Genomic DNA, 72,089 nt, shown 5'->3' with positions numbered 1-72,089 from the left:
CCGACGGTTATGGCTGTCGGCAGACTATTCCCGACACACAAATAGCCCACGGTTTTGGAGCGTGGCTTAAAACCTGTTTTCTTGTAGTGAATGTCTTGCTCTAAAAATATATTGGCTTCTCCATCTTGTCTACCACCCGGACTAGAACTGAGCTAACTGCATATTCCGTGGCCCCCAAGTACAAATACAACTTCTCCCCCGTCTCGGGTCGTGACAACAAAGGCGTTTTGCCCAAATATTTTTTCAATTCCTGAAATGCCTCCTCATACTCCGCAGTCCAAACAAAATCCGGTGTACTCCTTAACAACCTGTACAGTGGTCTACATTTATTGGATGACTTGGAAATGAATCTATTCAAAGCCGCGACCCTTCCTGCTAGCCGCTGTACTTCCTTCACATTTTGCGGAGATGGCATCTCTACCAAAGACCTTATTTGCTCAGGGTTAGCCTCAATCTCCTTATGAGTAACGATATAGCCCAAAAATTTTCCCAAAAACTTCTCAGGGTTCAGCTTCAAGTTGTATTTCTGCAGTATCCCGAAGGTCTCTCTCAAACCCTCTATATGTTCCTCTTCCAACATATTTTTTTCCACCATGTCGTCTATGTAAATCTTAATTCCCTTCCGAACCTTGCTTTCGAACATTTTCTCACCCAACCGCTGGAAGGTAGCCCCCGCATTCTTCAAACCAAACGACATCCTCGTATAGCAGTAGGTACCGCCTTCCACCACAAACGATGTCTTTTCCTGATCTGACCCATACATTGCGACATGATTGTACCCCATTAACGCATCCATGAAGGAAAATATCTTGAATCCTGCAGTCCTATCCACCAACTCATCTACTCGTGGCATGGGATAACTGTCCTTCGGGCATTCGAGATTTACATCAGTAAAATCCACGCACATATGCACCTTTCCATTCTTTTTGGTACCGCGACTATGTTAGACAACCAGTCTGTGAACTCAACCTCTCGGATTATTCCTGCCCCTTTCAATCTAGCGACCTTTTCACGGATCCCCTTGGCGTATTTCGGCCTAATACTGTGCATCTTTTGCCTCACGGGTTTAGCACCTTCTTTCATATGTAAATGGTGACACGCGAACTCCGGGTCCAACCCAATAACATCCTCTATTGTCCAAGCGAAGACATCTCTATTTTCTAACAAGAACTGCATCAACTTCTCCTCTTCCCCCCTTCTAATATTCACCACCTCAATCTCATCGAGCGTCTTTGGATCCGCCGATGTCTCATCCTCCCCCTCCACCAAGGTGTACTGTAATTGCTATGTCTGCCTCTTCCTAAGATTAGAAGTATCTCCTTCTGGACCGCGGATCAACCGCCTCACTGTTCCCCGATGACTGTTCTTAGCAGTTACCTGATCACCGTAAACCTCGTACATGCCGGTAGGTATGGGGAATCGTATTACCTGATAATATGTCGATGGGACCGCCTTCATCTCGTGAATCCACCGCCTTCCCGAGATTGCATTATATTGCGAAGCAGAATCTACCACCATGAATCGGGCAAAAACTATCACTGGTCCTATTGTCACGGGCAATAAGAGTTCCCCCATGGGCTCTGTCATACTCCCATTAAATCCATACAAATTAGTTCGCGATAGACGCAGCTGCTTAGGATCGACTCCCATTTCCTCCGAAGCACCTCTGAATAATAAATCCACTGCACTTCCATAATCGATCAACACCCTTTTCACCATGTAGTTTCTCATTACTACTGTAATGACCAACACATCTTCGTGTGGTGAGTCGCCAGGTCAGGTCGTATTTACTAAAAATCTGATTACGTCTTTTTTTTGCCGTCACCTCCCTTTGTCGTGGTTTATCCATTCTCTCATTGATTTGCTGGATGCTCGCGGTCCGCCTTATCTTGTCTATATGAGCGTTAGGACTCATAACATCACCGCTGTAAATCACATTGATGGTTCCCAGTATTCTTCCCTGTGGCGGCATGCGCTCCTCATTCTAGGCGTCTCTCACAAACTCTCTCATCCTCCCTTTCTTCACCATTCTCTGAACCAACCATTTTAGAGCGTAACAGTCATTCATCTCATGATTCCTTATCTGATGATATGCGTAGAAGGGTTTCTCTGGTATCTCTATTGGCGTGCTTCGCGGTCCTTCATACCCCAGCAGATTCTTTATTAAAGGCAAGATCTCACTCAGTGGCTTATTCAGCGAAGTCTGTTCCATCTCGCGGTATAGCTTCCTCTCCCTGTACTCCTTTTGAACGCCTTCCCGGCTTCCTTCTGCCCGTGCTCTGTATCTGCGGTATCCCCCACTTTCTTTTTCTGATGTCTCTGCTTTCCGGTGTTCCCGTTCCTTCACCGAAGACAACACTACCTCTCCTGACCTTTTAGAATCCTTCTGCATAGAATCTTCATATCTTATATACTTTTCCACTCGCGGATACAGCTCATGTAACGTCGTGATCTCATTCTTGGCTACGGACTGGTGCACTCCTATCTCCGGATGCAAGCCTCTCTCAAAGGCTATCATCACTGTCCTCTCATCCAAATTTTCGACTTTCAGTGTCTCTGCCTTGAACCGGCACAGAAACTCCCTAACTAATTCCGCGTACTTTTGACACACATTGAATAGAGCCGCGATATCTACCACCCGCTTCTTCTGATGTATGAAGTGATCTATGAATGCCTGCTCCAATTCCTAAAAAAAATTTATGCTCCCCGCTAGCAATCTGTAGTACCAATCCAACGCCCCTCCTTTAAGGCTAGCCGGGAACTATCATACACCGCAGACCATCATACTGAGACTCCTGCCAAAGTAGCATCTGTTGCCGAAAATGATGGATGCGATCCGCTGGATCTCCTTTGCCGTCTTACCTTTCGAACCTCGGCTGGGCGAACCGCTTTGGGACCTCCGAAGCCCATATGTCATCTTCTAAAGGGTTGCGATTCAACCCAGCCACCACCTGACTGGCCACTCCTCTGTGCTCCTTTGCCTGCCGCCGGTTTGCCTCCCTATCATTGTCTGTCATTTCTTGGACTTTCTCTATTGTCAAGCCAGCTACAGGGTTTTCTACAAGATTTTGTCCGGACTCCTCCTCGTCTTCAGATCCCTTATTTTCAGACCCCTCACTTAGCTCTTCCCCGGCCTCTTCCTCTGCCTTCTCTCTCTCTTCTCAGCTCATCGTTCTCCTCTCTCAGCCTTTCAATCTCTTCTCGCATCAGTCGTGTTTCTTCCGCTGCTCACCCCTCTTCTCGTTTTTCCCCCTCCTCAATCACCGCTTCCGGCGTTGGTTCCTGAACCCTCACCTTCTTTGGCCTACCCGATGCTCTCTTCGGTGCCATTTCTAAGTTGCTTTTATCATTCCCCACAGACGGCGCCAAATGTATGACCCTAAAATATCTCCCACTTACAAGCCCCTCTTTTTCTCTCTAAATCTCACTGTTCCTCCTCTCTCCCCCTAGCGGCCTCCCTTTTTCTCTCTTCTCTTTTCTTTTTATATCCTCCTTCTTCTATCTGGACCGTCCATCTATCTTATCATCCAATGGCTCCCTCCGTCGATACCGCCATGCGCGCCCCGTCAAGTCTAAGGTTAAAGAACTATGCTACCGTGCTCCTCATTTTCCTTCGTTATGTTGCACTTTATCCTATGCACCGCTGACTTAGTCTAACTTCCCACATTATGCCACTACATTACCCTTTTTGCAAATTTATCGTAATTTCGACTGAGAAGAACGCCGATTCATCTGCTTGGATAACACAATTTGACCTCTTTTGTTTCTCAATTGACGAAAGAAGGTTCGACGCTGAAGAGATTCACCTCTTTTCCATCTTATATGCAATTTTTATTTTGACCATGAAAATTTAAAAGTTAAATTGCTAAAAATATTGTTTCGTTGGTGATATTGACTATGGAAAAATACATTTACATATATTCATCAATTTGATTTTGTTGTTTTTTGCAAATGCAGACATGGATGAGACTGCTCTTTTTGCTATTATGTACGAGATGCAAATTATGAGTGTCTGTGTCGGGATTAACGGTATGATTGCTGATCTGAAGCATACGATTTCTGAAAAGTGGTCAGACCTTACTCCATTGTCTATAGAACTGTCTTTTGTAAGGAATTCAAAGCATATTGTGATAGATACTGACTCGGAGCTTCAATCCCTTGTTTGCTTCAATTTGGTTAAAGGTTTTGATACATTCTTGATAACAGCATCGTCAAGAGGATTTTTTGCTTTGTGTGACGCTAGTTCTAGTTCCAAAGTCTCTCTTCAGGCTTCTTCTTGTACCTCTAGTTCTTCTATGTCTTCTACTACATGTGATGAAAAATATGTTAATGTCGCTTCTTTGCCTATTTTGACTGGTGTGGAACAGAGATTTCCTGGTGGTGCTGCTAATTTCTGTGTTGAGCTTTTACATCATTGTCATGTTAATCATTACAGAGTTCTTATTAAGAAGAATGAGTGTTATTTGAAGACTGAAACCGGGTGTCTATGGAGATTTCACGCATCCAAGAAGTATAAGATGTCGAAGTTCTTTAAAATAAAGACAATGGAAGCAAAACACACATGTGGAGCTGGATTCACTGACGTTAACAATCCCCCAGTGAATAGTAAACTTGTAAAGAGTATTGTTTTAGATATGGTGAGAGACAAGCCTTTGATTAAGCCAGGTGAAATCACTGACCATTTTCTAAGGGTATATGGTGTGAACTTGAATTATTACTTTGCGCATACCAGCATAGATCTTGCATTGAAGGAGATACATGGGAACCATGCTTTATCTTATCATCAGTTACATTGGTATGTTGGAAAGCTGAAAGAAACCAATCCAGGGAGTCATGTTGTTTTGGAAAAGGAATCAACAATAGGAAAGTTCAAGAGATTATTTGTTGCATTTGGTGCTTGTATTCACGGCTTTAACTTCTGTCGTCCTATGCTTTGTTTGGATGGAACTTTCTTGAAAACAAAATACAAAGGGTGTGCCTTGTCAGCTACTGCCAAAAGTGCAAATGGGGGAATGTCTTTTTGAGTTTGTGACTTTTCACATAGTAATTCATAGTAGTTTGTAAAACTGAACAAGCATAAACTATGAAAATTTACGTTCACATAGTAGTTTAGCCTATGGATTTTAATATTTGCATAATATTTAGCCTATGAAAATTTATTTTTACATATAAGAGTTAAGTTTTCGTAATGAGTATGGTACGCAAAACCAAATCAGTAATTGATGTTTATTTGTGTTCCAGATATTTTTCCAGTAGCTATGGCGGTTGTACTTTCTGAAATTGATGACAATTGGGATTGGTTCTTGGGGCAACTTAGGTTTGTGGTCTCCAAAGATCGTAGGCTAACTTTTATATCTGGCAGAAACCATGGTCTACTCGTGGGTGTCTCTCGCATTTTTCCTGATTCCCATCATGGTTATTGTTTGTTGCACTTTAAAAATAATCTTAATTCAACTATGCCCAGCAACCATTGCTTCCTCTTGCATACCCTGGATCTCTTTTCAGACCTTGCCTATACTGGGACGCACCATGAGTTTGAGAAAGTGATGGCTGATTTTCGAGATGTTTACGACAATCAAGTGAAAACATTTTTGTCCACCATAGGTTATGAGCATTGGTGTAATGCTTATTTTCAAGGAAATAGATATGGCGATATGTGTTCTAATATTGTGGAAAGCTTCAACTCTTGGATCCTACTAGAACACCACTTGCCTATCACTGCAATGGTGGACAAGATCTGTGGGAAAATTATGAAAATGATGTCTGATCGGCAGGAGTTAGCTAGGAGTTGGACTACTATCTTATGTCCATCTATGGAAACTTTATTAGCTGAGAGGATTGAGGTGGGGAGAAGTTGGGTGGTTCTCAAGTCAAAGGAGGGTATTTTTAAGGTGCATGTTACTCATACTCACTTGGTTGACTTGAATAGAAGTCACTGCTCTTGTAATTGGTGGAGAATTGAAGGATTCCCTTGTGCGCACGCACTACGCTCCATTTTGGCTGATGGATTGAATGTGTATACCTACTGTGATAAATTCTTCTATTCTCAGACATTCCGCGATAGTTATTCAAAAGCTATAGTACCTGTGGAGAACAGTAAAATGCCTGCTAAGATACCAAGTGTGCCTGATTTACTACCTCCGGATCTGAAAAAGAAGATGGGGAGACCATACAAGAAATGGAAGCACAGCACGAGTGCTACAAGAGGTAGGAAGAAGAACAAAGGCCCTTGCTATGGCCACTGCAACCCAAGAGTGGGCTCTACTCCTACAACATGCTCTGCACCGGTACAATTATCTATTCTTTGATAGTTTCTCTTATATAATAGTAAGATGTCAATGAATTTGCATTTTTCCATCTATTCATTGATGTTGCTCGTATATGGAAAACAAGATGTCGATAAACTTGTTTTCTTTTGTTACGTTTTTTAGTTGGAGATTTTTAAAACAGCTAGTCAAAAAAGGTTTTATATTACTGTGTAAAGATAGTTTTACATAGTAACTTTTGGAAATTAAATTAGCCTGACACCTGACAGAATATATGTAAATGTAGTTTTACATAGTCATTATATATGTAAATATATATTTACATAGTAACTTGACCTATGCAAACTTAAATATACATAGTAACTTTTGGGATTGAAAAGTTCCGGACACCTGACCAAATATATGTAAATGTATTTTTACATGGTCATATATATGTAAAACTATATTTTTATAGTCACTAAAGCTATAAAAACTTAAATTTACATAGTACCTTTTGGGAATGAAATTAGCCTGACACCTGACAGAATATATGTAAATGTATTTTTACATAGCCATTACATATGTAAATCTATATTTACAGAGTCACTAAAGCTTTGCTAAACAAGCCCAAATCATAAAATTTCACTTACCAACATTTCAGCATCTTCTAACGAAATGTATTTCTTCTTCTTGTAGTTCATTGGCCTTAAAGAGTCATAGTGCGTCCATTCCCAATTCAAAGTATCAACATGAAGCAAAGTCCAGTGATAACCATTTTTGCACTTTCTTAACTTGGGACTATTTATGATGAAAAACAGATGGGCGACCTTGTTGTCCAATTGTTTTAGGACATCTGTGACATAGACTTTCATGCCTTGTTTCTGGTTATCTCTTAAAGCCAGCTACAACAAATAAGAACAACAACATCTTCATAGATTTTGTGAATTTACATATTCAACTTCAGTAATTAATTTCATGGAAGATGCTTACCCATGCAAATGATGAGAAATGGAGACACTTTGATGGAGAACATCCAATTAGCTTTTCTACTTCCTTGGGGAGTTGGAAGTGCACATACTAATCAATGATCTACCATAAATAGTATGAAAAATTAATAATTGCAAGTTTTTTCATTTCAAAAGATTTGAGTAATCAAAAGATTTATCTTATCACTGACAAAGAAGTTCAACATCAGGCGGTTCAAGTGTTCCCCCTGTATTTTCAAATGCATTTGGATGTTCATCCACGCAATTGTACTGCAATATGCATACACGATCAAAACAATTTGTACAACTACATAGACGATAAGAAAAACTTACATATATTAATGAAAAGTAAATTTTCATTAAATGTGGTCTTCACATAGGCTTTCCTACATGTGGTGGTGGAGTCTCGAAATCATTTGCATCAATCACCAGTTCATCATCCAATTTAATTTCAGCAACTTTAGTATTCCTTGTTTGCTTCTTAATATTTCTGAACTCATATATCGTTGATGTTTTCTTCATCCGCTCCCTTTCCTTCACTTTCTTAAACATCGAGTTAAGTTTTCCCTCACCTTTTACCTCCTCCTCTTCATCTGACTTTGTCTCTCTGCTTTCCTCCTCTCCATCCAACTCGGATTCTTCCTCTTCATCTGCCTCTCTTTTCTCCTCATCTTCACATGTCTCTTTCTCAGCCAACTCAGTCTCTCCAATGTCCTCCTTTTTCAGCCAACTCTTTCTCGGACAACACAAACTCTCTTTTGCCCTCCTCTTCAACCAAATCCACATCTCCTCTGTTCTCTACCCCTTCAACCATATCTACATCTCCTCCTCCTTTAACCATATCTATATCTCCTCCCCCTTCAACCAAACCGACATCTCCTCCCCCTTCAACAGAATCTACATTTCTCCTGTTTTCCTCCCCATATAAGTCGCTATGTTCATGATTTTCAAACATATCTTCTAGACTCTCTTCACAAACTATTTTTGTCAGTCTACCAAGTTCACCCCTTAAATCTTTATTAAGTTTCCTCAATTTTTCATTCTCCCTCTTCAACTCAGCATTTTCCCTCCTCAAGCTTTCAGCTTCACTTTGGTGGTGTTCAGGGTATAATGCCTCTTTCTCTTCCTTGGTCAATTCCATTCTTACTTTGATGTGGCAATTGGGAACATTTTCTAGCTAAATTTTTGGTACTTCATCCGCTAGTCATTCTATCGACCACTTTGCAATCTGTGGGAAGCAAGTCTCGCGTACTGGCTCACAAAGTTTCACATGCTCACACAAAAAGTATTGCACATAGCATGTGAATTTGTATTAGCAATATTTTCATAGAATTCTTTTTCCAACATATGACATATGACATCTGCATTGGATATGTAAATATGAATAAACATATGTAAATTTCAATTTGCATATGTAAATTTCTATTTTCATATATATTTTCATACACCTGACAGGTGATATAGACTATGAAAATATGACTATGCATATGTGAAAACAAACTTACATATGAAAATACTAAAATGCAGACAATATAATGTTAGTATATTACCAACATATGACATTTGACATATTCATATGCAAATATATATTTTCTTACATGTGAGGTGATATAGGCTATGAAAATATGACTACGCATATGCCAGAAAACAAACTAAACTTACATATGAAAATATGAATTTGTAGACAATATAAGTATCTTACCAAAAGCTGAATGATGTATCCTGAAATTTTGAACAGACTACTGCTATCCCACTTTTGAATTTTTTCAGTCAGTTCTGAGTGAACTGAGGTAGCCCATGACACACTCCACATAGCTTCCAAAATCTCAACATGCTTTGGGAAGGACCAAACTATTCCACTCGCACCACTACTTACAAATAATGTCATCACCAGAAAAATGACGAGTAGTCTTACCATATCTTCAATATCCGTAGGGTCTGTTGAGTCTACAATCTGGTTCAAGATTTCTTTTACAACCGTTGTTGTTATCTTGTTAACTCTGGAGAAACGTATCAACAGGAATGGAGATCCAGAAATAGCTTCGTCTATTCTCGTTCCTAACTGGAAAACAACAACTTTCCCCATTATGGGAAGCCCAAAGGTTATAGCCACATCAGATGGACATAAAGACACAAACTGATTTCCTATCTTAAACTTATGTCTCTCCTTGCACCAACTACTTAACAACTTTATAATGATGTGGCTTAGTTTCTCTAACATTCTATTATCTATTTTTCCATCGACAAAAACCATAAAAAGATTGCCAAAAGGAGTTTTTTTCATCTTGGTGATGTGAATATCCCTAATTCTTCCCTTCAAATCTTGCACAAGTTTTAGCATTAGCAATGCAGAAGAACAAAATACCTTGTTAGAACCAGTAGATTTTACATTCTGTTGCAATACAAATTTCCAATATGTAAATACAAATTCACTTGTGAAAATATGAATTCACATTTAGAATATGCTTAAATACGAATTTACATATGAAGCTATATATGTAATTTACTAATTCATATATATCTATATATATATAATTGTACTTTTATATATGAAAATGCATATTTATATAATAAATTAAGCATTTTCACCTTAGATTTCGTATATTTACAAACAAAATTCAAAAAAAATATGATTTTCACCTTAGATTTCATCGTTTTATCGGTTGTTGCTTTCTTCCTTTTTGTTTGCGATTGAACCACTCGCTTCATTCTAACAAGAGCCTCTTCTTTTGAAACTTTTGATTTTTTTGTTTTGTTGGGTGTTTCCTCCTATTTTTCAGTTGTTTTGTCATCTTATCTTCTATGTTAATTTGGTTTTGCAGGATATCTAGGGTTTGCAAGAAGAGAGGATGTGGCGAGAAGAAAGAGATAAAAGAAATTTGAGATCTAGGTTTTTATGTGTGGGGGTATTTTAGTCAGTTTGGGTGTTTTAGAAAAAATGGGTTTTTATGGGTTAGTATGTACTGAGAGAGTTTTTATGCCGGATGTGTATGAACCATGGAGATTAAACCCAAAATCTGTTGATTATTATGCATATATTTGCTTAGGTTTCAAAAGAATTGTTCTTATTATATTGTTATTGAGATGATTAGATATCTAAGACTAATTATGAAATATTACTTTTATCTCTTAGTCGTTATAGTATAAATGAAGTTTGTGAGTATCTTCTCTGGAAAACTCTCACGAGGCTATAACTCATCCACTAGGGAATTTCTAGTGGTATAAGGCCTTATTGCATATGGTCAATGCAATTGCACTCTGCGAAACGTGATTAGTTAGGACCAAATTTTTGGTCACTTGTCTGTTTTTGTTTCTCATATTTTCTTGAGGACAAGCAAAATGTTATTTGGGGGTGGTATGATAAGCACCCAAAAGTGTAATTTAAATTTCTCAATAGTATTCTACTTACGCCAATTATGTTTATAATAAATAAGAATTAATATTGTTTATGTGTTTTCATGTATTTCAAGTCTTGAAGTTGATTAGGTGACTAAAGACACCACTTTTGCATGGAAAATGAGTCAAGATGATTGCTGAGGAAGTTATATATTTAAGCCTAAGAATCAAGAAGAAAAAATCTTTTCAAACCCAGTCAAAGCCAATTCGGGAAGAAAAAGGACAAAAAGCCATTAAAACTTCAAATGGGCATATCTTTGGACTCTGGCCTCGGAATTAGGGCTACTTTATGTCAAAACGACCGGCGTGGAAACAGATTTCCAATGGACCTGGCTTTGCCCCAATCAGAAGTATAAAAGTAGACAAAAAGGTCACTGAAGTAATTTCCACCAGCAGTAGCCCCTTTAGACTTAATTTAATAGACTTTGGGCTTACATTAAAGGCCCAAAGTCCCCCTTTTTTGTCCATGTACGAAAATATAACCCTAACCCTCTCATATATAAAGAGGGTTAAGGCTAAACATATAAACCCCCCTTAACCCCTTAGTAGTTTAGTTTTAATTAGGTTTTCTTTCTCCCTTTCTTTACTTTAGAATTAGTTTGTAGTGTAGCCTCCATTAAACACCTTCAATAAAAAGCTTTAGTTTAATATTCAATTCTCTTATTTATACTTGTCTTCTTATTATTGTTTAGTTGATTTCAATCCAATGACACAAGGCTAAACCTCTATTAGAGGGGGTTTATGAAGCCACGTGAGGATGATTAGTAATTAGTTTCATTATTGTTTTGCATAAGAGTTTCAAGTTCTTCGTTGTGAGTTTATAGAGATAGAACTCATAACAAAGAACTAGAGATTAGAAACCCCATCAAAGAGATTTGTGGGGATGTTATTGTCTCATGCTAATTAAACAATGATGATAGAGATGTAGGTTGATTACTTGGGATCAAGAAAAGCGATTTGATGACTAAACTAATAGCCAATCGAATCGTGTGGTGAAATTTCCCCTCTCTATTTCTCTAATATCTTCTCTTATAAATTAAATCTACTGTTTTGACATCATTACTCTCTCAATAGTGAATTAGTTTAGTTTAATCTAGATAAGTATTCAAGTACGTGCAAACAAGAGTAAATCGAACACGACTACTCCTCTTTATCACATGATTTAGATAGTATTCAATTTACTATTTTCCTATCCTTATCTACTGTTCAAGCATCATAATTCTACTGTCATCACAACTAATTAAATACAATTATCATAAAGGTAGTTTGGTTAGCAAGTTATACTCATTTGATTGATTCAAATGAGTATAACGAACTTTGGTGGGTTTAATGAATGAATAAGAATATGTTTCGAAGACTATTGTGATGAAAAACAAGATTAAACACTTTGAATGGAAGAAAACTAACTTGATTCAGTAAAGCTTTAAGTTTTAAAACAATGAAAATGGAAAACAATAATAAAAACTAAACAAAAACAATTACCTAATTATTATCTCTTACTCCTACTAGAGTCTAGCTATTAGTTAACTAGCTCCCTTATTGTGTGGGCATCTTTACACTTATATATGTGTAGAGATGCACATATTTGCCCTCCTCATATCTTTTCCATCAAGCAACATAATCTAAAACCTTCTTGTGCCTTCTTTTAGTGGATAAGATCAAGCCTTTTTAGTCCCAAGCCATGTCTTTGAGAATTTGAGCCCTTTGGTATTTTGAAGCTTTAGATGCTTAGTCATTGTCTTGCAAAGGGTTGAGCTCTTGGTTTTTGAAGCCTTGGAGTGTTTCTTGAGTTTTTGAGTTTTTGGACCATTGAGTTAACTTTGAACTTGACCGTTGACTTTAACCATTGACTTTTTGGCATTTTTCTCAATTGTCCCATAAGGTACTTTTTAGGCTCCTTTAGCTCTAGAACACGTCTTTTGAGGTATTTGGTCCAAAATAGGCTTATATCCTAAAAAAGCAATTAGAACATGAGTTTTCTATATTATTGATCATATAATTTGACTAAATTGAAGCATTATAAGAGGATAAAAATACATATTTGACGACTGATCAACTACCCCCAAATAGCATTTTGTTTGTCTCCAAGCAAAGATGAGAAATAAAAACATAAGAAATCAAATATGTGTTTATTATACTAATCTCATTTCGTAGAGTGGGACTACATTGACCTTATGCAACAAGGCCTTAAACCATCAGGAATTCCCTAATGGACAAGCTTAAGCCTCGTGATAGTTTTCTAGAGAAGGTACTCGCAACCTTCCGTTATCTAGCACAAAGGGTCTTGTCTCCTTACTTATACTCAGAAGTCTACACATCTCATTAGCGGGTGAATAAAGACAATCTCCTTTGAACTTAGGATAACATATGTACAGTAATTTAATCATCTAAAGATAAATGCATAAACATGAGCGATGAAATGCAAAAGCAGAGTTGTTTCCGAAACTTTTGGAAAACGTCCTTAAGGTGAGTTCTGACAGGGATGTGTTAAAACACAAACTCTCTGATAGATTCCCTCAAGTTTCAATCTCTCATATGCAAAGGGCACTTATATTCCTCGCATACATGAATGACATCGAAAGAAAAACTGGGGTTGATTGATCACAATTGCCAGTTACTATCACATCATCCTATTCCTAGTCGAGCTAGAGGTCCTTTATTATGAGTTATGGGGCTAAGGTGGTGGTTTAGAAAAAAAAATAGAAGGGAAAACAAAATATGATAAGTTGATAAATCGGGTCTTCAAGATACTTGTAACTAGAGAAGAACCTCGTTTTGTTCTTTGCTTCCGAATTGTGATTCACTCTTTAGCCTTTTGGCTTTGTGACTCTATATGATGTTGATTTCTAGGAGTTCTAACTTTTCTTTTGTTTCTTTTGAAATCGAATCCATTTGATTTTGAATTTTTGGGAGTTTTCAATTTTTGATATGAATCTTTCTTTTCTTTTCTTTTCGAAGCAACTAACTGTTCTATTTTTGTGCAAGGTATTCTCTTCTCTTTTTACCGTTCATCAAATTCTCAACTCGTCAGCTAGGTAAGTTTTTTATTGTGTGTAACAACGGGTTAAGAATTTGATGGCGAAGAATAAAAAGGTTTATTGAATTTTTGAAGGCTCATAAAGGGGTATGTAAACTAGAGGAAAAATTATTTTTTTGGGGTTTTTAACGTTTATTGGCTATATCGATCCAAAAAGGGCCTAAATTCTCTCCTAAGATATGACATGGTGATCAAACACATGGACGTGTGATCTTTCTATCCGGACATCCTTTGTGTCATCACTCAATAAACATATAGATGAGGCTTTTGGCTAGATTCTTACAGAATATGAAACTTAACTGTTCTAACCTTAGTCTTGGAAACTCACTGCTATATACAAACTAATGTTTATGCATGTCATTCATGAAAAGATGCAAAAACTATTGTATGTATATAATGAGACTTTTAGACCATATATTCATCATAGAAAAAGGAAATAAGACTTTTAGTACTAAATAGAAAAACTATTTTTGGTCTTTCAAAAATATTTTAAGAAAAAAAAAATATACTAATATACCTAATATAAGAAATGTGAAAGAAATATACTAATATATCTAATATAAGAAATGTTTAGTTTTTGCAGAATGTTACTATACCACCACCAAACACAAATATGTTTTGTCCTCAAAGTATGAAGAGATAAAGAAAGAGATTACCATAGCAACATAAGTAAAAACGGCAGTACACCTGTATTTTGTTCTTCATGATGAAAATATACCACCCCCAAACAAGTTTGGAGCGTGGGTTGCTGGATATAGAACAATAAATACTTGGTTTATCTAAATAGGAAGTTATGTAATTATTCTACCATGAAATTTTTGGATTTTTGTATTTATTTTTGAAAAACATATATAATGCAAAAATTCAAAAATTTGGCATGATATACTTGTATTACCTTCTACTCATATACCAAATTCCACATAAGAAAACAATAAATATGCATTCATACTACTAACATAATACTAATATAATACAAACAGTTATTACAAATAAAAAGAAACTCAAAAAGTAAACATAAATCTATCTATACTGACACTAGGGAGGTGCCTAGTCAGAATCCATGTGTGACTCGTCGTAATGTCAAGAAGATCCTTCTCCTGGTTGACGACGGTTTCTGCGCTGCGTATTTCGGTGACGGCATTTTGTATCTTACGCAAGACATTGCGACATTGTTTTAAAAGAATTGCTGCTTATGCTGGAAAGATATATTGTTGATTAGCTAGAATGGCTTCTTGAGTTTGCCTGAGTTTGAGAACTTGCTCGTGGAGGAGTCTATGGCCCTCAATATGGGTGTCAAAATGGCCCTCAAGCCTTCAGCCCGCCCGCCCCGACCTGGCCTATGGGCAGAAAAAGCCCTCAAAATGAGGCCCTCACACATTCATGGGATGGGTTTACCCGGCCCTCAAGCCTTTGAGGGGAGGGTAAAGGCCTAGACTTTGAAACTTAAGCCCGGCCCTCATTAGGCCCTCAACATTTATCACATATATTTTAATAAATCTTCTTACAATATATTTCATTTTACCATTAATATGCTAAAAATCACTTAAAAGAATGTTTATCTCTTAAGTTTGACAACCTTATAATTTCATTATAATATTTTATAAAATGAATTTAGCTGATCTTAATTGACTAATACAACTTTAACAAGTTTTTTTAATAGTTTGAAGGTTTAATTGTGAAGTGCATTCAATTTTATCATTTTTAACTAATGTTTCTAAATTTATTTTGTAAATCAAATGTATAACATAGTACCCGGCCCTCATGTTTGGCCCTCAAGCTCGGCCCTTCAAGCCCTCTCGATAGGGTTAAGTGGCAGGTAAAGGCTTCGAGATTTAAGCATTGGCTTGACCCGACCCGGCTCTTTAGGCAAATGAGGGTAAAGTTGGCCCGGCCCTCAAAGCATGAGGGCTTCATTGTTTGAGGGTCGGGCTGCCCATTTGACACCACTAGCCCTCATGGAGGAAATGAAAGGATTCTACACAGACCAAACCCTAGAATAACACAATCTAGGGGCGATTTGAGATCAGTTTTCCTTACTAAGGGTCGCCTATATCACCGAGCTATTCGCCCGGGTCAGGACATTTCATGTCTTGTGCAGTAAATCCCCAACTCACGCAGCTAAAGCTTTGTCTGTCTAGATTGTGTTCACCCCAGAACTGACACGAAAGTTGCCTGAGATTTCCTGTTATGGTTTGTTTTCTAGAAAAAGTATTAGCGTCTAGAATCACAGCTTTTGAATACGAGTTTCTTAAAACATCTCTCCATAGTTTTCAAAACTAGAGGATATGAAAATAAAAATTATACGCCCCGGAGTAACCAAAATGTTATCGAAATCACGTATAATTTTATTTTCTTATCAAAACCTCTATATGGTTAGAGACATCTTTTGCTTGAGGAAAAAAAAAGGGCGTCTCCAAACGATAATTAAACAAATAGAGTAACCCAAAGTGATATTATTCTCTGTTTAATTTTATCTTTTGCCTCCACCTCTCTATTTGTCTCGAGAATCTGACGTTAAAAGACTCAAACTTGTACAAAATTTTCAAAAATTCTTTCTTCTCAAAACCTTTCCCCCTTCTCAATCTCTCTCTTTCTAAAAAATTTCAAAAAACTTTCAAAAATATCTTCTGTTACGAACAAAAACCCTCCACCTAGCAAGACTATATGGATAAGTTTCAATGATCGTGTGCAAGCACTTTCTAGAGAACTGCAGCTGAAGATATTGACACATATACCAAAAATTATTCCTAGTTTAAGTAAGAGTTCATACGCACGTAAGAGACGAGTTATGAGAGAAAGCTGGTGCTCAAACTGTCAAACACTAACTTGCCCCAATTTTCAATCTCATAGTAAAAATTCAGTTTTCAAGGTTTTTATGTGCCAGCCACCTGCTCATCGAGCACAGCTGAGAAGAGTAATCCAACCATCTGGTTGGGATTGACTCAAATTTTCAAAAACTTCAAAGTTTTGGGAATCTGACTTAAAATTACCCACCTTTTTTAAAAAAATCAGTTCTTATTCAAAACCCAAAAAAATTAATAAAAATTTTCCTTCTTTTGTTTGTATATATTTCCCTACAGTTCCTTTTCATTTCTTTCCCTCATCTGTGTTTTTTATCCACCGTTAGATGTGAGTGTACCCTATAACGTTGCGTGGCCTTTTCAATGCTGATCATTTTGGTACCTCAAGGATCAAGATAATACGAGTAACGAAGCGCGGATCGGCTCTTGAAGTTGGCAAGGCATTGAGAACAAGATCAGAATTACCTGATTTCATTTGGGCTTGGGCCAAAAATTCATTTTCACTTAAGAGGCACATGCCATCAAACCTATTTAACCCACGTGACCGCCCAACTGTCTATCATCTTCCTCAAACATTCTAAACCCTAGCCACCCCAAGTCAACTCGCAACCCCCCCTTCATTTCAAGGATCGCTCTCCATCTCCACACCACCACCACTCCAATTTTTCACAACCTGCTCCATTTTCAACCCCTAATCCAACTAAAAACCCCCAATTTTATCAATTCCTACTCCAAATGGCTCGAGTTCTAAAAATCGTGCCGGAGCAAAATTTTCAACCCATCTTCAATTCCGATCTATTTGAAATACACTTCAAGGCTGAGGTTCGAAGAAAAGGATAGGAATCTTTGGTTTTGTTGGAAGATGCAAGTTATTTTCCCTCTCTCACTCTTTCATTTTATAATGATATGCTCAGAGGGGAGGATGACCGCATCATGGTTGTAAAGGATGGATGCATGCTCGAGCTCACTAAGGAGGTGGTGAGTGAGGTTATTGGGATTCCTCGATCTAAAGGCTTATGTTCAGACGAAACAGCCCCCAAACAACAAGACCATCAACGTGCTGATGGCAGAAACGCTTCTCGAGGGGGGTGAAAAACCCCAAGTCACACTGCGCATTTTAGAGTTCGCTGTGAAGGAATCAGTTGGCAGTATCTTAGTAAATAGCCTACAACTTGGTGGCAGTATCTTAGTAAATAACCTACAACTTGGTAAGCTCAGCCAAGCCTTCTGACATCGACAAGGCTATGTTCCACATCCTGTGGATTCTCCAAGAGTAGAATAATAACTTCTGCATCGTCACCTTCGTTTGGGAGCAACTCTGCAAACCCAAGAGGTCCACCGCCCCTCTACCAATGTTGGTCACTAGGATCATGCAGCACTGGGGGTTTGAGGCTACAAACGCTCTAATGGAGGTCAAGGGCGCTACCACAGGTCCTATCTATGCCCACTGCATCCAAAAATTCTAACATCCACCTACTGCCAGAATCCCCGAGCAAGCACGCCCCACCGAGCAAGTGGACTACTTTGCTGAAGGTGCCACTCGACAGTTCACTCAGCCCATGGATGGAATTCACTTCCTCCATGGAGACCAGAGGATTCTAAACCAGTACATCCACTAGCCCAGGCAAACACAGTGAGTCATTATAGTGGCACAGTAAACCCTCAAAGAGGAGCAGCAGACTTTCCAGCAGGAACAGCGACGTTTTCAACACAGTGTCACTAGAACACTACAGAGCATTAGAGATGCACTCCTGCGTAGTGATAGACATGCTAGGACCCGACGTCATCAAAAAGAAGGACCTTCTCGACGTCTTGACAAATCACGCCCGGATTCTGACTAGGCAGCTCCCTAGTGTCCGTATAGATAGTTATTTATAGTTATGTTCTATCTTTAGTTTGATGTTTATTTTCTTTTCGTACTTATGTATAATTATAATTAGTAGTGTAATTTTATCTACTTGTTTTAGTTATTTTTCTTGTGGAATTTGGTATATGAGTAGAAGGTAATACAAATACATCATGCCAAAATTTTCCATTTTTCTTTCTGCATTTCATATATTTTCAAAAATACAAAAACCAAAAAAATCATAGTAGAATAATTATCCCTAGTACAAAAAACCATATATTTCTCGTTCTATATAAAACAACCCATGCCCAAAACTTATTTGGGGGTGGCATATTTTCATCATGAAGAACATAATACAGGTGTATCGCCATTTTTGCTCATGTTTCTACGGTAATCTCTTTCCTTATCTCTTCATACTTTGAGAACAAAGCATATTTCTATTTGGGGTTGGTATAGTAACATTTTGCAAAAACTAGGCATTTCTTATAGTAGTATATTTCTTTCTTAGTAGTATATCCTTTCTTTCTAAAAAAAAATTGAAAAAGAGCAAAAATATTTTTATGTTTAGTATTAAATGTCTTGTTTCCTTTTTCTATGATGAATAAAGAGTCTAAAAGTCTCATTATAGCAATAGAGTAAGAACTTGTTCTTCAAACTTAGACTAATATACGTACAATAGTTTCTGCATCTTTTCATGAATGGCATCCATAAGCATTTGATTGTATATAGCAATGAGTTTCTGATACCAAGGTTAGAACAATTAAGTTCCATATCCTGTGAGAATCTAGCCAAAAGCCTCATCTGAATGACTATTGAGTGATGACACAAAGGATGTCCAGATAGAAAGACCACACGTCCACTTGCTTGATCACCACGTCATATCCTAAGAGAGAATTTATGCCCTTTTTGGATCGATATAGCCAAATAAAAGTTAAAAACCCAAAAAGATGGTTTTTCCTCTAGTAGCCCCTTTTGAGCCTTCACCATTTTCTAAAAGCCTTTTATTCTTCACCATAAATTCCTGACCCATTACAACACACAATAAAAAGCTTACCCAGCTGACAAGTTGAGAATTTGATGGATATCAAAAAAAGAAAAGAGAAGACCTTGTACAAAAACAGATCAGTTAGTTGCTTCAAAAAGAAAAGAAAAGAAAAACCCATCAAAAACCAAAACTCTACAAAAATCAAAGGAGTCAAAAATCAAATCTCCCAAAAGTTCAAAATCAAAAAGGAGATGATATCATAAACAAAAACAAAAATAAACAAAAGCAAAGTTATAACTCCCAAAATTCAAAACAATATGGAGTCACAAAGCCAAAGGGCTAAAAAATCACAATTCGGAAGCAAATAACAAAATGAAGTTCTTCTCTAGTTACAAATATCTTGAAGACCCAATTTCTCAACTTATCAGATTTTTGTTTTTCCCTTTCGTTTTCTTTCTAAATCATCACCCTAGCCCCCATAACTCCTAATAAAATACCTCTAGCTCAATTAGGAATTGGATGGTGTGATAGTAAGTGGCAACCATGATCAATCGAGTGACGTCATTTTAGTATGTGAGGAATATAAGTGCCCGCTGCACTTGAGAGAACGAAACTTGAGTGAATCTATCAGAGAGTTGTGATTGTAACACACTCCTTTGAGAACCCACCTTAAGGACGCTCTCCAAAAGTCTAAAAAACGACTCTTCTTTTGCATTTCATTGCTCATGTTTTGCACATTTATATTTAGATAATTAAATTACTTTACATATGTTATTCTAAGTTCAAAGGAGCTTGTCCTTATTCCCCGCTAATGGCATGTATAGACTTCTGAGAATAAATAAGGAAACAAGACCCTTTGTACTAGATAGAAGAAGTTTGTGAGTACCTTCACTGGGAAACTCTCACGAGGCTTAAAGCTCGTCCACTAGGTAATTCCTAGTGGTTTAAGGCTTTGTTGTATATGGTCAATGCAATCGCACTCCACAAAATGAGATTAGTATAATTAATAATAAATTACTCATTTGTGATCTTAGTTTTTTCTCCCATTTTTGCTTGAGAACAAGCAAAATGCTATTTGGGGGTGGTGATCAGCTCCCAAATGTGCATTTTATTACTCTTATATTACTGCATTACAGCCCTTCTTACGCTTAATGAAAAAACAACTCATAGTTTTTATTGCCTTTTTCAGGTTACAAAGCAATTCATACCACTTATCAGAAAAGTTGCGTCTTAGCATCAAAAGGAGCCTTATTTGCGCTAATTATAAAGACCTGGAGCTACTATAAAAAAGTATTGAAAAAGTTAAAGTCAAAGTCAAAGGTCAAGGACTCAAAACTAGATAGCCGAAAGTCAAGTCCTTAACTCAGAAGACCAGAGATAGATGTCCTTGACACAAAAGAAGACTTTCTCTAAAACCTATCTTGATCAAGAAGAAATCAAAAAGCAAAAGCATAAAGCAAATGGTGAGGTGTCTCAAATGTAATGGGAGAGGGCAAATCAGTCTTTTGTAAAAGTAGGGGTATAAGAACCAAAAGTTATGGAAAGAGAATGCACCTAGACTTATTTTAGTGTCATGTAGGATTTATTTTCTAGTCATTTTTCATTCAAGTCATTTACTTTTTGTTATTTATTTTCAATCAAGTTGTTTACTTTTTGTTCTTCATTCAATCAATCATTTCATTTCCTTGTTTTTCTTGCTTTCAATCAATCATTTCATTTCTGTCAAGTTGTGTTTCCAACCATTTAAACAACTTAGTCTTTTCAAGCTTTTTCAATACAATAGAGTTAACCAATACAAGTTCTAAAACTAAAAGAATCTACCTTCCTTACTTCTAAAACTCCCAACCATTCAAGCTCTAAACAATTTATGGTGAACCATAATCAACAACTTTGAAATACTCACACTTGATCTACTTCAAACACCCAACAACTTCCCTTGAGAACAAACAGTCAAAGAAAATATGGTTCTATCTTTCAGGCTGAGCATTGCATATGCAACACCCAAATTCAGTTAATACTTTTTTCTTAATGAATCGATTCTGAGTAGGAAGACTACACAAGGAAAGTTGTCATGTGGTGGGGATGGGATTGTAAGTTTTCCCCATACCAACTTGAACCATTTAGTTTTCGGTCTCACCTTTTTTATCGTTGTTTATGCTGATTTTAGGGATAATTTACCAGACGAACTAGGCATCCATACCACCTGGTCTTCCTCTACAAAAGAGCTTATCTCAGTACCTAAGATGCTCTCTTTTAGTTCTCCTTTAGGAAATTAGGAAACCATGTTGTTCCACTGTCCCCGATCTATCACCGAGCAAACTAGAGCATTATCTAGAAACAGTTCGGCCAAATGAGTCCTAGCAGCTAAGCATAGAATAAGAGGACTGAGAGGGCACCACAAATTGTGCAAGAAACTTGTCTTTGTGTTGTTAGCAATTAACTATTTTATATGATTGCTTACTACATCTCTGTGTTTTAGTACTCCTCTCCACATCCATGAACTGTCTCCCGGAATCTTCATACTCCAAAAATGCTTACCCTTTATGTGTTGGTCCCATGTCTACTTGACCCATAGAGATTTGTGTCTTTGAGCCACCCTATAAATCAGATCACAATATGTTGCAATATTGTTCCAAGTGTATGGGTCTGCTAGCAATCCCATACCTCCCATTTCCTTATCATATCGGAGCGTGGAGTGACTTGCATGATGCATTTTATGGGCCATGGATGGCCCTGACCAAATGAACCTATTACACAGCTTTGAAACACTTTCCAGAACAGTCTTTGGTAAGACAAAAGTCTTTAACTAGTAAGCTTGGAACGATGACAAAACTGAATGCACTAATTGAACTCTTCCTGCTCTAGTAAGAGAACAATTTTTCAAGTTAGAGATTATGGATGTGATATGTTCAATGAGAGGAAGGCAATCTTTGATACCAAGTCTTGACAAAGTAAGTGGAATCCCCGGATAGGAGACTTGGGGGGTGGGGGGGGGTGGGGGGGACCTGAGCTAGAGTAGTGTTATCTTCCATATTCATTCCACCAGTCATTATAGAAGATTTAGAGTAATTAAGGTGGAGCCCTGTCATTGCTGAGAAAATACCAAGAACCTCCTTCACTGCTTTGACTGATTCCAAGTCACCCTTACAAAAGAGTAACACATCATCCGCAAAACATAAGTGAGATATAAACTTCTTCTGTTTACACTTAGCATGGGGTGAGATAAATTTGTCTATGAGTCCCTGTGTCAGCATGTTGCTCAAGATTTCCATGATCGTCACAAAAAGATGAGGTGATATCGGTCCCCTTGCCTTAGACCTTTTTTTCCATCAAAATATCCCTCTGGATAGCCATTGATCAGGATGGAGTAAGACGGAGAAGAAAAGCACATGTAAGTCCAATCAATAAGTTTTTTAGGAAAACGAATGATCATAACTAATACACTCCAATTGACAGAATCATATGTTTTGTTAATGTCAATTTTAAGTGCACACCTCCTAGAACCCCTAGTAGCTGCTCACCAAAAAGGTAACTATGAGGAGAAATAGTTCTATGTGGTGCCTACGTGGAGGTAACAAGTTGTTACTTGCATTGGGAATGCTCTAAAGGAACATATATAAGTTCACCCCAAAACAACTTATATATCCATTATAACCCTCTCTTCCTCCACCATCACTACTTTTTTCTAAAACTCACTTGAAAAAAATGAACAATCAGTTCCTGAAACCAAACTTTTTCCCTTTTTATCTTAAAAATAACAATCTAGTCAATAAATATTGTTCATGACCAACAGGTAAATAGTCACTATTCTTTTTTCACGTTGTTTTTAATAATTAAGAGCATCATCAACGCGTTGTGATATTTCATTTTCAATGTGACAGTTGACAATTTCTATAGTAATTTTCGTCACCAACGCGTTGTCAAATGATGGTTTTGATTTTAAGAATTGTCAAAACTGGAGCCAAATTGGTAAAGAATATAGAAATGGTGTGCACGGGACAACTTGACCCGTCCAAGAGTGGGACGGGACTACGTTAGCCGTCCAACATTTTTTTGTTTTTTTTTTAATAAAAAATTCAAATCTGGAACCAAAATAGAAATGTCTCGCACAGGACAATTTGACCCGTCCAAGAGTGGGACGGGACTACTTTAGCCGTCCAGATTTTTTTTCATTTTTTTTTAATAAAAAATTTTAAATGGCTCGATTTTGTACCGTTGGGCTTTTGGACTGTTGGGCTTTTGTAATTTGGCACGGGACAACTATTCCAATCCAAAATTAAAAAACAAATTTTGCCCAAAATACGTTGGTTCTTCCCTTGAATTTAGAAATTTTGGACTGCCAAAACTAATAAGGTGTCAGAACGCAAAATGGAAATGCGTTGATGATGCTCTAAGGCCACAATCTCCAATAACAATACAAACCCAAATTGCGCCTCTATCAGTGACTTGTATCTTGTTGTCAGGTGTTACTTAAGGATATGATTATTTGGTTACAAAGAATCATAAGTGTAGTGGTAGGATTCGCGACTACGAAGATTGCTGGTCGATGGACCGATGCAAGCTGCTATAACGGAACGCGGGAGTAGAAGATAGCTGGGAATAGGGGAGCCGAAGTAAGACAAGCGGTAGTGTCGAGTGTACAGGATAATACCGCGGAGCGCTAGGGTGGACCAAAACCCTACGCGAGGCAGGCCGTGGAGCAAAGGATGGGAGGACAGGTGGACAACAATGATGCGAGGGAGGGGAGTATAAAAAGAAGAGTGGGAGGAGAAAGAATGAAAAAGGAGAAAAAGACATTGAAGTTACTGTATCAACACCTTTTTTGGGTTACTGAGGTGGCGTGTCTACTGGCTCGAGGTAGTATAAGATAGGGAAAGGGCTGGCACACGGATGTAGGCCGCAGCTCTCGCAAAAGTGATCGGGCCGTCATGAAGCATGTGGGAACAGAGTGGTCAAAGTCCAAGAGGAGGCAACTTAGGAGGAGGAACAGGTGGCACAACAGCAAGGGCCGAGAACCCTAAGAAAGAAACAGATGTGCTAAGGTGGACCGAAGGATGAGAGGAGATCAACGGATAGGAAGGGAGAGGGGGTATAAAAAGGGAAGTGAGGAGAGAAGAAAAAAAAGAAAAAAAAAGAAAGGAAAACGGAGTGGGAGAGGGTGGGGGTATTAGGACATTGAATATTAGAGGTTGTAAATTGAGCTCGTACATTTGGCGCCGTCTGTGGGGAAGAAAGAGAGTTGAACAGTAGGGGGTATGGCAATGAAAGCAAAGAGAGGTGTGGGACGACCGAGGAAAGTGTCGGCCAGAGAGGAGGTGGCTGAATCGGTAGGAGATGATGGGGAGAAACGGGGGTGGAAGAGGCCGCATCGCGTCTTGGAAGAAACGAGACAATTAAGAGAAGGAAGTAGCGAGGTTGAGGGAAGAGAATGAGGAGTTACGAAGAGAGAGGGAGACAGTAGAGGAATCAGAAAAGGAGATGTCAGAAACGGTGAGAGAGGAAGAAGGGAGACCCAATGTGGGGGAGAATGGGGTGCCGGGGCTCACTAGGGAATAGGTGAAGGAGATGATTGCCAACGATCCGAAAAGCAAATTTGGGAGCAAGCAAGCAAAGGGTACATCCGGGACGGCGAACGGGTAGTAGTGGCGGGATTGAATCGCGAACCCATTGGCGGGCGGGCCTTGATTTGGAAGGCGGAGGTCCCAAAGCGGTTCAACCAGCCTAGGTTTGAGAGGTACGATGGGACGGGAGACCCAGCGGACCACATCCACCACTTTCGACAGCAAATGACGCTGTGGCAGGAACCCAGGTACGACGGATTGCGGTGCATGATGTTCCCAACAAGCTTGAAGGGGGGGGGCCTCAGACTGGTATTATAGATTGCCCGAGAAGAGTATACACAACTTTCTGGAGATGGAGCAAGCCTTCGTGGACCACTTCATACACCAAAAAAGGAGGGTGGTGGACATAGCGGCCTTGTTTAATGTAAGACAGAGGACCGCGGAGTCAGTGAGGGAATTCTTATGCAGATTTAAGGCAGAAACCTTAAAGGTGGAGAACTTGGACGAGAGGACTGCAGTGATTGCCTTTGAGAGGGAATTTCGCGGCGGGAGAGCGAGTGCGAATCTGTGGCTAAGAACGAGATCACGTCATTACAAGACTTGTACCCGAGGGTAGAGAAGTATATACGGTATGAAGACACATTGCAGAAAGAGACAAGGAAGACAGGGAAAGCCGTGCTGGCTTTGGATCGAAGCAAGGACCGCGGAAGGTATGAGTCGTCAGGTAGGGAGAGTGGTGGACGCTGGGGTGTCATTGCACGGCCAGAAAAGAGTGGAGTCGAAGGCCGGAGAGAATATAGAGAACGGAAGCCATATCGAGAAGTGGATCCGATACCCGTGGACAGGCCGTTGGAGGAACTGTTACCGCTGATCCAGGATTTAAAAGGCTACGAAGGACCGCGGAGCAAGCCCAACGAAATACCGGGCAAACCGTATTGTGCATATCATCAGATACAGAATCATGAAACGAATGAATGTTACGCCCTCAAGTGGATGGTGCAGAAGATGATTGGGAGAGGGATGCTTAAGGAGTTTACTAAGGGGAAAGAGAAAGCGGAGCGGCTGCCAAGCCCGGGGCGAATTCTGGGTACAATGAATGTCATATTTAGTGGGGAAATCTTGAGCCACAATGCTCACCGGGATCGGATACGGCGGACAGCTAGCATCCAACAAGTGAATGAGGAGGCAGGGTATTCGCGGCCAGTCCCATGGCCCGCGACCAGCAAAGGAAGCATCGTGTTTACAGACGCCGACTTGAAAGGGGTGGATGTCCCACATGAGGATGCGCTGGTGATCACGGTGGCCATGGGAAATTACATGGTGAAAAGGGTCTTGATTGACTGCGGCAGTGCGGTGGATTTGTTGTTCGTGGGAACGATGGAAGAAATGAAGATAGGCGAGAAACAAGCGAGGCCATCCGGACAAACTTTGCGGGTTCAATGGGAGTATGACCGAACCACTGGGAGAACTCCTATTGCCGGTGACAACAGGACCCGTGACGGTGTTCTCGCGGTTCAAGGTTGTGGACGCGAACTCACAGTACAACGCCATCCTCGGCAGGCGATGGATCCATGAGATGAAAGCGGTACCATCCACCTATTACCAGGTAATCAGATTTCCCACCCCGACGGGGATGCATGAAGTCCGCGGAGACCAAGTGACAGCGCGGAATAGCCATCAAGGAACAGTGAAAAGGATGATTCGGGGGGACGAGGGGAGACCTCGAAACCAAAAAAAAGACGGCATAGCAATTCTGATTGTGCCTCCGCAGAAGAGGAGGCTGAGGCGCCGGTGGAAACAAAAACGCTGGATGAGATCGAGTCAGTAAATATGGGAACCGGGGAAGAAGAAAAAGTTACATCGATAGGGTCGAATTTATCGAAAGAGTGGAAAGATAAATTGGTGCAGTTCCTCTCAGAGAATAAGGACGTCTTTGCTTGGACAATCGAAGAGATCACAGGGTTGGACCCCGAGTTTGCTTGTCACCGATTAACATGAGGGAGGACGCCAGGCCTATGAAACAGAAGATGTGCAATGTTAGGCCGAGATACGCGGAGGAGATCCGCGATGAGGTCGCGAGGTTAAAGAGAGCAGGCATAATTCGGGAAGTTGAGTTCTCAGACTGGCTATCCAACATAGTCGCGGTACCAAAGAAGAATGGGAAGGTCCGCATGTGTGTAGACTTTACGGACGTCAACTCCGAATGCCCCAAGGACGGTTATCCAATGCCGCGAGTGGATGAGCTAGTAGATAGGACGGCAGGGTTCAAAATTTTCTCTTTATGGGCCTTCGATGGGGTACAACCAAGTCGCAATGTATGGGCGGATCAAGAGAAGACATCGTTTGTAGTGTGGGGGAACATATTGCTACGAGGATGCCATTTGGTTTGAAGAATGCGGGGCTCCGTTCGTTCCGGCCGGGGAGAAGATGTTTGCAAGCAAAATGCGGAAGGGTATTGAGGTATACATCGGCGACATGGTAGAAAAAGCATGTCGGAAGAAGAGCATATAGAGGGTTGAAAAGGCGTTTGGCATATTGCGGGCACATAATTTGAAAATTTGAATCGAGAAGTGCACATTCCGGGGTCACCACCGGAAATTTACGGGTTATATTGTGACCCACCGGGGAATAGAAGCTAATCCCGAGCAAATACGAGCACTAATAGAGATGCCGTCACCCCAGGACGTTAAGGAAGTACAGAGGCTGGCGGGACGGGTCGCGGCCTTAAATCGGTTCATATCCAAGTCGTCTGACAAATGCAGGCCATTTGTATATAGGTTGTTGAGAAGGGCCTTGATTTTTGTGTGGGCGACCAATTGTGAAGAGGCTTTTCGGGGAATTGAAGAGGTACACAGGGGGCGGGCGCCTTTGCTATCGCGACCAGAACCCGGGGAGAAGTTATACCTATATCTAGGAGTGTCCGAATATGCGGTAAGCTCAGTCCTCGTTCGAGTGGTGGACAAGGTCGAAAGACCGGTGTACTTCAAAAGCAAAACAACTTCTTTGGATGCGGAAACACGATCTGACAAAGTGGAAAAGTATGCCTTGGCAGCGATATTCTCGTGGCCTGAAGTTGAAACCGTACTTTGAGGCATATTCAGTGGTGGTGGTGACAAACCTGCCCCTCAAGCAGGCTCTGAGGGCGGAGAAATCTGGAAGAATGCTCAAATGGGCGGTAATGTTGAGTTCCTATGGAATACAATATCAAGTGAGAACCGAAAAGAAAAAGGTTTCAGCGGTAGCGGAGTTTCTAGCAGATTTCCTGCGAAGACCCCAGCAGGGGAAGAGATGCTCATGGAGCCCGAGCGGGAAGGAGAGCCGGATGGGGACGGATCCCAGGATAAAAGGAATGGATGGAGAGTGTTGCGGGACGGGTCAAAATATGCGAGCAACGGAATAGGCGTGGTGTTGGTTACCCCTGACAACGACCGAATCGAGTTGTCCATGAGGCTCGGGTTCACGGCTACTAATAATGAGTCGGAGTATGAAGCCGTGATCGCAGGGTTGGAAATGGCCAGGGAATTAGGAGTCGGCGAGTTAACTGTCTATTCAGATTCCAACCTAGTGGTATGTCAGGTGAATGGTGGGTTCATTGCTAGGTGTGCTCGGATGGCGAAGTACTTGGAAGTGGTGCATCGCAAGGCGGTCGAGTTCGAAAAAATCAGATTTGTACATTTGGGCCGCGGGGAGAATCGGCATGCAGACGCCCTTGCCTATGTCGCGGCCGCAATGCCCGGAGCAGAGGAGAGAACCTTAAGAATCAAGAAATTAGGGAGGTCAAGCATTGAAAAAAAGGTTGAAGTATATCAAGCTGCGGAGGGGGAAAGGGGATGGATGAGCCCTATCAAACATTTCTTGGAGGGAGGAGAGGTGGTGGATGAGAAGGAAAGAAGGAGATTGGAGCAAACGGCGCGCAGGTATATTCTGATAGAGGGAGAAATGTACCGAAAGAACTTCGATGGACCACTACTAAGATGCCTGGGACCAAGTTTAGCACAAGAAGTACTGGCGGAGCTTCATGCCGGGGACTGTGGGAGCCATTCGGCGGGAAGAACAACGGCACACCGTTTGTTGACGCAGGGGTACTTCTGGCCTCAAATGAAGAGAGACGCGGTGGAATTTGCCAAGAAATGTGGGAAATGTCAGCGGTTTGCTCAGCTAATATTTGCACCAGCGGAACCATTGCATAACGTGTCCAGTCCATGGCCATTTGCCATGTGGGCCATGGATATAGTGGGTCCCCTGCCAATGGCAAAGGGGAAGATAAGGTTCATGCTGGCGGCGACGGATTATTTCACTAAGTCGGTGGAGGTCGTGGCCTTGCAGCAAGTCAAGGAGGAGCAGGTGATCAAATTTTTATGGGAAAACATTATCTGTAGATTTGGGTTGCCACACACCATCGTCGCGGACAACGAAACGCAGTTCACGGGGTCAAAGGTGAGGGACTTCTTGCAGACGTATAATGTGAAACAGGGATTCTCAGCCCCATACAACCCAAAGGGAATGGCGGGCCGAAGTCTTGAACAAGGCGATCATGAACAACCTTAAAAGAAAGCTGGAAGACCGCAAGGGGGCATGGGCTGATGAACTAAGTAGGGTGCTATGGGCATACCGCACTACACCACGGACGACTACAAAGGAGATGCCTTTCTCATTGGCATATGGTATCGAGGCCGTGATCCCTTCAGAAATGATGGCAACCACCACACGCACAAGGGCAGTGGACAGTGGGATGAACTGGGGCATATTGGCTCGCGGCCTGAACTTAGCAGAGGAGAAACGAGACACTGCACGCATTAGGCTAGAGGAATATCACCGTCACCTGCGGAGACAGTATGGCAAGCGACTGCGGCCCCGCAGATTCCAGACTGGCGATTGGGTTCTCAGGCGAGTCACTGCAAGCACTAAAAAGGCGAACGAAGGAAAGTTGGGACCCAATTGGGAAGGGCCGTACTTAGTGGTGGGTGTTGGAGGAGCCGGAACATACCGACTGCGGACTGAGGATGGAAAACAGATAGAGAGGCCTTGGAATATAAGAATGTTGAAAAAATTTCATATCTGAATGTAAGACCGGTCCGGACAAGGGGGCGTGGGCTGTTTGTACATATATAATACAACGGCACTTTTGAGAAGTTAACAAATGACCGAATCAACTTAGGGGCAAGGCAATGCCCGGCCCCTCCCGGGTCGAGAGGGGAGAGCCCGCCCAGCGGACATTGTGTCCAAATCAAACTCCGCAGGCGAGGCAATGCCCCGGCCGGCCCGCCGGCCGTCAGAGAAGGGGGAGAGACCTTCGCGGACGTGATGTCCAAATCAAACTTAGAGGTGAGGCAATGCCCCAGCCGGCCTGACGGTCACAGAGAGCGGGGGGGAGATCCCTTCGCGGACATGAGGTCCGAATCAACTTAGGGGCAAGGCAATGCCCAAGCCGGCCTGCCGGTCCCAGAGAGCGGGGGGAGAGCCCTTTGCGGACATTGTGTCCAAATCAAACTCACGGGCGAGGCAATGCCCAGCGCTCCAAACCGGCCGTGGAAAGAGCAGGGGGGGGGAGTTAGAATCGAATATGCACAAGGTTAGAGACGGCAAACATTGGAGTTAAACATGACATGTGAAAACAGGGCACCTCCAGTAGGAGGCCCACAAGGTCAACAAAGTTACAATTCTAAGCAAAACTCCTTACATAAGGAGGGAATTTAACAGTGTTCAAAAGCGTCAAGGGCGCCACAACTAAAACATACAGAACCAGATACAAACACAAACAAAGCAAGTTCGAGTTCACGGAGAAGCTAAACGTGCATCCGAGGTGGTATCGCCTAAGTCACCAACAGGGGTCTCTTCAGTGAAGACATCAGCAGCATCTTCAGCGAAAACGGCAGCGGCCTCGGCAGGGGCTTCATCAACAGCCTCCCGGTTTGCTTCTAGATCTTCAACAACATCCCCAACGCCAGCCGAACCCTCCGGTCTTGTTTCAACCGCGGTACCCATCTCCCCCACGGTGCCCATCTCCTCATCAGCGGGGATCGGCGGCACCTCAGGTAGGAGGCGACCTTCCTTGAGAAGCCTTGAATGCTCCTCTTGGATCTTTCGGGCCACTCTCTTGTCCGCCAAGGACCGGTAATGGGCCTGGAGGGTAGTCATATCTGCCTTGTGCTGATCTAGAAGAACCGCAGTATCTCGTTGGTGCTGCTGGAGGAGAGAGGTGCGTTGCTGGCTCAGGCGGTCATTGACCGAGTCCATATAATCCTGATGGTTGTTCTCGGCGATTCTCAATTCATCCTGAGCCCGAGATTTTGCCAAGTCGGCGGCGTCTAGCTCTTGTTGGAGTCGTGCACAAGTAGCTCTCAGACCGTCAGGACCGCCGACCTCTCTCTCCAAGGAATCTACCTTAGACCGGGCACTGAACAGACCGCGGATCATATACGACATGTTCAGGCTCACCTAAGTACAGACAAGACAAGGGCGTCCAACAAAAAAAAAAAAAAAAGAGAGAGAGAGGAACAGTAGCGGAGAGAGTGGGAAGTACCTTCTCCCAGTTTGTATACAGAGAAGTGCGGTGATGTTCAAAGGTACCGGCATCAGCGTAAGCCCGGTCCTTTGGCAAGTGGGAGTCGTAGAAGATGGAGGATGCCACCGCGGGGTTCTCAAGAGCCGAATCCTCAACATTGACTCTGCGGTGGCGTACCTGAAAACCGGGACAAAGTCGGCAGGAGTGGCAACCTCTTTTCCTGGACGCTGGGTGATAGGAGGGGGAGCATCTTCTTCTGTCACACGGGCGGCGGGGATGGGGCCTTCTGACCCTACCGTCCTCGGCGCTTGGCGTGACCCGTCAGCGAAGGAATGGCGATGATGATGGGGGAGACTCGCCACCGCCGTCCTCATCACTATCAAACAGCTTCATCTGGGAGAGATCCATGTTCGCGGAGGGGGACTGTGGAGGGGTGAATTGATCTTCCCAAGTGGAGATGGCACGGTAGGAAGGAAGCCGTTCGAGTGCCGAAGTTTGAGGGGGAGCAAGAGATGACGGGGCGGCGGACGTGGAACGAGAGCTTCGAATAGGTCGGCGGCGGTGATGGTGAGAGCGGGAACGGTTTTTGTGGGGTGGTGAGGCTCTGGGTCTACGTTCCTTCGGAGGAGGCGGACGGTAAAAAGGGGCAGAAAAGCCTAGGAAGTCGCGGAGTTGAGGAACTTCCAGCAAAGGGGTACCAGTAGAGGGGTTAACGTTCAGGCGTTCAGCTTGGGCAATACCAAGATCGCGGAGTCTGTCGAAGATGGGACAGAGGTAGCCAGAGTATACTCGGGATTTGGAATCAGACCGCCAACCTGAAAAGAAACACAAACAAGAAACCAAGGTTAGTTAGCGGATCAAAGGCCGAAAGAAGAAAGGACGAGGATGAAACTCACCACTAGATTGGAAAACGAGGTGATTGAGTGTTACTCTGCCGGAGGCAGGCAGAGGAAGTCACCGGAAACATCACGGTGGGTAGTGGTGCATTTGTTTATCCGAGGTGGTGACCGGAGTAAGAAAGTTTTTCTTTTGGGGGCGGACCACGAAGGATTGGTATCCTATAACCACATCCTTGGTACTTTTCTTTAGAAAATACTGGGAGATAAGGTCGCGGCAAGTTATCTGAGGGTCGCCGGTCCTGTTGTAGTAGTTCGCGGCATACATGATTCTCCAGAAGTTGCCGATGCCTTGGCAGGGAGGGATGTTGAAATGATTGCACACTTCCACATCCAGTACGGTGAGAGGGAGCCGCAGCCCGGTGACGATCTGACCTACTGTCACAACTAAGCACCCGGGCCGCGGAGGCACTAAGTGGGGATAGTGGGTGACGGACGGCACGTGTTCTATCAAAATGCCGGTCGGAATGCCGTAGGCAGCCCTAATCGCACTTAAGTTAGGCCTACGATATCTAGAAGGCGGCAATAAAGGGGCAAGGAAACGGCCGGAAGTAGAGGGGGCCGGCGTGGCGGCCACTGGAGGTGGAGAAGCCACCTCGGTAGATCTAGAGGGTGAAGAGTCGTCGGAGGGAGAGGAGGAGGGGGACTCGGAGGCCGTCGCCGCCATCAAGAGGAAGGTGAACAGATTAGAAAAGAGAAACGATGCTAACAGTTGTAGGGGAAGTATAACGAGAAGGGATAGAAGCAAACAAAGAGGATAAAACGATAAGAATAACAAGAACAATAAAAGACCAACCTGAAACTGAGTCCAGCGACGCCAAAATCCGGCCGGAACCAAGCCAAGGAGAGTAAAGTCAGGGGAGAAAGTGCAGGGAAGTTGGAAAAGGGAAGAGAAACGCAAGACAAGGAAGGCCAAAGGAAGAAAATGGGAGAAAGAATGAAAGCGGGGAGTTTAAATAGGGCGAGGGTAAAATGGTAATTGCCAAGGTCGCGGAAACCGGAAGGGACTACTGAGGGGCACCGCTAGGAGCTTGACACGTGGGGTGTAGTACGAGGAGGGACGGGGCGGGCGGATGCATGCAATGAGTGACTGCTTGGCGCGAGGCAAACCCCGAGGGAGGACCAAACAAATCAAATAAGGAAAAAAAGAGGTATAAGGTTTCGGCCCGCCAATCTCTGAGGCCGCTGGCCGAGAAGGGCATCTGTAGTGGTAGGATTAGCGACTACGAAGATTGCGGTCGATGGACCGATGCAAGGCTGCTATAACGGAACACTGGGAGTAGAAGATAGGGAATAGGGGGCGAAGTAAAGACAAGCGGCGATTGTCGAGTGTACTGAGGATAATACCGCGGGGCTAGGGTGGACCAAAACCTACGCGAAGGCGGGCCGTGGAGCAAAGGATGGGAGGGCGGTGGACAACAATGATGCGAGGGAGGGGAGTATAAAAAAGAAGAGTGGGAGGAGAAAGAATGAAAAAGGAGAAAAAGACATTGAGGTTCTTTGTATCAACACCTTTTTGGTTTCTTGAGGTGGCGTGTCTGGCCGGCTCGAGGTAGTATAAGAAAGGAAAGGCGCTGGCACCGGATGTAGGCTGCGACTCTGCAAAAGTGATCGGGCCGCATCTTTGAAGCATGTGGGAACAGAGTGGTCAAAGTCCAAGAGGAGGGCAACGAGGAGGAGGAACAGGTGGCACAATAGCAAGGCCGCAGAACCCTAAGAAACAGATGTGCTAAGGTGGACCGAAGGATGAGAGGAGATCAACGGATAGGAAGGGAGAGGGGGCAGTATAAAAAGGAACAGTGAGGAGAGAAGAAAAAAAAATGAAGGGAAAAAGAAAGGACGGAGTGGGAGAGGGTGGGGGTATTAGGACATTGAATATTAGAGGTTGTAAATTGAGCTCGTACAATAAGATCACGTGGAGTTAGCAAGTGAGTACTTAAATGCCACTTATATCAACGAAACCGACTCATTGGATGCAAAACTTCAATGCATTGCATAAATCGATACTCCAATATCTAGCATCATCAAAAGTAAAAAGAATACACATTTTAGGTATACCGGACCTATTTTAGACATGATCCAACTTGAAGGCATGAATTATAATTTTATTGAGAGGAAAATAGGGGTATAATGGACATTTAATTTGATTTGGGTTGAAGTTATAGAGGTGAGGCCGGTGAGAATATTAACACCCCTCTATAAAACCATGCTCATATATACGCTACTTTCATCCTTTTTACTCTTTTTTTTCGGTAATAAAAAATGTTGGCGGCGATGCAGGGTCTCAAACCTCAACGCAACTTTCTTTTGAGTCTTTGAATTGCACCATTAAATTTAACATGTTGGATCTTGTTCATGCATAAACACTTATCTTTTTTTCTTTTTCGTTCTTTTAGAAATATACACCTTTTGTTTTTTTACTTTTCATTTACATTTCAATGGATGAAATTGTTTCTAAGACTTAAATGGAAGGATCTTAATTCTGAGAGTGTTTCTACAGCAACTCACACTTTTGAACCGAATTTGTGAACACACTGACGTGGCAAGCAGAGAGACCTTGATTTTCAGTACTTCTTTGACCAATACACACGCACCCCTGCCTGATGAGTGCCACGTCAGTGTGTTCACAAATTCGGTTCAAAAGATTCGGTTGCTATAGAATTTTGGTAATTATGATGAGGTTTTACTAATTCGGACCCTAACTAGTACAAAATATCTCGATATATCGCGATATTTTGAGATATCTATTCAGATTTCAAAAAAAGATATATAAATATCATGATATGTTCATAGATATATACGACTGCAAATGTTTGTGATATTTCAACGATACTTGTGATATTTGATGATATTTGGAGATATTTGGCAATATTTTATATATATAACAATTTTATTTAATATTTACTATTATATTTCAAATAAATATAAATAATATATCATGATATATCAATAAATATTCACGATATTTATCGATATTTTGAATATATCTACGATATTTGCATGTGAAACAATGTCAAATATCTCTAAAAAAGATGATATATCTACGATACATATCTAGAAATTGAATATCAATAAATACCCACATCCTGATATTTTGTACTATGAGTAGAACAAGAAATCTCGCATATTAACGTTTCACCAAGAAAATATGTATCAAAACCAAGTAAACATGGACTTAAAAACGAACCATAGTGTAACATTTTTTTTTATAATTAATTTATGTTGAACCACGCCTATATAATCCCCATTTCTTTTTATGACTTACAAATACTAGATGCCTGACAATATGAAATGCCACTACCATACAAAACTTTTTTTTGAGTTTGCACGGTAGCTTTAGTCTATATTTTTAATGACCCTTATAGGAATCAAATAAAAAAACTGTGGGCTCACAACCCCTTAAATGCAGGGGCTATATGTCTTGTCATTGTTCGACAGAACTATAATACTCCGACCCATGACCTATGTCCTTGCAAAAGATGAGATAAGGTTTCTTTAATAGAGTTTTCATCACTAACTTCTGGCGAGGTAGAAAACTACAAATATCCGTCATCTAAAACCAAATTTCCAGCTGAACATGTCAAACTTGTCATCAAATTTACTGAACATACTTGAATAAGAAAAAGAAAGGCCAGTGTGTTCGTTCACTATCTAACTCAATTTACACCATTTCCCTACAAGTGGCCACAACCTTTTAGGTGATTCTGCATCATCAATGACGATCCATTTCGAGGCATCTAACAACCTACTCGGATAAAACGTCCTTCAACCACATCTTTTTGGTGTCTATCTTGACCTGTATTCCTTCACAAATTTTTTTAATATCACAAAGAACTTTCTTGCTTTTGATGAACAGCTAAAACTGAAAAAGAAAAGTGCGTTCACAAACACAGATACACAGGGCACAACTAGGTTGAAACAATCTCACTAACAAACTTCTGTTTAATTTGCATGAAATGGTAGGGAAGACATTTCCCACAAAAGCAACTTTTGCCTTGATAATAGTATAAAATGAAATTACAGCTAAACAGAAAAACAATGTCTACCACAAACAACAAAATATGGAAAAGGAAGAAACAAGTAGAAGGTAGAAATACGGCGTATCAACTTCATAGCCGGGTACAACGAACAAAAAGGCAAGGGAAAAAATGAACCTTCTGTACATAGTTGACTGAAACCAAAAACAGCTCCTGCCTATTCTAAAGTGCAAGTGACTACATTATATATATTAGGACGAAAACGGAAAATAGCATCATAAGAAATATTGTGAACGAAAATCACAATATACCCAAAACTGTTAATATCAAACACCCCCATTTACTTCTTAAAGATATCTTCTATAGCTGAAAGATCCCAACAAGTCGCTAACCATGCTAGCCATGTAAGAGAAGCTTAGCAGTTCTCAGGACTAGTTGCAGAGGGCACCGGCATTGAAATAGTTTCCTTATCACCTATTCTTTCCTCTGCAATCACAGGATTTTCGTCAACCCTTGAGTTCAAAGCCCCTGGGTTCATTTTCTGGACTTCTTCCCTTGTGTAGATGAAGATTTTGCGAACCATGCTACAGAATTCCCTGTAGACAAAAAAAGGGAGAGATTGAACATAAATGCAACTTTTTCTTTTGCAGTAAAAAAAAGAAAAAAAAATGAGTACTTACTGCCAAGGGTCGTCTCCCACGAGCATCGTATCTCCTTCATTATCAGTGTAGATAACTTGCCAATTTTTGCCATGAGCCATCAGCTCCCCATTAAAATCAAACATTTGGTCTAATTCAGTGATCAGTTCATCATACCCATTGAACTTCGAAAGGTCCACAGACCTTCCAAGAGCAATCCCCTGTTTGAGAACCTGAAATCAGTAAAGTCAGAAACTAGTATCAATACTGACAGACATTTCTATTAAGTCCTTAAATTCTGAAACTGGTATAGATACCTTGGTACAACTTCTGGTTGAACCACTCTGAAGCTTGCTCTTAGCATCTCTTTGTCGTTGTCGACAAGCTGGGGAAGATTTCTCCTGTTCATTACCCAGAATAACCGTATCGGTCGACTTTGAGGCCTTTGATTGCTCAGACTGTTGGTCAGATTCCAAAGCCTTTTGGGGAGGCACAACAGGATCATTATGCTCTTCCGTCTCAGACATAAAATTTCCATGTGAAGGAGCTGCTTCTGATACAACAGGGTCAATGTTGAGAGGAATTCCAAAGAGCTTGCAGTTTCCATAGCTTTTGGATTTTGACGCCTCGTGTTGGTCTATATAAGCCTGTGGTCTTAATCCTCTAGGATGATGAAGAGTCTCTCGGTTGGATGGCGACATCAGAGGCATCATCCAGTTTACTTCATGCTGCTCAACCCTGAGATTGGGTACAACAGGATAACAAAGCCCACCATACTTTGCCCCTGGTTTTTGGTAAGATATCTCCCCCGCTTGTGCAGCACTCCTCATACTAGAGTCCACCATGTTAACTGATGGACTCGAAGGCATCATAGACCATGAGTGCATATTGAGTTTGCCATTCGAGTCTTGCCACTGATTTTTCAAAGGGTTAGGACCATCTATAATTCTACGAGGGGAATCATTGGAGGACTGAAAGCCTGATAACAGATCTGTATAGTTTGGTTCATGCCTCACCCAATTATCTGTTCCAAATCTGTTTGAATTACAAACCATATCAATCTTCCCATCCTCCTCCGAAGAAAACCATGCAACAGACCTGTGAACAGTTTCAGACTCATTGTTCTCACAGACGGGGCCTTTCAAGGTTGAGGGCTCTTGACCTTGCAAGACCCTCGAATACCCATTTATTGCTGGAGGGTCAGCGGTTGTAACTTTTGTTGAACCTACATACCGAAAAATATAAGGGTTTCATTAAGATAAATGGAAGGACGTTAAGCATTAAAATGTCATAAAGTAGGGAATGCATGTAAGGCTCTACCTTCCTTTGTGAGAACGGAGGAATCAGGGGATGAAGGCACCATGGCTGCACGAGGCCTCTTAGGCCGGCAGATAGGAAGAGGATTCAGAGCAGGAGTCAACGCAGGTTCAATTTTCCAAGGAGAAACTCTCTCAGGACGAGGAATAGACGAAGTTTCATCCCAACGCACCTGCAACAGATGAAAAGTGGTTCAATCACATGTATTGTTCCAATGCTATGATGCACGGATACGGGTACAGGTACCGATACGGCGACACCGGTACGGGGTACAATATGGCTTTTTTAAAATATTAGGATACGGGTACTGCCTATGGGTACGGCTAATTAATATGAATATTTTAAAATATGTGTATTCTGAAAATTATGTTAGTAGTTATTTGAGTAAAGTTAGTCAGGAACATGTGAAAAACTATTATAACACATGTCAAAGTCAATACAGCTTGAAGCCTCAAGAACAATTTATATTTCAATGGAGTAGAACTATCGGATCAAGTCTATTTCAGGGATTCCAATACCCTAGAAGTATCCAGTACCCGTATCGGTATCATACCCGACCGATACTGGTGCAATGGCATTTTAGGAGTATCCGTGCATCATAGTTCCAATGTTCACATAACAAAATAACCCAAAGACAACTAATGCTTGTCTTACCTTGAGACATCTCCATTTTGATTCACACCACCTATTGGGATCAGCATCTCCCATGCCAACTATAGTTCCAGTGAATCTGTACGCGCAATACAGGAATGTCATGGATAAAAAGATTTTTACAACCTTGGCACCGTAATTAATTTGTCAGATAATTTGCTGAGCTATCATGGCTACCTCTGTTCTGGAGCTTCTTCGCCTTCAAACCTCATCTTGAATCTCATCCCTATAGAGTATGTGTTCTTTAGAGACTCCAAGAACTGATCGACTGGAACAATAAACTCAGCAGGGCTTGTTCTGCAAATGGAACTCAGATTAATGGTTTGCCCTAGGATACCACATGTAATGTTGAATTTCCCAGCATATACTGGAAGATTTCTTTATTTCGTTTGACAAAGCTACAGTGAATTCTACGTCTCATGAACTGACAACAAGTTTTCCAGTTATAATACACGATTATTATTACTAAAGCCCAGACAGATTTCAGCATAGAATATAAACTGTATAACCATTAATAAGTTAATCAAAGAGATACTCCACAGTTTCATACCTCGGCTTGTAATAGACTGTGAACATGGTTCCTGTTGAGACAGCATGCCAGGCTGTTGCAAGTACACCGAGGTGCATACTGTGACTAGATATCACAGAAGATGGAACATTGCTCTGCTGTCTCAGAGCACGTCTTACTCCAACACGAAGTTCCCCATTTTCACCTCTGGAAACGACCAAATAGAAGTTAAGCCTGACAAAAACTTCAATGGTGAGATGCGTAAAAGAGTAATGTAGGTAACCAACCTAAGAAAAATAAAAGCATCCCCTGCAACAAGCCTTTTAGAGCTCACAAAGACGCTCCAACCACTTTGAAGAAGGTGTCTCCTTGGTTGACCTGGCAGTAAAAAATTACAAATCTAACTATATGGAAAAGCAAAAATCATACATTTTGATGAAAGCATCACCAATTTTTTCATTAACGGGTAAAAAAAAAGTATTACCATTTTTTAATGCATCTTAGAGTTTTTTCACCATGGACAAGACATTATAGCGTTCTACATAAATAGTAAAAAGCCCAAATCCATAGCAGCAGCAAATCAACAGGATATATGAGTATGCAGCTTTCCTTTTAAAGAATAAGTTTGTAAGCACAAACAAAACAAAAACAAGATATGTCCAAGAAAGCTGTTTTAACCCCCATGAAATGTAAGTTGCAAAAGCCTATGAAGTATACTTGTCATGGAATCCCAAGAGAAACACTGTAGGAGTCGCAAGCGGTATTTGCAAGAGTAAATTTATCCCCAAAACCTACTACGACATCTTTTCCACTTAATAAATAAAACCGAAAATCAAGAACAATAAGCAAGGAACATTAAACAAAAAATGAAATCACTAGGAGGCACACATTTAAGAGCATACATAATATGCCAGAATAGTACTATATACATAAACAGCTTTTCTCCTGTTGCTAAACCAATAGTTGTTCAAGACACGTATAGATTGGCTGATAAAAGAAAATCACTGACCACGAAAAATGTGACGGAATCGCCACTCCATTCCATGCAAATCCTTGGCTACCAATTCCTGGGTAGGAGGTTGCCGACCCATATCCTTCCAAACATAACAGAATCAACATTAGAAACTTCAGAGAGTAACAACATAAACTAAAGAAATCGGAAAATCCCAAGGCAAAGAGACAAACCAGTGGTGGTAAGCATTCATCAGCATGACGCCTCAAAACAGAGAATCCACCATGAGTGCTAGTATCAGAGGCAGTCAAAGTCTTACAAAAGGAATGCACGTGAGGACGTATAGGTGGAGGAGGCGACGCCTCCTTTTCCATTGAATTTTCATCTTGCTAGAAAAAACAAAACCAAGCCCCATCAATTCACTCCCAACTTAAAACTCTATATCAAATTCCACAAAACTACCAAAGTATAAATTACACATACATTTTCTGGAAGCAAAGTCACTTGTGCAAACACCTCATCCGTATCTGGTTCAGCCTACATCAAGAAACACCATTTACTAGATCTATAACAACAACATGAAAACCCCAAGCACCCAAAACTTAGTATAATAGTCTAATACCTTCAATTGAACATTAATGACGCGACAAAGTATCTTTGAAGGAAGATCATAAACAGGCATTTGCTTATCAGCAACTTGATTTGTTGATGCTTCAACCTAAAACATATAAACATTTCAACCAAACACGCAAGTTCCAAAACAAGATACATCAAAACCGAACTTCAAAAAGCCAAACAAACACATAAAAATACTAATTAATACCTGTTCAATATGACCTTGTGGGAAATAGAAAACTCTTTCACGTTCACGAGGAACAGTAACAAGTGGACCAGCACAAGCATGCCATAATTCTGTATAAAGCCCATCATCTAAACTACCTACACAAGAAAAAACCTCAGATCTCTTCAAAAAAAACACACACACACACACTAAACTCCTCAAATTCATACCCAACTCTCTCACCTTTTGGAAAACCTTTTCCACCATCATTATTACTTGAAAGTTCAGAAGTACTCATTTTTTTTTAACTACAGTTTCAACACAGATCTCTCATCTATACCCTCAAATCCACTCACAAATCAAATTCTTGTCCAAAACACCAATGCTTTTTTTTTTTTTTTCCTTTGTTTTTTTTTACACCAAGTTAGTTAGAACAAAGGGTGTGTTTTGGGGTTTGTGACTTTGAGTTGAAAAAAAAAATAATGTATTATCATTTCTGCTTGAGAAATGGTTTTCATCTTTTTTTTCTTTTCTTTTTTTGAAAGATGATATCTCTTTCTTCTGCCAAAAAATAAAAGTGGTAGTATAGAGCCAATAGCAGGCATAGACTTTACCACTGTGGGTTAACTAGGGTTGTAATCATTTCTACCTATAGTCAACTTTTTAACTTGGGTACCCGGTACTCTTTTTACCTGATTACCCGGTATTGACAACGGACATTATGGTGTTGTTGGTTTGTGTTAAGGAAACTATCTTGTCCAACTTGGTGGATACTTGGACACGACTCAAAATCGTGGTTTTTAGGAGATCATCATAATCATCACCATAGACTAAAAAATCACAATTGCAATCGAGAATGTGCAAATCGACTTTTTGCACATTATTTTGGCGTGTTGTAGTCACTAGGCAGGATTTGTTTAATCAATGACATTTTTGGAACCAGCTGATTTTTTGTACGGGATTTCAAAATTTCAAATCATTATTTGATACAGGGCGTTAACAAAGAATGTACATAGTACTACATACATGTCAATATACTACAGTACTACCGAAAATTCAGAAACCAAGTGAGCGATATTTTTTTTTCTGTTGGCATAATTGGGGAGTTGAAAGGACTGGTGTCGACAATGATATTTTGACATTGGTTAGACTCTTTGGTGTCCAACCAAGGTGGACATTAGAAAGACTTGTCTTTAATGCTAGGCGGCTGTTGGAGTTTTTGTCCCTATTTCTAACACTGTTATAAACAGGGAAAACGGAAAGGTGTTCACTTTTATTAATATTCTTTTTTTTTTACGGGGAATTGGTTTTGTCGTATGACTAAGAAGCAAGAGTTAACCATGGTTACTTTCTCTATCTTATTTTTTTCGTTTTAATAAAAAAAAAAAACGGAGGCATTTATGGCGTAAGCCACGTGTCAGAATGATAAATGACGAGAGTGTTTCGTGTGCCGGCGGTACAACGATGTAACGGACATTGAAACGTTCTTATCTTTCGCGCATTTGTTTTTGTGATCGTTCGTCGTTTTTCTTGTAGTTTAGTTGTTATGCATAAAGGAGCCCCTAATTAATGGATCAGTTATGAAATTCTTTCCTAGCGTTACGACCTATTCAGCTGACTAGGTGGGGTATGTATGCATGTGATTCTCAAGAGTTTATCCTGTTCAATGAGTCCTTCTGTCCTTCAAGACAAACAAAGCCACAAAAGCTCTTGCACTCTTGATATCAACACCCACCCACAATAATGTTTTGTGCACCCAACAGAATTATAGATACCTCGGTGGCAAAGAAATAACAAAAACGAACAAAAGTAGAATATCCGCTCTTGTTTTTGAAATTGGAAGGACGCGAAAAGAAGCTAATCGCATTTTGGTCCTACCAGTCAGTAATCGCGATATTAGAATTTAGTCCATTAATCGATAGTTTATTCGAATTTGGTCCACAATTGACCAGTTGACTTTGCAGTTTTGCCTTAATTGTGAGTTGACCGCTCTCAAGTCTATTCCATCCTGAAAATGGCCATACTTCCCCCACACATGCCATAAATTTGACATACTTGAGAACCAAACTGCCAAATATCTCTGTTAAGACTTAAGAGTAGGACTTGTACTAAAAACTTTTGTGTGGCATCATCTCCTTCGTTCAATCCAAAAGTGGAGATTAGATAATTAACATGAAAGACTCACACAAACTGACAAACCTACCACCACCATCCATAGCAATATGAATCACCACATACCAACCAATCAAAAACTCATTTTTCACATTTTAAATTAACAAATAAATTCTCATTCCTCACATTTTTCTATTCAAGATCGTGTTTAAAGTTTGACACCCATCTTTCTTATTTTCCTACGTATTTCTCATTTAATTTTGAATTGAAATTTCAACTGCCCATTTCCTACTTTCCTTAAAATTAAAAGTTTTTCTAGTGTAATAATATTTAAGTTGAATAGGACAAGGAATTGGATATTTGTTTGAGGTTCAAAGCAAGTGATGGTGGCGGAGAAGGTGATTGTTAGCGATGGTGGTGTGGGGTGGTAACTAATTGATGAATGAAGAAGAAGGGAAATTCTAAAATTTGGACACATATATGCGATTAGATTAGTTGAAATATTATACACGTTGTCAAAAAAGCAATTAGGGTATGAAAAGTAGTGTGTTGGGGTTTTAGCATCCTTCAAAAGTAAAATCTCCATGGAAACCACGATCAACTTCTTCTTCAATAGTTCAGTTCGGTCTCTTTGGTCAAGTTGTGCTTAAAAGGAAAGTAGTCACTTCACATTGAAAAACTTGGGACCTTCTCTTTCTAATTCTCTCTTTAATTTCCCTCCTGCATTGCATGTCTATGATATTTTAAATTTTTTTTTGCATATTCTCCTTAAAAGACAGGCCTACTTTGGGAGCATTAATGGGATCTCATGTGAAATGTTCGGTCAATAAGTTTTATACATAAAAGTTGTACGTGTCCAGCTAGATTATTTCATTACATTTTGAAGGTGAAGACCACCTATGTCTATTTCTGAGTCTCTTCTTATATTTATAGAATTTGCCCTCTCTACAAGTTTGAAGTTTTTTAAGAAAAAATTTCAATTTGATATGGTATGAACTAGGGGTGTGCATGGATACCAAATTACCCGAAACCAAACCAAAACCAAACCGGTTTATAGCGGTCATGGATTAGATCCATCAAAAGTGGGTCTTTAAGAACCGAACTGATAAAGAACCGTAACCGTTAGAACTGAATAATAAAAAACCGATGGATACCCGAACCGAAACTATAACCGATTATTATGATTTTGATATATAAAATTTAGTATTATATTACACTAAATAAAGACAAATCAAAATATTATAGGGTTAGTTAGACTTACCCCCATTACTAGTTGCAATTAGTGTTACCCCCATTTGAGTGATCTAACGGTTAGATTTCTTCATCTGAAAAAAAAAAATTCATTTCGTAACCGTTGGATCTTGCAATTGGGGGGATATCACTAATATTTTTGGAAACGGGAGGGGGGAGGGGGGGTAAACACTAATTGCAACTAGTAATGGGAGAGTAAGTCTAACTAACCCAACATTATAATATATAGTTTTTGTTTGTTAGGCATAAAAGTCTACTAAATATATATAGCATAATAGTTAATGTGTTATTAAATGTATGTTTTATAATATTACATTAAACACGTGTATTATAAATGTAATAATAATGTCAACATCCGCATGTATACTATGAATTAGCTAATACATGCATTGTATATATTAACTAATACGCGTGTACGTGCTTGATATATTACATATGTATATCTCTACTAGTAGTATCTCCTATAACTAATTAACCTATACCCTTAAATTCATCCGGGTATTTTTGTTACACATAATATCCCTGGATGAATAATTAAATCAAATACCTAGATATTTATTAATGGGGACTACTTGGTCTTTTTATGCATTTGTAAATTCTTAGTACCGATATTGTCCTTAAATTAAAATGTTGTTTAACACTTTAGAATTGGAGTAATCGGTCCTTTCATGTGGTGGTGAATTAAAAAATCAAATCCACGCCGTTTTGAATTGTGCGCCCCACCATAAATGGGCATTTAATTAGCGATAATTGGGTAATTTAATTAGACTTTAAAGAAAACGAAAAGTCTAGGGAGAGAATGCGAAGGGATGAAACCCAAAATATTATTTTCTTCTCGCCCTGCCCAACCATTCTTTTCATTGAAACCCATCTATTTTTTGTTTGCTCACTTGACAATAATCTCTTCGTATCCATCACTCCGTCATACGCCATGGAGGAGGTGAGACACTGTTATATTTTTCTTGATCTTAAGAAAGGTCATATCTCCATCTATCGCTGGTGATTTGAATGGATTAGAAGCATTCGAAAATCATTCCATTTGCGTTATTTGGTTTCAATTTCATAATATCAACAACTGGAAGACTTGGTATACTCTCTCTCATTACTCATTAGCTCATTTTCATTCTTTGTTTGTTTCTGCTTTTGAACTTTGTTAATGGTTATATATATGTGATACCCATTTTTGTTATTTAGGTTTTTTCTTTGTTATTTTGGTTTTGTGAGTGTGAATTATTGAGTGACTTGGATTTGAGTACTTCTTAACTTAGTGTATGAACAAATTCCTCTGTTGGAACTATTATTTTTATTACAAATGCATACTCAAAAGTAAAAACAAATTATATGAAATACATGATAATATAGATATTTTAGTGATTGTGACACACACAACATCTATCTTGACAAGGAGAACCCCGCATTCGTGTTGTTGTTTTGGGTGTGTGTGGTGGTCTATTTTGTGATTCTACTATTACTATTCTAGACAGCCGAAAATGTACTTTAGGGTGTTTGCACTATAGATCCAGATAATCAATTTAGTAACTACCTCATGTATAGTTGGATTTGTAACATGTTGTAAGTACACAAATAGATACTTGAGTTGGTCTTCTTGGATTGAGTTTGTTGTTGTGGTTGGAGTTTGTTGATTATCACTTATTGTCTACAAAATCTGATGACTTTGGTTTCTATTCGGTAGAAAGATGATATTGGTGTTGGAGGCTCGTGGCCTGACTTCATTAATTATCTGATGAACTCTATTAAGTCTGCCAATGTTAAGCTTGTTGTTGGAGGATTCCAAGTGTCTACTAATTCAGGTGTTGGTCATGGTGAGTGTAGTATGTCCATTAACTACTTTTCTTTTTAATATGATTATTTGAAGGGAAAATCTTAAACAATAACTGGTGCAGCCATGCGGGGAACAATGTTGTAATGATATATAGATACTTATTTCGAAATAAAATGAGGCTTTTCATATGGAATAATACAGGAAATGTACTTATGCGAGCACATATGCTTATGCATTTGATGTGTTACTGAAAATGCAAATGCACAAGGTTGTTGGCGGGCCATAACTCCATGTAAGTTGTTACTCTATAATAGTAGTGTAATATATAATTTAATATCTCTTTCTCATTGGTTGCGCGCTTTAATTTCCATTGCATTGTACAATAAACATTTTAATAGAAAACTCTTGTGTAATTGGGTTAAATTGAGAATTACAAGACTTAAAGGTTGGAACTACTCTAAGTATATCCAAGTTGTTGCTAGCCAATTGGGAAGCATAACTATCAACATGATGGATGCATCTTATAGTAATATGGTGCATATATGATTTATAGGCCATCTTATATATTGCTTCTGTCAAGAAATAATTAGTTTTCGACAACTACTTTTCTTGCTTTACGCATGTATTACCATTTGTTATTTACTGATTTTCGTATTCGTACTTAGGTTTCTCGCGTATTATTTTTTGTATGTTAAAATTGTTGTGTGAAAATTTCAAGTGTTTTATATGCTATGACTAAGTTTATTGCATGCATAAGAAACTATCTGATATTCTGAAGCCTATACTATGTGGAACTTTGGTGTTTCAAGTGCCAAAATTGCAATAGCTCACAAGACCAAAGGAACTCCTGTCATTACTATTTCACCTGATAGACTCATGAATTCGTTTGCTAATAGGCCGTAGCAATAATATCTTGGTAGATTTTCGAAGCATCCAGAAGCAGACATGATCTACTTGTAAAAGGTTGTAACTTATGTTTTTCTCTCATTCATAAATCTAGACAATATTGTCATTTTTGTCTCAACTCAAAGCATTTGGTTTGCAAGTAGCTATCCTTGTCTGTCAGGTTGCACTTCTACTTCATCAAACTATTTGTTGATGTTACTTGTGTGTTCTTACATTTACATGCTAGAATTATTTTGCTTCTTAAGTTGCAATGTCAACTATATTTATATTAGAAATTAAGGCGTTGACTCAACAAAACCATTTTTTATATTTTTTTCCTCATACTTCAGGTCATAGTTTACGTTATGCTCAATCTCATTCATTTCTTTGATCCGAAACGTGTTCTATCTGATATTCTGAAGCCTATACTATGTGGAACTTTGGTGTTTCAGGTGCCAAATTTGCAATAGCTCACAAGACCAAAGGAACTCCTGGCATTACTATTTCACTTGATCGACTCATGAATTCGTCTGCTAATGATGTCGTAGCAATAATATCTTGGCAGATTTTCGAAGCATCCAGAAGCAGGCAACATGATCTAATTGTAAAAGGTTCTAACTTATGTTTTTCTCTCATTCATGAATCTAGACAATATTGTCATTTTTTGTCTTAACTCAAAGCATTTGGTCTGCAAGTAGCTACCCTTGCCTGTCAGTGTTGCACTTCTACTTCATCAAACTATTTGTTGATGTTACTTGCCTGTTCTTACATTTACATGCTAGAATTATTTTACTTTTGAAGTGGCAATGACAATTATATTTATATTAGAAATTAAGGCGTCGACTCAACAAAACCATTTTTGATATTTTTTTTCCTCATACTTTAGGTCATAGTTTACGTTATGCTCAATCTCATTCATTTCTTTGATCCGAATCGTGTTATATCACTTCGTTTTCAAGGCGGGTCCAAGGGACTTTTGAGTGCATAGTTGCACACTTACGAATGGTGAGTTAGTGACTATTTCTTGCTAGATTACTCTGGCTTATTTGTTATCGTAGGGTTTATATATATGAAATGATTTTTTTTCTTTTTCTTTTTTCTTTTTTCTTTTTTTTTCCCAATAATGGAATTAAGATAATTATAACTCTAAATTTGGATTATCATAACTTTGCGAGTTTGGTCATGTTGCATTTTATTTGTCCCTAGAAAGTTAAACTAGCCATTGAACAAGTTAAGTAGTTAATTCCAATTTGGACATTCAGTCATGAATAAATGAAAGGAGACAAACATACCACTTTGAATGTTTTAGGTCCTTTGGCTAACTAATCCATAATGGGAGCTAAAATTATGGCATTATTTTCGAGTTGAAGTTTAACATAAATTTTTCTTGGGTTTTGTTTTTGTTCGTGGGAAGTGTGAAACCATATCATAAAACTAAAAAACTATATCTACATCTTATAATAAGGTCTCTAAAACTACTTCTGCGATCTCACCCAGAAAAGTTATTTCTTCGCACAACTCTTCGCACAATACCTTAGCTCAATGTACAGATGGAGTTTTAAACATCATTGACCCTTTTTTTGTTTGTCTAGATTGTAGATAGGCAAGCATATTTGATGCAGAGATATGCATCCTCTAAAGTTGTCGCAGTGCAAGTTCTTCTTTCAAAAACTTTTCTGCATCTATGACTTTTCCACTAATATGATTAAATACCAAAGTATAGTTTACTGCTCTTAAGAAAAGGTAGATGTTATTCATTTTGATGAGATCACAATCATCAAGTGTAACTGAATTTTTTTCTTATATATGCGAGACAAAAAATTTAGATGTAAGGTTGAGCATATTGGCATGGAGATCATATCCTTTACAAAATACGGATATTAGCTGGTCTTTGCATATTTTCAAATGTATGGAGGTGATCTGTGCACATTACAATCTTCTCTAGAGTGGCTATGCACATGAGCAATGTCTTAAGAGCTTTTTCTGGTTGTTAATTCTTGATCTGTCCTTTTTTTTAGACAAATGGTGATATGTTTTGCAATGGAGAGTGAGCAGATGAGTACCGCTAGGATCTTGACATTATGTGCTATTAGTTGAACTACGAAATGGCGCCATTTGAGGCCAAGGAATCTTCAACATAAAAAGTAATGCAGAAGTTCAGAGCAATCTTGTGTACGATTCCTGTTACGTGTTCTAGGAAGTATGAGCAAAAGGACACTTGGTTTATGAGCTGGCAATTAGATAGCAATAGTTGATTCTATGTATGTGTACACTAGCCTTAAGGACTCAATTGTATACTTATCATTTAGAATCCATAATATAAAATCATTCTATTATTTTGTTCTCCTAGCAGTGTTGACTCATGGAATTTTTTTGTCATGTTTGATGTGTTTAGATCCCATTTCATATTTGGCATCGTCAGTTGTAGCGTGTTAAAGTGTTATTTCAACTCCATTTTGGTCAAGGTCTTATACAATATTCTTAGTACTTAAGATCAAAGAAACTAACTGGAAAGATTTATGTTCAAATGCTATTTTTTATAAGAGGGGCATTTCTAAAAGTAGTTGTGTTAGAACAAGGCTGTTACTAGCGAATAGGTATTGATCAAAAGGTAGTTGTGTACATGGATCCTTGGTGACTTATCAATGACAACCCGGTTTTGTTGGGAGATTGGATTGATGTTGAAGATTGCGACGGTGGTCTGATGGTGTACTATTTTATTAGAGGTTGCTCGAGTGTGGGATAGAGGCAAACTTCTGAACCTTTCCCAGTTCCTCCTGTGGAGACTATTATGGATATTAATGTGAGATTAGGCTATATGGAGGACAAGTTATCATGGCTAGGTAAAAGGCAGACAATTTTCTGTCAAATTTTTGCTACAGGGAACTAAAAGGCGTACTACTTAATCCAAAATAATATCAACTTATGCAATGCTTGATAGCCAATATATAATGGTTCTAACATGACGCCACTTGTATTTGTGACGCCTAATTTTTTGTTAGTGAGAGGACTATGCACATTGTTGTTGCAATTTTCATACCTTCATATATAGAATATTGATACATCAATTAGGTTTGGAGTATTTTAATGGAGGGATCACAACAATCTTCAACACTTAGAATAACGACGATGGTGCTGATTAGAATATTTAGGAGTGGCTAATAGCCACGCGAAGGCAAGTAGAAATTATGGGTGCTTCAAATAGAAACCAGGTCATTCACATTTTTTAACCCTTTTCTCTTGAGATATAAAAGTAGTAGGCTTAACAATGAGAATACATACTTTGGCCGGTATAGTTTATAGCAATATTGGTGGAAACTTAATAGAAAATTGGGATCCATGTTGCAGGCTATAAAGAGGACCTCTTCTGCCCTCTTCTTCCTCAATTTCGATCCCTTGGAATCATCAATTTTGGGAAGTCCAATTCATGAATTTCATTTTTAGGTTATGCTGATCCAGGTGAGTTTGAGGATGATTAATGTTTTGTTGATTCCTATTAGGCATTTTGATATAATTAGGAGTATGTTTTGTCTTTTGAAGAAGAAAATTCTTATTACTAAGCTTATGCGATGACGTAAATTAGCACTATTACTTCATTGGTTCTGAAACAATACTAGCATCATCACTTTATTGGTAATATATGTTGAGTTGGTACTGTGATCAAAAAAATTCTAAAGATTGTCCATCTCATTGTGATTACTGCTCTCTGCTAATTGTTTTGTTGAATCACTACACAGTGCTTTGCTTATTGTTTCGTCCTTTTTTTAGTTGGTATAGAACTCAGTTCTTTAGTTTTATTTTATTTTGCAAATAATGTATGCTCCCATTTATCCTATAAGCTTGGGGCCTGCACTTAATTTCTCGGTGTTATATTTTGAAATTTTAAACTCTCCTGATCGTGCTTGCAGTCTGGCAAATTAAACAGGCATTGTAAATTGATTTGTTTTACAACCATGCTTACACTCTGTGACGTTGTTTGCTTCTTTGTACGTATTTAATGGTTGTGGAAACTCAATGATTTTATAAAAGTTTGAAATCAAAATCATGAAGGTTAATATCGCGCTTCGAACACAAGTGTACTCCCTCAAAATATTGAAGTGGCTGCTTTTCTTCTTTTTATGCCGTGTTTCGTACTTTCATATATCGTACCACTTTGCATATACCAATATTTGCAGTACTTAAACATGTTTTTTTTGTAGTTCTATTGGTGGTGTTTCACCTCTATTTCTTAGGACATCAAGGCCACTGGAATGCCCTTACTAGGATGTGTATTTGCTCAAGGCACCAAACTGGAGTCCATCTTGATGATCCTGTTACAAACACTTAGGACAAGGCCAGCTTAATTTTAGAGCAATAAATTCAGCCATGATAGTGGAAGAAAGATCTACAAGTTTCTTTCATGTTTTTTACAAGTAATGTATAAAGATGTCACAATTCGAAGGATTGCAAATTGCCGGGGTTGAAGTGTCTGATGTGCTCAATGAACTTGCTGCAACAACTCTTGTGAATTGAAGTTCCCGTCTTTGTCTGTCCCTCATGAATTCATTTGTCCAATCACACTGGATATAATGAATGCACCCTGTTATCGTTGCTTCCAGACAGGTAAACCTTTAGCCATTATGTTTTATCCTTTGTAACAAGGGCATCCCATCGCTTAAAAGAATTTCTATGTTACTTTTTAAGTTCATTTGTCTCTATTCAGTACCTATAGGATACATGCTAATGGGGAAGGTATTTATTTATGCATATATTTTTTTTGCTCTTGAACAGTACGTTAAACTTAATTGCCAATGGATTTAACAAAACAATATAGGTCCAAAAGTTAGAAATAGCAATTTTGCTGGCATCTCCATCTCTCAAATCAAAACATGTTAAACCATAATAGTTAACTGGTGGTTTAACGGTGAGAATAAGAAGTGGTAAAAGAAACAAACGATTATTATCTCTAACTACCCGCGTAGCTGGAAGACTGAATAGAGGGACTAATTAGACACTTGAGTTAATAGTAGGAGGGTTTGCTTCTACTTAAGCAGACCCAGGAGCTTACAAATTTGTTCTCTAAGCTAGACACATATAACTAAGTTTGTTGATACATCTTATAAATTTTTAACAACTCAACAACATGGCTGATAGTCCAAATCGGGGTTATCTAAGAACTCTTTTAAATTGGGTGTTGGGTTGTAATCTAAGCACTGAAACGTCTAGCTTTCACATCTAGGTCAATCATCTCCCACCGTTTTCTCTCATTTTGAGAGAGGACAGTGCTTCTATTGCAAGATTTATCAGCTCTCTTCATGCTTTAGAGACACAGTCGAAGTGTTTGATACTTACTTGCCAGTATGCTCTCATCTAGCTCTCAATGCGAATTGCTAGATTCTGAAGCGTGTTTTTGTAAAGCGTTAGGACAAGTTCTTGATGTATATGGACAATGCAACATATCAGCTAATCCATCATCGCTTGAGGAGTAGCTGCTTGCGAGTAGATGGTTACAACATATCAGCTATTATAGTGGAGGACAAGTCAGAGCGACCTACTTCTTTTTGTTATTGGTGTACTTTAATTATTATATTTATATAATATCCTATGTAGATTGAGTATGATGTTGTGCCACAAATGCCATTGTTACTCCATTTTGGATGAATGATTAACAAACCAAATGACTAAGCTTTGGAGGTTATGTCTCAATCTTCTAATTCAATACCTACGGTTGTATATTACCTATTTACCTAAGGTTTGTATACTTATTTCAATGAATGACGTTACAGAGATTCTTTTGATGCACTAACATTTTATCTTTGTCGTTTGCAACGTGAACTTGCTAGGATGAGAGGCTCAAAGTACGTGTGATTTGGAGATATACTTAAAAGTTTATTGCTTACGTATGTCTTAAAATCAAATAGAATAGGAGTTCCCTTTAAGTAAAATTTTAAACGGCTACCAATGCGTATGCTCAAGCATAATGTGAATTGTAACTATGCTCACCCAAATTATGTTTACACTATTCGGTAAGTTTTATTTGACATTGCGTGCAGAGCACGTGCATCTTGCTAGTATAGAATAATAAATACATGCAATGCTAACTAATGATATAATTGTGATACATGTATTTATTATATATATGACGCATATATGTACGTATAGTATAATGTACACGCGAACACGTGTATGTACAATTTATTATATATACTTAAAGTTTTTATAAAACTTTTAAAAACTATTGAATTTATGATCATTACTTCTTTAGAGAGGACAAAAATATTGGTAGCAAATATTATTAACGCACTAAAAAATAATTTTAATATTGATTACATAAATACAAAAGTAATTTTAGCAATAATAATGTATAACTCGAGAATGAACCGAAACCCAAATTAGAACCGACTTAATTAATGGGTATGGATATGGGTTTTCTAAATATAAGAAAAAAACCGAAAGACCCGAACCCGATAAGAACCATTAAAAATAAAACTAAAACCGAAACCGAAACCAATAAGAACTAAATCGGAACCGACCCATGAACACCCCTAATCAGAACTCAAGTAATTGAAAAGAAGTATCGGGTTCAAGTTTTGCTGCCAACTTGCGGTTATTTCTTATGTGTATCTACAAAGGGGGAGTGTAGAATCACTTATCATCGATGCATCTCTTTTTTATAATGCACCTCTCTTATTATTCTCTCACTTCTTATGCTAACATCTAGGCACTCACTCACACACACGTATACACACACACACACACACACACACACACACACACACACACACACACACACACACAAATACATACTTTTATGCGCACATTATAGCCACATTTTCGACATACAAATGAGTTAAGGTCTGGTTTTTTGTGGAGATGATCTCCTCACCATGAAGATCATTCTCACAAAAAATGATAATATTTGGATATGTCTAACCATGTTAAAATTAGTGTTCATTTTTTAACTTTTCATCTAACGGTCTAAAACTTTTGTGAGCATGTTCTAAGGTTAAACTTCTTTGAATGAGTTGAATTTTTGTGAACATGTTCTCCATAGTGGGTAGATCCTATCTACAAAAATTCAGAACTTCATTCAACTTTTAAATCCATAATTTTGCTTGAATTTGTTTACAATGTGGCTAGAATGTAGCTACAGTGAATGTGCTTCTATACGGACTGGCTACGTCGACATACAGAAATGACATATAGAATTAACATACGCAATCCAAAAGCGGATTTGCACATTTCTTTAAGGGCTGATTTTTGGTAGATATTATCTCCCTACCATGGATAGTACCTCCACAAAAAATCAGCTCAATCAGATGTGTCTAGTCTTGTCAAAAGAGTGTTAAAATTTTGGACCGTCAGATAAAATTCTTGGTAGGGTTAGACATGTTCAAAGGAGCTGATTTTTTGTGGAGATCACATCCCCATAAAATCATCTTTTAGTTCATTATGTAGATAGGTAGGATTGCATATATCAATTCCGTATGTCATTTCTGTATGTCGACGTAGCCAGCCTGATATATATATACCATAGTTTATATCATGCCCCTTAACTTTGCCTACAACGTGAATTATAACCTAGTTTTTTATGGATGTGTTCAACTAACCATGAAGACCACCTCTATAAAATTTCACCTTATTTGATAATATTTAGCTATGTCAAAAGATGATTGCAAAATCAAAAAATCTGAACCGTTAATTTTTTTTTAAAGTTTACAACATCTTTTAACTAGGTTAGAGATTTCCAAATGAGATGAATTTTTGTGGAGATGTTATCTATGGTTAGTAGATCATATCCACAAATTATTAGCACTTAATTCATCTTGTAAGAGGGGTGTGATATAAACTATGGTATAAAAAGTATGGTAAATAAAACCTACTCATATATAGTGCCACCCTTATATAACCTATAGTGCCACCCTTATCTCACACCCCTCCTAGTCCCTCAAATCTCTTCTCAAGATCATCAGATCTAATTCACTCAAAAACCGCAAAATTTTAAAATTTTGAACTATTTCAAAAACAAAAAAACGAAAAAAATGAAAAAACGTGAAATTGGGTTATTCTACACGCGAAATTGGGTTCTTCTTCTCTACGCAAAATTGGGTCTTCTTCTCCACGCATCTTTGCCTTCTCTCCTCAGTTTATCTACTATTTCGTTGTAAAAGAGGTAACTTTACTATCCTCTCTCCTCAATTTATCTACTGTTATTAATTCCTTGGTTTAATTTTCTTATATAGGAATGAGTTGACATTTTTTTTTTGGTTCTAATTAGACATTGTATGCATAAAATGGTCTTTGACTTTGTTGCCCAAATTGGCCAAGCTTTACTAGTGCAATTTAAGGGTGGGGGTTTTTCAGAGTTTTAACTAGCATTTTCGGTGAACTCTGTCAGAGTTTTGAACTTTGTCAGAATTAATTGAGATTTTTTTTCTGTTTAAGTTATTTACACTGTTTATGTACATTGGGATTTTTGTCTGTTTAAGTTTTTTTTTTATTTTTTATTTTTTTTTTATTTATAGAAATGGAGACATAGACATCAATCAATATCGAAGAAGACGTAGTTGGGTCTTCGTCTACTAAATCCCCTATTCAAGGCATGCAAACATTAGCTGCTTCTTATATAGGAATGACTTTTAGAAGGGTTGACGGCATCACAGACTTACTACAAAGAGTATGGTCAACAAGAGGGATTTGAGACTCGTGCTCGGATGACGAATAAGAAACAAAATCATGCAGATTTGGTTAGTGGTTGTTTACTGGTTTGCTCATGTGAAGGGGTTTCTAACAAGAGAGATCAAGTTCGATTAAGAAATACATGAACTATCCGGTGTGGTTGCCAAGCTAGAATTCGTATTAAGGAAAGAATACATGAAGAGATATACGAGGTCAGCGTTTCTCAGAATGACCATAGTCACGGTCTGGTGACCCCATTGAAGAGAATTAGAATGAAAACTAACAAACATATGCCTAAAGCAGCGAAGTGCTTAACCGAGATGTTTAGTGATAACAGTTTACCTGTTGGGAAAGTGGCATCTGTTTTCCATGGAGAGGAAGTTGGATTAACACAGAAGGATTGTTGGAACCATCATTATGGTTTGACCAGAAAGATGCCTAAAGAAGATGATGCAACTGCGGTGCTGAAATATTTTATGCAGAAGAGTGCCGAGGATCCCCGGTTCTACTACGCTATTGATTTAGATGAAAATGGGACTACGGTGAACTTTTTCTGGGTTGATGGGAGGTCTCGATGCCAGTATGACTATTTCGGGGATGTTGTGTCTTTTGATACCACATATCGTACCAATGCATATTCCATGCCTTTTGCCCCTTTTACCGGAGTCAACCATCATTATCAGTCGATTCAGTTTGGTTGCGCATTGTTGCTTGATGAGACAGAAGATACATTCATATGGTTGTTTAAGGCCTGGTTTGCAGCCATGGGTGGTCATGCGCCAACTGCAATCATCACTGACCAGGATAGAGCGATGACTGCAGCCTTTGCCAAAGTGTTCCCTAATACTCGTCATCATTACTATCTTTGGCATATTATGCAGAAATTCAAAGATAAGATGTCCTTTACCAAATTTGAGACATTGGTAACTGAGTTAAAGAACACTATTTCTTTTTTGTATAGGATTGCTGATTTTGAGAGAAGATGGTGTACAATCATTAAGAAGTATGAGTTGTCTGAAAATCCTTGGTTGAGAGAGATATATTCAATGCGGGAGAAATAGGTTCCTAGTTATCTCAGTGACACCTTTTTTGCTGGTATGCACACGACTGGTCAAAGTGAATCGATGAATGCTCATTATGACCAGTTTGTCAATTCGACGACTACGTTTATGCAGTTTGTACATGGTAATGAGAAGTTTTTGGCTTTGCTTGCTAGGAAAGAAAGAGATTCTGATTACCACACCGAGCATAGTTCACGGATTGTGCCTAATGATGCTTTCCTCCTTATGCATGCCGCGAAGGTCTATACGATCTTAATATTCAATAAATGTAAGGAGCAACTAGGAAAGGCAAAGATGGAGTACAAAATTGATGGGCAACAGATGGACGCAACACCAATGGAACCGGAAGCTACATGCTGAAGTTCAAAGACCCGCAGAAGAAGTCCGTTTGGAAAGTGAATTTCGATAGCGAAACCTTAGAGGCAGACTACGAATGCAAGTATTTTCAGTTTATGGGGATACTTTGTGGTCATATCTTGAAGGTTTTTATTCGTTACGACATTGAAGAGATTCCAAGCCATTTTAGATTGACGCGGTGGATGCAAAAGGCTAACACTTATAGAGCGGAGTTTGATACTGGATTTGTGGTCGGGAATGTCTCAAATGAACTTTTGAGAGTGGCTAATTGTATCAAGGTTACTTCTCAAGTGGCTTACGATGCGTCACATACTTTTGAGGGTTATTCATATTTTATTGAAAAGATTGGTGAAATGGCTATTGGAATTTCAAAGTTTAATGAAACTTCCTACGAAGGAGACGCAAATGATGAAGAGCCTCTAGTTGTAGAGCCTCCAGTTGCAGAGCCTTCAATACCTTCGGTTAATACATCACAGGTTTTTTTTATTTGAATGTTTAATTTGATATAAATTTAGTGTTTTATTCGATGTTTAATTTGATATAAATATTTATTTTAATTTGCGGTTTATTTTTACTTTCAAATCTTTATTTCAGCTATTGATTTTGAATCCCAACATTTCTTAAACAAAAGGGAGGGGGAAGAAGAAAGCGGATAGATGGAAATCCCCCAGAGAGATAGCCCTAAACAATTCAGGAAGAAAGTGTCACAGATGTGGACAGATTGCTAACCATGACTCGATAAATTGTCTGGAGAAAAATAATACGTAATCTGTGAAATGTAAGTATAGCTTTATTCAAAACTTTTTGATTCATTTGTTCACTAGTTCTAATGATATTTTATCTGCGCGTCGAATATTTGATTCTATATTGGTCCCAGATGTTGTGTCATGGACTTCATTGATGTCTGGACTTGTTAAGAGTGGTTTAGATATGGAAGCCTTGGTAACTTTCATGTCTATGGATGTTAGGCCTAGTTCGGTAACACTTGTTACAGTTTTATCAGCTTGTTCTAACTTAAGAGCTCTTAAATTTGGAAAAGCTGTACATGGTTACAATTTAAGAAACTTGAGTGGAGAAAATAACATATTTGTGAACAATGCAATATTGAGTTTGTATACTAGCTATAACTATAAATATGTTCCATGTTAAAGGTGTTCATGCTGGGTCAAGTGTTGTTCCGTGTCCCTTGATTTCCCCTCTGTGATTGTTGAATACAAGGTGTGCTACATATATCTTTTATAACTTATGTTTGTTCTGTTAAACTCATTTTATTCAGTGAGTTTCTATTTGCCACCTTGGGGACTTGCTCTTGGATATATTAACCTCTTAACAAGTGTGGAAAGTCCTCTAGGTTTTTAACCCCAAAGGAGCAACCCTTATTTCATGGAAACAAGTCGGTCTCTACTTATATTGTTCCATTTGACTCAACTGTGGAGATGGTGGAGTTCAATATTTTGATACGTAGCTTGATTTCTTGCATGAACCCACATGCATTTAGTAGCGCGAAAGGTAAATGGAACAAATGTACTCCCAAAGGACACAAACACACTGATTGACATAATAGTTATGGACTTACGGGGTAGTTTTCATTATTATTTTTTACTTTCATTTAGTGCTATCTTGACTAACTTATGTCAGACATGGTATATTGATTCCAGACTTTTCTTGAATTTGTAGGGGTTGGAGAGTATACCTGCAAAATGAGCATGGGACATCAGCTGAGGCCCTTAGTTATATGATCGATGTGTAATTTTCTAAAATATCATCCACTAGGGGTATTAAATTTGGATGATATTTAATCTTATGATGTTGTCATTCTTCCATTGCAACTACTATCATTGATGAAGAGACTTGATGTCTCTGCCGTGAGGAAGTTGCTAGGGTACTGTATTTTATTTTGCTTGATATATTGTGCGATGTGGTCTATAATGGTTATTTCTGAAGTTAGCTCATGGCATCTGACACATGGATTCATACTCTGATAATCAAGTATTTAAATAGTTGTATAGTAAAGAACGTGGAATGGTGGAACTGTGGAAGTCTATTTAGTTGAAAGAGCCTTTGCTTTGCGTTTTGCCTATCAGAGTTTTGAAACTGTGAAACAGGCTGACAGCAATACAAAGAAATGCAACAAAATTGACCACTTTTGTAAGTATACTATCATATTAGCCAGAGTCATTATCTATTCAAGATATACTCCCATTGTTTTTTTTTTTTTTTTTTTGTTTTTTTTTTATATAGAAAATCTCATCGCTTTCTATCAAAGATACTTGGGGTAACCCTTTTGTTTCAATTTTATTTGTTTATTTTCTTAGTACTATTAAATAGTTCCAACTTCAAACATCCTTGCATAAGAGTTTGTCTCAGTAGTGTCACGAAGTTGGCCTAGTAAACAAGATATAATCCTACTGCTAGTCTGGCTCCAAATGTAGCAGCTATGCTGGCTGTATAATTTGCCTCCCACCACATATGTGAGACCACAACATAAGACAAACCAGCGATGCCATCCTCTCTACTAAAGCAAAAATTCTTTGCGGCAGCCATTGAATGAAACTAATTACTCAACTTGTGAACACAAATACTAAAGATATTAACACCTCCAAATATTGTTTGCTTCTAGATAAAAATAAAAACCAAATGTTGGTGGGTTAAAGAATGTAGCAGTGTGTGTAAGATAAAGAAAATTTAATACTGCAGAGAAACCTAAAGGTGATTTGAAACTGGATTTAACTGAGTGCAGAAACCTGTGAAAGAAGCTTTGACGAAGCTATGAAATAACTGAGTTACGTCCATTCAAAGTTCATTGCCATAATAGAGACGAAATAACTGAGTGCAGAAACCTGTGAAAGAAGCTCTGAAAAGCTACGTCCATTTAAAAGTGCGACGAAACGCAACAAACACATACAAGTAAAAATAAACATAAATAATCATAGAACATAACACAAATGAAATACCAAATAAAACAGAGATTATACTAACTTTTACTCAAAATAATATTTCTTCCAAGATTTACACATACTAAATTCAAACTACTAACCAAATACACCTGAATTTCCCGAATATATAGTTCCAAAGCCTCGAGTCTAACTGATGGTTACCTCCCTAGAAACATCATTCAAAGCAGAAGCTACATCCAAAGCAACTGAAGTCGAGCACTTCTCCACAATTTCCACTAAAAACCCCAACTTAGGATAACTCATCATCGACAACACCACACGACATAGTGAAGATCTCCTCCCTTTCACACCCAATACACCATAATCATTACATAGTTTCATTCCATCTACCATCAAGTAATAACACATCTAACACCTTCAAATCCAATGTCCAGTCTAAGACAATAACACCTTAACCAACCACTTGATAATACACAAAACCGCTAAGAGAAGACAGACCAACAACAACTTAAATATTAATATTCCGATTGAGTGAATTTCCGAATAAGTCGTTATCCTCCTTGTGCAAATAGAAGCTCGACTCTCAGTTGGGGAAAATGTTGGAGCTAGAATAGAAGAATTTTTATATTTCAATTCATCAGTTATATTCAACGACGACGAGCTTCCACAATTATTTTCTTCATCTGCCCACTTAAAATACTTACATTTCTTATCGTCAGGCAAATGTTCAGAATTTTTTTTGTAAACACAGAAAGGCCGTCCAGGATTCTTTTTGGTTCTCGAGACTCTATTAAATACTAAACTTCCACATATAGGGCACCTCATTTATAGATCGAATTTCACTGTATAAGGAAAAAAATAAAAAAGATCAAAATATGCAAATGTAAAATCACCTAAATATGTAATAACTATGGAACCCTAAAACAATAACATTAAAAAACAAATTAACAAACAGATACCTAAAAACTAAAAGCAAAAGTGAACCGAAACAAATGAATAAACAAACAAATTCTCTGAGCAAACTAAAAACTCTAACAGGCTAAGAACTCTGAGCAAACTAAAAACTTTGACAGACTAAGAACAATAGTAAGGTCAAAAATATTACAAGATATATTCACCAAATACACACACATAAATTGAATATCCAAATGTAATGCAATCATCAATTTGAATTACTGTATTTACAGTAAATAAACCAAAGACTTCTTTGTTTAATATGATAATATAACACCAAAATGCCCTCCCATACCCCCCCCCCCCCCCCTAAATTGCACTAATAAAGCTTGGCCAATTTGGGCAACAAAGTCAAAGACCACTTTATGCATACAATGTCTAATTAGAACAAAAAAAAATGTCAACTCATTCCTATCTAAGAAAATTAAACCAAGAAATTAATAATAGTAGATAAATTGAGGAGAGAGGATAGTAAAGTTACCTCTTTTACAACGAAACAGTAGATAAATTGAGGAGAGAAGGCAAAGACGCGTGGAGAAGAAGAACCAATTTCGCGTGGAGAAGAAGAACCCAATTTCGCGTGGAGAAGAACCCAATTTCGCGTTTTTTGTTTTTTTTTTGTTTTTTTGTTTTTGAAATAGTTCGAAATTTTAAAATTTCACAATTTTTGAGTGAATTAGATATGATGATCTTGAGAAGAGATCTGAGGCACCAGGAGGGGTGTGAGATAAGGGTGGCACTATAACCTAACCGATATATATATATATATCGGTCAGGCTAAGTTGACACCCCTAAATGACACCCTAAATTGACACTCCTACCAAAAGGTGCACTTCTACAATGAATTAATAGCTGATTTTTTTGTGGATATGACCCTCTTACCATGTTGATCATGTCTGTAAAATTTTAATTCATTTCAATATCTCTAACCTTATCAAATTTATTTACAAAACTGGAAACATATAGACCGTTAAAAAAATTGCAAACTTCAATACAACTTTTGACAAGGTTACACATATTAAAATGAGTTGATTTTTTTTTAGAGATCATATCCATAGTGGGGAGATCATATCTACCAAAAATCGGCTATTAAATTATTAGTAGGGGTATCAATTTGAGGTGTCATTTAGGGGTGTCAACTTAGCCTAACCGTGTGTATGTGTATATATATATATATTGGTTTGGCTAGGATGACATTCTTATCGTGACATACTTATAGTGACATCCTACTGTTCACGTTCTTAAAGCCTGGCCCACGAACTAACAAAACACAAAACAAAAATTTGTTTACAAACCTTCGTCAAACAGTGTCCGAAACCGAAACCAAACTCCAAAAACTCCACACTCCAAACTCCCCACTCCGGCATCCCACTCCGACATCTCCCGTCATCGCAAGCTTGAAGGACAGGTTAGTTACTTCCCTTGTTTTAGTTACTTCCCTTGTTTTGATATAGTAATGGATATTGTATCAATGTTCATGACATTTGATGCTGTAGAGTGTAGATTGTAGTTGAACAATACCAGTTTATGGTGTATGGACTAAAGCTGCTAGAATTTTTCAATGGGGTGAAAATTTGGATTATTTGTGAATTTTTAGACTCGTATCCAAATTGAAAATCAGCTGCTAGAACGCTTTCAATGGGGTAAAAATTTTGATGATTGAGTTTTCAATGGAGTACAATCCCACGTCATCGTATATGAAGCAGTTTTCAATGGGGTAAAAATTTGGAGTTTGGAGTTTGGAGTTTTCTAAATGCTTGCTAGAATAATATTTGATCAATTTTCACGTTAATCATGAAATAAAACTTTAAGTGAAGTTATTATATTGCGTGCTTATGTACCAAATTATTTAACTCCAAATGCTATATATTTATGAAATTTTAAGGCATATTGATTCTGGAAGCAAATTTGTATTGGCAAATTTATCGAAATAAATTTTATTACTTTCAGTCAATCTGTGTAGTCTCCCTTGTCATGCTAGTCTGATGTTGAATTTTACAGTAACTGTCTTTTAAACTTTCTGTAGTATTTCTACATCCATGAATAAGAGCAAGTGTCCATTGTGTGGAAACACAGTATTCCATAGAACTTCAAGAACCGAGTTGAATCCTGAACGGCGTTTCTTCATTTGCGCAAGAAATACATATCATTTACCGTTAGAACATAGATGTAGATATTTTATATGGGAGAATGAGATAAATTATGGAAGTTGTTCGTCTGCCCCAGCTCTAACTCCATCCACAAATTCTTTTGCGGCAGCTCGAATTGAAAGTGAAGTTTCCATTTGCGCAAGGAAGATAAAGACTGATTCATTTATTCACTGGATCGGCATGCTCATTTTGAGGTTGTTGTTGGTGTGTATGCTTTTAGTGGTTATCTGTATTATCAAATACCTAATTAAGGTGATATGGTGCTTTTGATGGTTTTGAAGAGGATGGTATAACTGCTCGGTTATCTGTTAAGAATATGTTATGAATCTGTTGAATCTATTACCTGTTAAATTTTTTCGGTTATCTGTTATGAATCTGTTGAATTTTTTCGGTTATCTGTTAAGAATATGTTATGAATCTGTTGAATCTGTTATCTGTTGAATTTTTTTGGTTATATGTTAAGAATCTGTTATGAATCTCTTGAATTTTTTCGATTATCTGTTAAGAATCTGTTGATTTTTTTCGGTTATCTGTTATGAATCTGTTGAGTGTGTGTTGAATGTGTGTTATGAAACTCGACGTGGATTTAAAGTGTCTTAGAGAGAAAGTTTCTAGTAGGCTCGAGAATCTCGCATTGTCGTCGTCAACGTTTTCATCCGAGGTTGGCTTGAAAAGTGTTGTTGATCTTGTTGCTGAAGAGAGTAGTACAATCAATTTAAGCCGGAATTATCATCAAAAGGAGCCGTGAATGTCATGTTTTTGGTGTACATATATCAAGTATTTTTTTGTTTCAAATATTGACATCTAGTTTTTCTTTCATGAGCTATCTTCTCCTCGAATTGTCGCTTATTCTCTCATTTGTGCGAGACTCATATCTGCGAAAAGCCCGAGAAAGGTTGCGAGGGAGATCAAGACTGCCCGAGCTTTTGGCCTGATGCCTTTCACCATCAATCATAGAGTCATGTGTGGCTCCGTTCAATCTTTGAGGACTAGCCAAGTTGGTTTTGATCAATTTTCATGTTTCCAGAAAGACTTGCAAACATGTTGGTATTATCATTAGACTCAAAAAAATTCATAGCGGTTTTTCTCATGCAATGGGTTACACAAAAAGTGATAGTGGGTCGCTGTTTGTGTTCGTGCGTGATAGCCTTCTTCGGCACAATTTTATTACAGGTATGTGTCTTCTGGGAGAGGAGAAGTCCCCTTGGCAATGAGCTCATCATCCTGTAGCTGGGGAGTACTCTGTCAGTCTCACTATCCAACCTGTTATTTGGGTGTCAAGAAAATGTTACCAGTTACCACTAGTACTCTGACAGAGGTCAAAACCACATGCAATTAAGGAATCTTTCGCAGTTTACAAGTAGGTTGAGAGTCCTTCGATCGAAACATAGTCAGTCCCAGTTGATTGGCATTTGCAGCAGTTCTGGTTAATAAAAGAAGTAGCTCCTTGCTGGAGAAAACAAAAAGAATAAAAATGCTCTGGGAGAAATATATTTTGCCCAGAGAAAGTTAACGTGTTTGTTGACTTTGTTCCAACAACACAAGGTAAACGAAGGAGAACAAGGACCAACCAAAAGTAGACTTTTGAACCACACGAGACCATAGAGGCATTCCAATGTGTATGTTTTATTTATTTGTTGTCGCTAAACAGCATCAAACTTATTGAGTACAACTTTATGTATTCTTACGTTGAGAGATATTTACAATAACACAGCGCTGAAACTCCATAAAAAAGATGAAAAGATTTGCAGACTGAAACTCTGGGAAATGTCCATATTTTCGACTTCTGACATTTTGTCGCTTGTTTCTCTGCTTGAAGGTCATTTTGCAAACACTTTAAAGATGAAAATGGTCGACATGATTAGAATCGGTATGCCATATAGCCGCATCACCCTCCCCACCTTTGGTGAACCTCCTCCATTCTCTCCATCGACTTGCAAATGCCATCGCAACTCCAATCAAATGATGCATCACGGGGTTCCCCGCCCGAGCCTTTCAAAGCTCACAATCTGTCGTAAAACAACAACATGACATTCACATTTCACATAGAAACAACAACATGGCATTAAAAGGAATCACAAAACTAAAATGCTTAAAGGAATAAAAAGAAGAACTGAATCGGGGCTATCGACAAGTAAATACAGTCCATCGACCGACACAAGCACCGATTGGCAATGTCGGAACAAAACTAGGGAGGGCAAGTAAACATCGGTTTCTTTTTCCTAAAGGATTTCTAGCACACTTATCAAAGTATACATTTAATTTCTCTACCACTTCTATAACCAAGCTCAAATTAACAAAACATGCTCAAGGACAACCACCTTTAATCTTCTGGTTTGTTACAACATTGTCCTACTTGTGGCGCCAAGGTGCAAAGATAATAAGCAAAACCCTCAACATAAGCACAACCATGCACATTTAATTTTGGGTACACCATGCAAAATGATCAAACAACCCCCGTATAAGGCTAACAATGTGATCCCCAAGTTCCGAAAATAGAGGGTTAGGTCACTTTGACAGCTGGAGCAAAATATATGTTTTTTTATTGGTAAAGAATGAAAATGTAACAAGCAACACTAACTGAGTTGAAACACCGGTCTCCTTACACATTACACATGAGTTGAAACTACTCCAAGGATCGACATTTTGACTGATAATCCAGTCAGTGAGTTCACATTTTTTATACGACAAAAAACTAGTGCAAGGATAACTAGACAATAAAATGAAAAAAAAAATATGCCTCTAATACTTTCATACTTCTAAGATTACATCAAGAAAGTCATACAATAGTGGAAAGTATTGACAACATCAAAAATACTTACATTTCACAGATTACTTGTTATTTTTCTCTGGGCGATTTCTCGAGTCATGCTTAGCAATCTTTCCACAGGATTTACACATTCTTCCTGGATTGTTTAGGGCTATCTCCCTGGGAGATTGAAATCTCTCCTCGTTCTTCTTCCCCCTCCTTTTTGTTTGAGAAATATTGGGATTCAAAATCAATATCTAAAATAAAGATTTGAAAATCAAAATAAAAAAAACTATTTATATCAAATTAAACATTAAAATCAAATAACATTAAACATTAAAATCAAATAACCTGTGAGGTATTAACCGAAGGAATTGAAGGCTCTATAACTGGAGGCTCTTCATTATATGCATCTCCTTCGCAAGAAGTTTTATTAAACTTTGAAACTCCAATAGCCATTTCTCTAATCTTTTCTATAAAATATGAATAACCCTAAACAGTATATGATGCAATGTAAGCCAGTTGAGAAGCAACCTTGATACAATGAGCCACTCTCAAAGGTTCATGGTTTTCATGGCCGGCCACTAATCTAGTATCAAACTCCGCTCTATACATGTTTGCCTTTTGCATCCACCGCTTCAAAAGAAAATGCCTTGGAATCTCTTCAATCTCGTAACGCATAAAAACCTTTAACATATGACCACAAAGCAACCCCATAAACTGAAAGTACTTGCATTTGCAGTCTCCCTCTAAGGTTCCTCTATCGAAACTCACTCTCCAAACAGACTTCTTCAGCGGGTCTCTCCATTTCACCATGTAGCTTCCAGTTCCATACGCCAATTAACTGTTCCCCATCAATTTTGTACTCCATCTTTGCCTTATGGTATTGCTCCTTAAATTCATTGAATACTTTAATCGTGATATAGACTTCAGTAGCATGCATAAGGAGAAAAGCATCTTCACCACAATTCGTGAACTATGCTCGGTCGCGTAATCGAATCTCTTTCATTCCTAGCAATCGGGCGAGACTTCTCATTACCATGTACAAACCGCATCGGTGTAGTTCTCAAATTGACAAATTGGTCATAATGAGAATTCATCGATTCACTTCTCTCCCATTATGATGCATACCAAAAAAAAAGGTGTCCGAGATAACAAGGAACCCATTTCTCCCGATATTATATATTTATGTCAACCAACGATTTTTGACAACTCGTTCTTCTCTATGATTGTACACCATCTTCTTTCAAAATCAGCAATCATATATGAGAAAGAAATAGTGTTCTTCGTGTCGTTACCAATGTCTTAATTTTAGTAAAGGACAACTTCTCTTGAATTTTCTGCATAACATGCCAAAGACAAGAACGATGACGAAGTATCGAAACACTTTAGCAATGGCTGCAGTCATCGCTTTATCCCGTCGCTGATAATTACGGTTGGTGCACGACCACCCATGGTCGCAAGACAAGCCTTAGCGACCATATGAATGTATATTACGTCCTCATCAAGCAACAAAGTCGAACCAAAACTGAACCGACCGCAAATGATGGTTGACTCTAGTAAAAGGGGCAAAAGGCATAGAGTATGCATTGCACGATATGTGGTATCAAAAGAGACAACATCCCCAAAGTATTCATCTTGGACTCGAGACCTCCCATCAACCCGAAAAAGTTTAGTGCAGTCCCATTTTGATCTAGATCAATGGCGTAGTAGAACTGGGGATCCTCCGCGACTCCTCAGATAAAATAGTTTAGCACGGGCTGTTGCATCACCTTCTTTAGGCATCTTTCTAGACAAACCATAATGATGGTTCCAACAATCCTTCTTTGTAAACCCAACTTCCTCCCCATGAAAAACAGATGCCACTTTCCCAATAGATAAAACCGTTATCACCGAAAATCTCGGTCAAGCTCTTTTGTTTTTCGGGCATAGTTTTGTTAATTTTCATGCAAATTCTCTTATTTGGAGTCACGCAACCGTGGCTATGTTCATTATGAGCAATGTTGACATCAGATATTTCTTCATGTAGTCTTTTCTTAACACGATTTTAGCTTCAGAATCGACCGGATAGTCGATGTATTTCTTAATCTCACTAAATCTCTCTTGTTAGGGGCACCTTCACGCGCAAAACAAATAAACAATTAGTAACCACATTCACATCAGTTCCTTCTTCTCTCGTGTCGTCGAACACGAGTCTCAAATCCCTCTTGTTGACCATACTCTCTGTAGTAAGTCTTTGCCTCGTCAATACTTCTAAAAGTCATACCTACATACGGAGCAACTAATATCGGCGTGTGATATTACATTTTTACTACGTTTAAAGATTGATTCTCTAATTTTGTGCAAAAGCGAATTCAAAGTTCCTTACTCACGATCTTCGTTTCGTAAAGTTGGAATAAGGATTCGAACCAACCTAAAGTCTAGGACAACTACAAATTGGTTGTTACTCTTAGGGAACTAGTGAGTAAGTTTACTACTAATGCTAGGTTTCTTTCCTATACAAACATTAAAGAAAAAACATTAAGATTTGAAATCATGCAATTAATACAAAATACAATTTACTAAAAGAAAAGGTGGAGAGCTAATCCTCCTCATGTGAAAATAACATTTAATTATTGATTTGAAAAGGTTCATTTGATTCTTCCTAGACTCATAGACAAGCCCTAATGGAAGAAAACTTGATCCCTAACATGTATGACTCATTAAAAAGTTCATACATGCTAGCAAGTGGAACCAAGCAATGACTTATCTCTAAGCTCATTACTTTGATTCCTAACTAGACACTACACCATCTATCATTTTGGGATAAGATGTAGGTCTAGTTGTTCTTCCTAACAACCTACCAAGCCAACCACAAATATTCTCCCTCACATGAGATGGATTAACTCCCTAAAAGGGAAGTTAGCTCATGATCCTTAGGATGATGAATTACAAGTTAGAAGAACAAAAGAGAGAGAAAGAGGAAGAAGAAAAACTAACTAAACTCACTTGCTTTTTATTTATTTCCTAGAAGAAAACCAAGGTTTCCTCCATTAAAACTATTACAAGCTTTCTTACAAAACTAAAAACTAAATAATAAGAATGACTAAGGAACTAAAATAATACAAGGTAAGGAAAAGAAGTCAAGGGAGTAAATGGAGTGTCCCCCTTGTTTTGTTTTCTTCTTCATTTGAGAGACATCTCATTTCCTCCCATGTGAAACATAAAACCACATTTACTTCATTTTTATCCACCACATTAAAACAAAGTGACACCTTGCCTTTTTTTCACTATTAACACCTAATCTAATTAATTACATGCAAGGTGTCAACTTTGCACCAATAATTTGTCATTTTTGTCTTGACATGCTCCATGATTGATGACTCATCCAATCTTGCGGGCCGTGATAATGGGTCCTATGTGCAGTCCAGCATGGGTTCGGTCTTTGGGCAATTTTACAACTTCCCCCTATCGTAGAGTTCATCATCACGATTATGAAAGCTGACTCACTTGTCGATTCGAGTCCCGGGTTCAAGAGGTAGGAGCTTCGGAAGTTTGATGCTTCTGTGCGGATTTGGAAGAATTCATATACATGTCGTTCCTCGTGCTTTATTGCAGGTTTAAACCATATTTCCATGTTTACTGCGAATACCTGCAAAAGTATGAAAACATATTTATTTCATGATTATTAAACACATAGTTAACCAAATTTATATGTTTTAACGGGGTTTCATAATACACTTTTGGGTGCTTATCACACTACCCCGAAACAGCACTTTGCTTGTCCTCAAGCAAAGAAGAGACATTAAAACAGATAAGTGGCCAAAAATGTGTAGTCCTAACTAATTCTCATTTCAGAGAGTCTTTGTTGCATTGACCATATGCAACAAGGCCTTAAACCACTAGGAATTCCCTAGTGGGACGAAGTTATAGCCTCGTGAGAGTTTTTTCGAGGAGAAGATACTCACAAACTTCATTTATACTACAACGACTCAGTGACAGAAACTCGTTTCCTAAATTAATCTCAAATATCCATACATCTCCTTAGCAGGGAACGAGGATTGATTTCTTTGAAACTCAAGTTAATATGTATTCAATAATTAAAACATCTACATATGATCATGCATGCAGTGAACTTTTCATTGAAATGTACTAGTAGGGTTGTTTCTGAATCCTTTGGAGAGTGTACCTAAATGGGTTCTCACAGGTATGTGTCAAAACACAATTTCACTCAAAAAATTTCCACTCAGGTTTTGTTAACTCTAGTGTGCAGTGGGCACACGTTTCCTCACATCTCAATGACAGTCAGAGGAGCCGATGTCGATCAATCATGTCTACTACTTATTATCACACCACCCTACTCCTAATTGAGCTAGAGGTCTTTATTAGGTATTGTGGGGCTTAGGTGATAGTGTACAAGAAAATGGAAATGGATAATTAAAATTTACGAGTATGAGAGAATAGGGTCTTCATATATTTACACTAGAAAAATCTTTGTTTTCTTTCCTTCTTCTCACTGAGTTTTCCAACCTTGTTCTTAAGCCTCTAATGGGATATATATATTTTTTTAACTGGCTTAAGAACATGATTTTATTTTTCTTTCCTGAAGCAAATAACTGACTTTTATTTGGGACAAGTCTTTCTCTTTATTCTTTCCACATTTCATCCCATTTCTCATACTCATCACTTAGGTAGGTTCTTTTATTTGGTTTAATAGATGGGTAAGAAATTTTTTTGGTGAAAGTGAAAGGTTTGATGAAAGGTTCAATGGAGTGACTAGCGGTAAAATTTGTAACAGGTAAGAATTTTTAGCTATGTCGATTCAAAGATGGCCTAAATTCTCGTCTAGGGTTCGGGTGGTGATCAAGTAAGTAGATGCGTGATTTTCTCTAATTGGGAAAACTACTCCTCTGTGTCATCACACACAAATCACTCATGTCAAGGTTTTTGGTTAGATTCTCACAGGATTTATAGTTTAAGTAACTAACCGTTGGTTCCGTGAAACTTACCGCTATGTACAATCGATGATACTCAGTACATGAATGTTCATGAAAAGATGTATAAACTATTGCATACATATTATCTTAAGTTTCTTAAAAACAACTCTTAATTCGGATACTAATGTGAGATTTCTAGACAATTTTCATCATTGAAAAGGAAACAAGACTTTGTCACTAAGCACAATTATTAACATGAAAATAAAAAACTATATACAGGTTACAATTTGCCTAATATTTGCTATAGGGTAAAGCACCCCCAACAAAATGATGCTTAGTCCTCGAAGTATCAATAATTAAAGAGAGAAAGTACCTAAGAACTGTGAGCAAAATTAGGGCTAGATTGCTGGAACAGAAAGGTTGGAGAACATAATATATTATTCAGAAAAAACAAGAAAATGTTCAATAGCACACTAAACATAGCACACCTAAATAAAAACAATAGCATACCTAAACATGAAAAACAATAGCACACCAAACATAAGGTTTAGCTAGATATATGTACAATGACAAGCTCAAGTTTACCATCCAAACAGATGTGAAGTTCTCAAGGCGTCCTCTTGAAGGAAATGCATTTCCTTAGCATCGCTGCCAAAAGATAATAGTCCGCCAAATTTCTGCCCATTCTTCGCTTCCAGATTTCCTCAAATGTGTCTTCATATTTTAATCCTTCGGGTAACAACTAACATGCCGTGTACCGAAAGTGGGATGCTTCCATTCAAAAACCTCAATGAACGGATGATTCGCTTTTCGGGCACATAGAATCTACCTTGACCCAGTCATGAAAAGTAGCTGCAAACTGTGGGAAATGTGTCTTCATGATTCGGCAAGCGGTGATCGGTAAAAGTATATACTGATCCTGAAAAGTGAGAGCTCGTTTCAGGTAGGAGATAACACAACCTATGATGTTAAATAATGTATGTCCTTGAGCTAGGGCACCGAATACAACGCAAGCAGCCTCATTGGCAGTAGAAAAATGTCAATCTCCCATAATGTTCAGGAGTACAAATAACATCGCAGTCCCCATGTTCATGGTCATGCTTGCTAAGGGAATGGTGACGTCATGACATGCCACATGGCCATTTCCTTCTCGTTTAATCTCAAGACCATCACCGTAAGTTTCACGAAACGCTTGCCACTGAAAGGCATGGTAAGAATTATGATAGATGTAATG

The 72,089-nt window shown here is 38.6% G+C and overlaps 3 protein-coding genes and 1 long non-coding RNA gene across 13 annotated transcripts in view; 3 read left to right on the top strand and 1 right to left on the bottom strand.

Moving 5' to 3' along the window:
• Positions 1-10,287, top strand: part of LOC147515484 (golgin candidate 2-like) — a 13,018-nt gene extending 2,731 nt beyond the window's left edge. For 2 of the 7 annotated variants that reach the window (XM_086587806.1, XM_086587833.1), the window contains exon 6: positions 5,242-6,471. In XM_086587806.1, the coding sequence (XP_086443932.1) occupies positions 5,259-6,308 (1,050 nt within the window). In that variant the 5' untranslated portion in view covers positions 5,242-5,258 and the 3' untranslated portion in view covers positions 6,309-6,471. Of the gene's footprint in view, positions 1-3,957; positions 5,105-5,241; positions 6,472-10,053 lie in introns of those variants that run through there. The other 5 variants (XM_086587792.1, XM_086587822.1, XM_086587817.1 and 2 more) reach the window with 5 other exon arrangements.
• A 16,564-nt stretch (positions 10,288-26,851) lies between these two features.
• Positions 26,852-29,919, top strand: LOC147515483 (uncharacterized). Its single transcript, XM_086592931.1, has 3 exons — positions 26,852-27,198; positions 27,959-29,201; positions 29,341-29,919. Exons 1-3 carry the CDS (start codon positions 26,852-26,854, stop codon positions 29,917-29,919), a joined length of 2,169 nt encoding a protein of 722 aa, XP_086449057.1.
• A 6,310-nt stretch (positions 29,920-36,229) lies between these two features.
• LOC147515482 (auxin response factor 2A-like) lies at positions 36,230-41,702 on the bottom strand. Of its 2 annotated transcripts, none has more exons than XM_086587781.1 (14): positions 41,326-41,702; positions 41,125-41,240; positions 40,924-41,019; positions 40,785-40,838; positions 40,535-40,690; positions 40,359-40,443; positions 39,637-39,727; positions 39,392-39,556; positions 39,019-39,138; positions 38,845-38,920; positions 38,194-38,362; positions 37,191-38,098; positions 36,916-37,106; positions 36,230-36,831 (listed from the first exon to the last, which is right to left on the bottom strand). In XM_086587781.1, exons 1-14 carry the CDS (start codon positions 41,378-41,380, stop codon positions 36,651-36,653), a joined length of 2,463 nt encoding a protein of 820 aa, XP_086443907.1. In that variant the 5' UTR covers positions 41,381-41,702; the 3' UTR covers positions 36,230-36,650. The 2 variants fall into 2 exon arrangements, with proteins under 2 accessions (XP_086443907.1, XP_086443914.1); XM_086587788.1 differs by having other exon boundaries at positions 41,125-41,231; positions 41,326-41,645.
• A 3,530-nt stretch (positions 41,703-45,232) lies between these two features.
• LOC147515481 (uncharacterized) lies at positions 45,233-49,462 on the top strand. 3 transcript variants are annotated; one of them, XR_015213446.1, is made up of 6 exons: positions 45,233-45,532; positions 46,139-46,268; positions 46,430-46,520; positions 47,566-47,724; positions 48,000-48,118; positions 49,132-49,462. It is a non-coding gene; the product is annotated as an uncharacterized LOC147515481 (long non-coding RNA). The 3 variants fall into 3 exon arrangements; XR_015213445.1 differs by having other exon boundaries at positions 46,139-46,520; XR_015213447.1 differs by lacking the exon at positions 48,000-48,118 and having other exon boundaries at positions 46,139-46,520.
• The last annotated feature ends 22,627 nt before the right edge of the window (positions 49,463-72,089 follow it).

This window comes from Coptis chinensis, chromosome 2 (genome assembly GCF_015680905.1).
Source record: "Coptis chinensis isolate HL-2020 chromosome 2, ASM1568090v1, whole genome shotgun sequence".
Taxonomy (NCBI): domain Eukaryota; kingdom Viridiplantae; phylum Streptophyta; class Magnoliopsida; order Ranunculales; family Ranunculaceae; genus Coptis; species Coptis chinensis.
Note: the sequence above shows the minus strand (reverse complement) of the source record. Positions and strands in the feature narration are given on the sequence as shown.

Coding starts and splice junctions, on each gene's coding strand:
- LOC147515483 (XM_086592931.1), top strand. CDS start 26,852: ATGAGGGAGGACGCCAGGCCTATGAAACAGAAGATGTGCAATGTTAGG. Junction 27,199..27,958: donor GCGGATCAAGAGAAGACATC/GTTTGTAGTGTG, acceptor AGGCATATTCAG/TGGTGGTGGTGACAAACCTG. Junction 29,202..29,340: donor AGCAAGTCAAGGAGGAGCAG/GTGATCAAATTT, acceptor AGGGATTCTCAG/CCCCATACAACCCAAAGGGA.
- LOC147515482 (XM_086587781.1), bottom strand. CDS start 41,380: ATGAGTACTTCTGAACTTTCAAGTAATAATGATGGTGGAAAAGGTTTT. Junction 41,020..41,124: donor CACAAGGTCATATTGAACAG/GTATTAATTAGT, acceptor TATATGTTTTAG/GTTGAAGCATCAACAAATCA. Junction 37,107..37,190: donor CAACCAGAAGTTGTACCAAG/GTATCTATACCA, acceptor TACTGATTTCAG/GTTCTCAAACAGGGGATTGC.